This window comes from Mauremys reevesii, unplaced genomic scaffold (assembly GCF_016161935.1).
Source record: "Mauremys reevesii isolate NIE-2019 unplaced genomic scaffold, ASM1616193v1 Contig42, whole genome shotgun sequence".
NCBI lineage: Eukaryota > Metazoa > Chordata > Testudines > Geoemydidae > Mauremys > Mauremys reevesii.
In genome coordinates this window covers 269,269-341,357 of record NW_024100854.1, presented here as the reverse complement: position 1 = coordinate 341,357, position 72,089 = coordinate 269,269, and the positions used below count along the sequence as shown (strand labels likewise).

At 44.8% G+C, this 72,089-nt stretch overlaps 3 protein-coding genes across 3 annotated transcripts; all 3 read left to right on the top strand.

The window, feature by feature from the left end:
- Positions 1 to 271: 271 nt before the first annotated feature.
- On the top strand, positions 272 to 1,210 carry LOC120394212 (olfactory receptor 52R1-like). The gene has a single exon (XM_039518444.1). It carries the CDS (start codon positions 272 to 274, stop codon positions 1,208 to 1,210), a length of 939 nt encoding a protein of 312 aa, XP_039374378.1.
- A 32,430-nt stretch (positions 1,211 to 33,640) lies between these two features.
- Positions 33,641 to 49,808, top strand: LOC120394211 (olfactory receptor 52R1-like). Its single transcript, XM_039518443.1, has 4 exons — positions 33,641 to 33,875; positions 48,805 to 49,037; positions 49,236 to 49,685; positions 49,776 to 49,808. Exons 1-4 carry the CDS (start codon positions 33,641 to 33,643, stop codon positions 49,806 to 49,808), a joined length of 951 nt encoding a protein of 316 aa, XP_039374377.1.
- Positions 49,809 to 64,133: 14,325 nt separating this feature from the next.
- Positions 64,134 to 65,081, top strand: LOC120394210 (olfactory receptor 52E4-like). Its single transcript, XM_039518442.1, has one exon. The coding sequence runs from the start codon at positions 64,134 to 64,136 to the stop codon at positions 65,079 to 65,081; it is 948 nt and encodes a 315-aa protein (XP_039374376.1).
- Positions 65,082 to 72,089: the final 7,008 nt, after the last annotated feature.

Sequence of the window (72,089 nt, the reverse complement as noted above, 5' to 3'; positions counted from 1 at the left end):
TATGTAATTGGATTTAGTAGGGTCATTGCTCATAGTTATTCTCTCTGAATAATGAAAATGTAATTTTTCAGTGTGTGAAGAGCACTCAATCTGCTTCTCCCATGAGAGCAGCCTCCACTACTGCATGCAGTGTCTCATATTAATGTTGTCTCTCCATTTAGGCATTTCTACTGCGACCATCACCCGAGATCCTGGGAACACACAGAAAGTCATATGCTACATGCAGAAGACACCCTTATGCCTCCGAATTGGACACGTTCTCCTCTACGCTATGTCAGATTCGAACACAACCGACTTCAGAAACCCCTCCACCTTCATCCTGCTGGGCATTCCTGGCCTAGAGGCAGCCCATGTCTGGATTTCCATCCCCTTCTGTGCTATGTATGCCATAGCTGTGTTGGGGAACTTCACCATCCTGTTCATGGTGAAGAGGGAGCCCAGCCTCCACGGGCCCATGTTCTATTTCCTCTGCATGCTGTCTGTCACCGACTTGGTCATGTCCACATCCACCGTACCCAAAATGCTGAGCATCTTCTGGTTCAATTCCAGGGAGATCAGTTTCAATGCCTGCCTCACCCAGATGTATTTCATTCACTGCTTCTCAGGGATGGAGTCTGGGATCTTTGTGGCCATGGCTTTGGATCGCTATGTGGCCATCTGCCATCCCCTGAGACATTCCATCATCCTGACAAACTCTGTTGTGGCCAAGATAGGCCTGGCCGTGGTACTGCGTAGTGGCATAATCACATTACCCTTGCCCTTCCTGGCGAGGCGGTGGCCATATTGCAGAACCAATATCATCCCCCACTTTTGTTGTGGGCATATAGCTGTGGTGACGCTGGCCTGCGCTGACATCAGCATCAGTAGTTACTATGGCCTGTTTGATCTTCTCTCTGTGATCGGAATGGACGTGGCTTTTATTGCCGTGTCCTATACTCTGATCCTCCGGGCCATCTTCCGCCTCCCCACAAAGGATGCCCGGCTCAAAACTTTTGGAACCTGCATCTCTCATCTTTGTGCCATCTCAGCTTTGTACATCCCGGATTTCTTCTCCTCTCTCACATACCGGTTTGGCCACAATGTGCCCCGGCACTTCCTCGTTCTCTTTGCCAGTGTGTACCTGCTGGTGCCCCCTGTGCTACACCCCATCATTTATGGGGTGAGGACCAAACAGATCCGGGGCAGGCTGCTCCAGCTCTTTTTTTCATAAGGAGACGTAAATGTTTTCTCCTTGTGCTCTGGCTCTCAGATTGAGCTCCGTGCAGAGCTGGCTTGTATATAATGCTGAGACCTCTTCCCTGAATCACTTCCTGGACAGACAAAGAGACGGTAAACCCTTCCCTGTCCTCACTGTGCTGTGTCAATGTGATGAACTGGGGAGTCAGATTACATACACTACACAGGGTTGTGACCTTTCTAATTGCTGTTAGCTGAATGCCTGAAATTACAGTCTTGCCCCATCTCTTCTGTCAAGCCTCATCCCTGCTGTGTGTCTTCTCCCCAATGCCCTGCCCTTGTCACTAACTCTGTATATAGAGAGCGACCCTATCAGGACTCCCGGGATGTATCTCAGCTCTGAGAGGGGGATGGGGTATAGTGGGTAACAGCAGGAGGCAGATACATCTGTGGTCTAAATAAGAAGATCAGAATGGCCATAATCGGTAAAACCAATGGTCCACGTGCCAGGTGCTTCAGAGGGAATGAACAGAACATAGAAATCAGCCTGTGATTCATGCGGAGCAGCTCAGCAGAAGGAGGCAGAAACCCTGAGTCTGGGCTGTCTCAGATTCATCTGGCAGGAGTTCAAGCCTTCAGCCCCAGTAGGCACCACTGGGGAGGGGGCAGAGCTCAAGCTGCCCTGGCAGCAGCGGCAGAAGAAGCCCTCAGTTCATGCTGCCCCAGACCTTGCCGCAGCCACAGAGCAGAGACAGGAGCTGTGGGGGGCGAGGGGGAGAGAAGCCCTACTCATTTGTTTCCCCTCCACCTTCCGTACTGCTCCCATCCAGGGGTTGCCTCCTTTCCCCTGTGCTTAGATGAACCTTATGTGGTGGGTTTTTTCCCTCCTCTCCTTCACCATTTAGGGGCTGATCTCTTCCTTCCATCTCCCTTTCCCTTTCTGGAGATAGAGACGTGTTGTGCAGTGCCTCCAGTACAGTCACTGCAATGGTGGTCTTCTCCCTCTTTGCCCAGAGGATCATCATAGGTCCATGACACTATCCCCCATTGTTCTGTGGGATGAGCTTCACTATTTTCTGGTGGACACCTGCGATTTCAAGCGTAAGGTGAAGGTCCCTCTCCAGTGTTGGGGAGACTTCCATCTCGTCTTGTGGGCCACGAGGGCTGTTTTGGAGGAGTGGAAGGGAACCGGGAGGCAGGACATCCTGATCTACCAGTGGGCTGGCAACTTCTGTGACAAGCCATTCAGGTGGGTCAGTGATTGTTGCAAGGCTGGATGGGGATTCCATGCTCACGAGGATCCACCTCGTCCCTCAATGTTATGAAGGTTGAAGAAGCCGAAACTCTTTCCCTTACCATGGCTGCCGGCAAGCTGAATTCTGTTGCCCAGTCGAGCATATGTGACGTCTCACACCAAAACATCAGACACCCAATATAAGAGTCAAAATGCGAACTTGTAGCAAAATCAATGTGCTATGTAACGTGAATCACTTGATTCAGTGTGAAATAGTCTTCCCTTTGTTCTCTAAAATGTATCTTTTTAAATACTACTCTCCCTTTCTTTCATCCCGCAGCTGTAAATGTTTCTACGCTCCCTCTATCATCTCCATCCCAGAGGCTACTGCAGATTAGAAGGCAAAAAAACGCACTTGCAACAAGATGTTCTCAGAGCTCATGCAGTCCTCCCACACTGAAAGAGCTCAGCAGAACACGGGGAGGCAAACAATGGCCGAGTCCCCTCCTGACCTCCTCCCCAGGTTCCATATCCTCCTCACCCAGAGGCCCAAAAACGCAGGGGGGGGCAGAGTCTATGGGCACCCAGCCACTGCACCTCAGAGGACTGCCCAAGCAACAGAAGGCTGGCATTCAATACATTTTGAACTGTAGTGTGGCCTTGTCCTTCCCTCCTCCCCTCATCCACCACCACACTCAGTGCTTCCCGGCTCACCTACCACTCCCGGGCTACCTTGTGAGTTTTCCCGCTATTTGTGTGATGAATTAATAAAGAATGCATAATTTGGAAACAACAATGACTTTATTGCCTCTGAAATTGGTGATCGAAGGGGGGAGGTCAGCTGGCTTACACAGAATTACAGTCAACCAAGAGGGCGGGTTTTCATAGACTCATAGATTTAAGGTCAGAAGGAACCATTATGATCATCTAGTCTGACCTCCTGCACAATGCAGGCCACAGAATCTCACCCACCCACTCCTGTAACAAACCCCTAACCTATGTCTGAGTTATTGAAGTCCTCAAATTGTGGGTTGAAGACCTCAAGCTGCAGAGAATCCTCCAGCAAGTGACCCCTGCCCCACGCTGCAGAGGAAGGCGTTTTGAGAAACCTCCAGGGCCTCTGCCAATCTGCCCTGGAGGAAAATTCCTTCCCAATCCCACCCCATCTAACATCCCATCACAGACCACTGGGCATACTTACCTTTGATAATCAAAGATCAATTGCCAAATTAATTGCCAAAATTAGTCTATACCATCATACCATCCCCTCCATAAACTTATCAAGCTTAGTCTTGAAGTCAGATATGTCTTTTTCCCCCACTACTCCCCTTGGAAGGCTGTTCCAGACCTTCACTCCTCTAATGGTTAGAAACCTTCGTCTGATTTCAAGTCTAAACTTCCTAGTGTCCAGTTTATATCCATTTGTTCTTGTGTCCACATTGGTACTAAGCTTAAATAATTCCTCTCCCTCCCTAGTATTTATCCCTCTGATATATTTATAAAGAGCAATCATATCCCCCCTCAAACTTCTTTTGGTTAGGCTAAACAAGCCAAGCTCTTTGAGTCTCCTTTCATAAGACAGGTTTTCCATTCCTCGGCTCATCCTAGTAGCCCGTCTCTGTACCTGTTCCAGTTTGAATCTATCCTTCTTAAACATGGGAGACCAGAGCTGTACACAATATTCCAGATGAGGTCTCACCAGTGCCTTGTATAATGGTACTAACACCTCCTTATCTTTGCTGGAAATACATCGCCTGATACATCCTAAAACCGCATTAGCTTTTTTAACGGCATTATCACATTGGCGGCTCATAGTCATCCTGTGATCAACCAATACTCAGGTCCTTCTCCTCCTCCGTTACTCCCAACTGATGTGTCCCCAATTTATAACTAAAATTCTTATTATTAATCCCTAAATGCATGACCTTGCACTTTTCACTATTCAATTTCATCCTATTACTATTACTCCAGTTTACAAGATCATCCAGATCTTCCTGTAGGATATCCCGGTCCTTCTCTGTGTTAGCAATACCTCTCAGCTTTGTGTCATCTGCAAACTTTATTAGCACATTCCTGCTTTTTGTGCCAAGGTCAGTAATAAAAAGATTAAATAAGATTGGTCCCAAAACTGATCCTTGAGGAACTTCACTAGTAACCTCCCTCCAGCCTGACAGTTCACCTTTCAGTATGACCCGTTGTAGTCTCCCCTTTAACCAGTTCCTTATCCACCTTTCAATTTTCATATTGATCCCCATCTTTTCCAATTTAGCTAATAATTCCCCATGTGGAACCATTTCAAATGCCTTACTGAAATCAAGGTAAATTAGATCCACTGTGTTTCCTTGGTCTAAAAAATCTGTTACCTTCTCAAAGAAGGAGATCAGGTTGGTTTGGCATGACCTACCTTTTGTAAAACCATGTTGTATTTTGTCCCAATTACCATTGACCTCAATGTCCTTAACTACTTTCTCCTTCAATTTTTTTTTCCAAGACCTTATATACTACAGATGTCAAACTAACAGGCCTATAGTTACTCGGATTACTCTTTTTTCCCTTTCTTAAAAATAGGAACTATGTTAGCAATTCTCCAGTCGTACGGTACAACCCCTGAGTTTACTGATTCATTAAAAATTCTTGCTAATGGGCTTGCAATTTCATGTGCCAGTTCCTTTAATATTCCTGGATGAAGATTATCTGGGCCCTCTGATTTCGTCCCGTTAAGCTGTTTGAGTTTGGCTTCTACCTCGGATGTGGTGATATCTACCTCCATATCCTCATTCCCATTTGTCATCCTACCATTATCCCTAAGCTCCTCATTAGCTTCATTAAAGACTGAAGCAAAGTATTTGTTTAGATATTGGGCCATGCCTAGATTATCTTTAACCTCCATCAAGGAGAAACAAAGAGAACTGTCACACTGTAGCCTGGCCAGTCATGAAACTGGTTTTCAAAGCTTCTCTGATGCGCAGCATGCTCTGCTGTACTGTTCTAATCACCCTGGTGTCTGGCTGTGCATAATCAGCCACCAGGCAATTTACTCAACCTCCCAACCAGCCATAAACGTCTCCCCCTTACTCTCACAGATATTGTGGAGCATACAGCAAGCAGCAATAACAATGGGAATATTGGTTTTGCTGATGTATAACCTAGTCAGTAAACTACACCAGCGAGATTTTAAATGTCCAAAGGCACATTCTGCCATCATTCTGCACTTGCTCAGCCTATAATTGAACTGCTCCTTGCAACTGTCCAGGCTGCCTGTGTATGGCTTCATGAGCCAGGGCATTCAGGGGTAGGCTGGGTTCCCAAGGATAACTAAAGGCATTTCAACATCGCAACATTTATTTTCTGGTCTGGGAAGTTAGTTCCTTCCGGCAGCTGTTAAAACAGATCAGAGTTCCTGAAGATGTGAGTGTCATGCACCTTTCCCGGCCATCCCACACTGATGTTGGTAAAATGTCCCTTGTGATCCACCAGTGCTTGCAGGACCATTGAAAAGTACCCCTTGCGGTTTGCTTACTGGCTGCCACTGGACTGCCTCTGGCCTTCTACTCAGATGAACCAGAGGAACCCTTACGGATCCAGGTGCCAACCGACGGGAGAGTTACATGTAGCCTGGAGCAGCAAATCCTGTGGCCAGAGACCCAGTCAGCAGGTTTCGTCTGGATTCCCAGCTGACCCAGTGGTGGAATTCTACACCACTATTAAGGCTGGGACGCAATGGAGTCAGGTGACATATTGCCAGGACAGATGGCAGAGCTTCTAGTAGAGGAGGTCAAAAGATCCTTGTGCCTTTGGCTCAAGTGCACATAAAAATGTGTGTTGGGAAGCTGCATTATCAGAGTGGGTAGTACAGGCATGGCCAACCTGAGCCTGAGAAGGAGCCAGAATTTTCCAATGTACATTGCTAAAGAGACACAGTATTACATCAGCCGCTCTCCCATCATCCCCATCTCTGCTCCCAGCTGGTTCATGCCGTGCAGGAGGCTCTGGGGATGGGGAGGAGTGAGGGTCTGGCAGGCTCAGGGGAGGGGATGGGAAAGTGTCTCCCTACAACAAGGATCGTTCTGCTGGAACCTCAGCGGGAACGAGGGAAAGTCCCAGGAGCTGCTGAAGGACTGAGACTGAGTCTCCTTGACTCCTCTGCAGCAGGGGGAAGCTGCAGGGTCCCAAGAGCTGGGGTGGTTGAGACCAGCTACTGCACTGCAGCTGAAGGCAGAGTCTCCTCGGGGAGGGAGAAGTGTGTATTACCTGTCAGGGAGAAAATGTCCAGATTACAGCTATACGAGGGAGATCCCATTGCTAGGAAGCATGGGAAGATGTGTCCCAGAAGGGAGAACAGAGAAAGGTGATGGACTCCTAGAAATCGCTGGGGAGGTGGGTGAGACTTCCTTTAACACTGCAGCAGGAGGCAACAGCACCTAGGGAAGGGAGGGGAGAGTAGCGCCTCTCAGTGAGACAGCTGTCCAGTCTGTTAGCTGTGAGCCCTTCACAACTGAACAGGGGACAGGTCCCACCCTAGAGAGCCAAGGGGTGTGTGTTTTGGGGAGGGGACAGAGAGGGAATCTGGGAAAGGAATAGTGGCAGTACAGGAATGTCTCCTCACTGGTCACTTGGGAGAGGATGCCCAGGACAGAATGGCTGATTCAGCATCTGTGCATCCAGGCACTCAGCCTGTGATTCAAGTTTTGAGAGGGGATTTTGTCACTGGCCTCCTGGAGGGGATCAGTCACATAATTGACCTCTCGGGGATAGAGAGAGGGGTGACAGAGGGTACCCCAATCCAGCTCTATGGTGTGCTTGTGAAAATGAACTGTCTCTTTAGAATCATAGAATTACAGAAAATTAGGGTTCAAAGTGACATCAGGAGGTATCTAGTTCAACCCAATGGTCATAGCAGGACCAACACCAACTAAATCATCCCAGCCAGGGCTTTGTCAATACAGGCCTTCAAAACATCCAAGAATGGTGATTCCACCACCTCTCTAGGGAACCCATTCCAGTGCTTCACCACCCTCCTAGTGAAATAGTGTTTCCTAATATCCAACCTAGTCCTCCCCCACTGCAACTTGAGACCATTGCTCCTTGTTCTGTCATCTGCCACCACTGAGAACAGTCGAGCTCCATCCTCTTTAGAACACCCCCCCCCACACACAGATAGTTGAAGGCTGCTATCAAATCTCCACTCACTCTTTTCTACTGCAGACTAAACAAGCCATCTTCTGTCAGCCTCTCCTCATAAGTCATGTGCCCCCAGCCCCCTAACCATTTTAGTTGCCCTCCTCTGGACTCTCTCCTTTTTATTCACATCTTTTCCGTAGTGTGGAGGCTGAAAACTGGACACAGTACTCCAGATGTGGCTTCATTTTTGTTGCCGTTTGCTGGACTCTTTCCTATTTGTTCACTCCTTTCTGTAGTGGTAGAGGGGAATTATCACCTCCCTCGATCTGCTGGCAATGCTCCAACTAATGCAGCCCAGTATGGCGGTAACCTTCTCCGTAACAAGGGCACACTGCTGACTCCTATCCAGCTTCTCATCCACTGTAATCTCCAGGTCCTTTTCTGCAGAAATACTGTTTAGTCACTCAGTCCCCAGCTTGTAGAGGTGCATGGGAAACTTCCATCCTCATTTCCGGACTCTGTACTTGTCCTTGTTGAACCTCCTCAGATTTCTTCTGGCCCAGTCCTCCAATTTCTCTAGGTCACTCTGGACCATATCTCTACCCCCCAGCATATCTACCTCTCCCCGCAGCTTTAAGAGAGGATGTAGATCTGACTGAATAAATTGTTGTCTGTGAAAATGCTAATGACCCTCTTGACAGAGGGCAGCAGGAACTTCTCTGGGCTGGGAAGACACAGGAAGGGGCCTGAAAGGGCTGCTGGTAGAAGGCACAACGCTTTGCCCAGAGAGCACAGATCACCATCACAACCCTCTAGTTAAAGTGTTTGGAGTGGGGATCACAGGGAAACCCCAGTGGGGGGGTGGACTTTTTCCATGGGCATAACCCTGGGTTGGAAGGTAGGTTCAGTGAGGGCTGGACAACATGCAAAGTGCTCTTACATCGTGAAATGATCAGACCCTTGAATACCAAGTACTTAAAGATGACCTTGAACTGAGATCCCCACTGAAGGGGACACTGAGGGGTAAGGAAATCCAGTAACTAACCAGATGTTAAGGTTCAGGAAGTAGCTGAAAGCCAAAATGTAATTTCAACAAACTGCACTGTGGTGTAGTAAATATACCTGGGAACGCCTAGCCATAATAAAAGATTTGCTCTTATTGGTATCATGATGGAAACTTAGTTGTTAACGGTAAATCTTATGACAAAAAAGTTTAGCACTGATGGTAAACCTATGAAAAGGTGAAGCAGGAATGATTTTGGGGGAAAGATTTTGAACATACAAGAAGTAATGAACAAGACGCCATACATGACTATTGCTTCCCAGAGAACACCTGTTCACAGGCTCAAAGCTTGTCACATGAGGGAAATGAAATATACCTGGTCTGCTGTCTGGAGGGGGAAACTGAGGCACAACACCTCATGGCGTTGATGAATCCATGTATTGAGTTACAACTAGTTGGAAAAACACAATGGTTAACAACGCTACAGAGAAAGTACCCTAGACAACTTCTGATATCACTAGGCTCATCTACAAAGTGTTGACAGGTACGTACACGTTTGGAAGAACACCTGTGGATAACACGACAATGTTTGGGACTTGTATGGTCAAAAAGTAAAGAGAGCCTTGAGCACACTGCTTCTGCATCAGCCACTGACTAACACTCCTCCAGTGAACAAAGGGGAGAAAAGTGTCACAAAACAACACCCTGGAAACCCCATATTTACCTTGATGATATGAATATGATGTGATTTTTTATAAAGTATAAAAAATATGTGATGTATTTGTATACATGTACAATTTTTGTACCTAAAGTTCTGAAAGCATGGAGGGCATGTGACCAGCTTCTGTGACTCCGGACTCCATCTTGTGTCTGTACTTTTCCACTAACTGTGCTGGGGACTTTTGCTTGGAATAATGAAGCTCCCTCTACCCGGCAGAAGCTATAACATGTGGAAGGGACGTCATCACTTGGCCTCACTCCCCAAACAACCCAACACAAAAGACCTTAGAACCTGGGACTGAACTGGGGCTGTGGTCCCAGGCTGAAGGGATTTCTAGCCTGTGCATGGAAGATTGGTGGATTGTTTGTACCATCAGGGTGACACACTGCTTGATTCAAAGCCTCTCTAGTGTTGAGAACTTAGTTTGTGATGTTGTTTATTTCCCAGATTTCAACTTTGTTCTTTACGCTATTACTTATAATCACGTAAACAATCGATCTTTCTGTAATTAATGAATCTGTTTGATATTATTTTCCTTACTACAGGATGTTGTTTGAAACGTAGAAGGGAAATCTGCTCAGGCTGATGTATTGTCCTCTCCACACTGAGGGAGAGGCAGACTCGGAAATAAACTGACACTGGTCAGGCTTTTGGCTAGGGCAAGATGGAACAGCTCTTGAGTCCTAGGCTGGAGAGCTGGGGGGAACTGGCTGGAGCCTCTCTACTGTAGTTTCATGGCTGGCTAGCGAAAGCTTTCATGTACCTGCAGCTGAGTGTGTCCCTGTCTGTGTATAGCTGTGTAAGTGCAAGACCTCAGAGGATTGCAGCTTATCACAGCCTCACAGTATGAGAGAGAGTCCAGATTGGTTTGCCAGAGGACTCGGCGGTCCCCAGTTCCAGGTTGCACCCCAGGGAATTCCTTCCCCCCACTCCGCCCCAGTGACCAGGCCCTGTAAGACTGGGAGTCCATTTTACTGTTGTCATGTGGTCACTTACTGACAGAGAGACTCTGGTTATGGAAGGGAAGTCAGGACACTTGGGTTCTGTCAGTCAGTGTCCGTATGACTTTGGAAAAGTCATGTCTCCCCGTGCCTCAGTTTACAGATCAGTGAAATGGGGATGGTTCATAGTGACTTTTCTTTGCTAGGTGTTTTGAAGATACATCAATGAAAGCCGCTACACAGTATAAGGATAGTTACTGATGAGAAGTACTGATCTCTGATCCCTTAGCGACAGCTCCATGTGTTTGCTCTAAGTGCTTGTGTCTCCTCTTAGTCAACTTACTTCGGATCTCTCTGTCTACTATCTACCCATCTATCCTGAGAATTAGGCATTATCCCTAATTTTCTTTCTCATCAACTATAATTTTTAAGTACAGACACACAAACGTACAGAGCAGCCAATTCCTCTATGACTCAGCGCAAAACCCACGAGTTTTCATCTCCCTTTGGGAAGGTTCCTTAATTGCTGTTTACTCCTAAAGCTGGATAATTAGCATGGAAGTAGAGAGTTGCTTGTCTACAGCCTGTTTACACTCAGATCCTGCCTTCTCCTCTAGAGGCTGAGAGAACCCCACTGGGATTACACAGAGCTATATTAGAAACTGTGCACACCATTTGTCGGCTCTCGGCGTGGGATGCTGCTGCAGATGCTGGGTTCAGAGTGGTGTGGGTCATGGATACCTGAGTGGGATTCCTAAGGAGGACACTTCGTTCTCAGAATTCACAGGTACCATCTCTTGCTGAGAAGCTCACCTCATCGGCAAACCCTGTGAAACATGGGTGTGGAGGGATAGAGAGTAAGTCTGTTGTCCTTTCCGCTCTGCACAACCATGACACATCCCAGGGCCCTTGCCATAACTGATGAGTTTGATAAAGAATCACTGGCCAAAATGTCACTGATTTCTGGGCACCCCTGCTCATCCTGCCTGATGGACTCCAGCCCCACGGTGGTGCATTTTAGTGGCACAGTGAATCCTTCAGGATGAAAGGTGTTAGTAGATGTGCAGTACAAGGCCAAATACTGAGACAATGGCCCGTGCTTTCCTTAGGCCCCATATTTCTCCCAGCTTCATTAGAGAAGTCTGCTGAACTTTATACCTGAGGTGATGACACTAGCAGCACATACAATGATCAATCTATTTGTGAATCCCAATCTTCTATGCTCTTCACTCCAGTAATGTTGGTAAGAAGGAGTTCTACAGGCCAAATAGGAATTATGGTAGCAATTACCTTTTCTGAATGTTATATCTTCAGACTTTCAATTTTAACTAATTATTTCCTTGTTCATGTTATGAGAAACATTAAATATAAATGCAGGATCTACTTTCTTTATCAATAGATCCACAGGGTATAAGCTCAGGAGGGACCATTTGATCATCCACTCTAACCTTCTGTAAAACACAGGCCCATTAAATTTCACTCAGTTACATCTGAATTGAGCCCAAAGAGGTGTGTGTGACTAAGGTCGGGTCTACACTAGGATTTTACATCATAGAATGATGGAGTCATAGAGTTATAACGTAATGCAAAGTATAGCTAGTCTATCCCCCTGACAAGATGCAGGATTTGTTTTGTCTTAGTCATCTAAGACTGATGGCCATTCACACAACTTTGTAAAACCTCTGCAGAAGGCGCTTCCATGACTTCCCTGGAAGTCTGTTCCATTGGCCTCCTGTAGTTAAAGTTAGGAAGATTTTCCTGAAATTTAATTTAAATCTCCTAGGCTGGAATTTTAACCCATTGCCTCTTGTCCTGCCACTCTGTGCTAAGACAGAATAACTTTTCTCCACCTTTTTATGGCAGCCTTTCAAGTGTTTAAAGACTACTATCATGTCCCCAAGTAATCTCCTCTTTTCCAAGTAAACATCCTGGTTTCTTAGGTTTGCCCATACAGTTTGCATTCCATCCCTTGCAAAACATTTGTTACTTGTCTATGGATCCTTTCCAGATTCTCTACATCCTTTCTATACCTCGGTGAGCAAAATTTGACACATTTCTTCAATTGACCCCTATCTCACACCTAGTAGAGGAATACTATCATGTACCATGACTTGCATGTTATACTTCTGCCAATATAAGAAATCATAGTTTTTGCCTTTTTTGAAACATTTTTCATAATGTCAAACCTAAACCACCGTTTCTGCAATTTAAGGAGAACACTTTTTCTCCCTCCTTGTAACAACCTTTTAGGTATTTGAAAGCAGCAAAGAATCCTGTGGCACCTTATAGACTAACAGACATTTTGCAGAATGAGCTTTCATGGGTGAATACCCACTTCTTCGTATTCACCTACGAAAGCTCATGCTGCAAAACGTCTGTTAGTCTATAAGGTGCCACAGGATTCTTTGCTGCTTTTACAGATACAGACTAACACGGCTACCCCTCTGATACTAGGTATTTGAAAACGGTTATCCTTTCCCCCCTCAGTCTTCTCTTATTCAGACTAAACAAACCTAGATCTTCCAGTCTTCCCTCATAGGTCGTATTTTCAAGACTCTTAATCATCCTTTTCTCCAGTTTTTCCTGATCCGTTTGAATGTTTATCTGATTCTCTAAAGACTTGCAACCCCTCTCAACTTAGTATCATCTACAAAATTAACAAGTTTACACTCTATGACATGATCTAAATCGTTGATGAAGACATTGAAAAGAACTGGACCCAGAATTGGTCCCTGCGGGACCCCACTTTTTAGATCCTTCCAGCATCACTGTGAACCACTGATAACTACTCTCTGGGAGCGTTTTTTCAACCAGTTATGCACACACCTTACAGTAGCTCCAGCTAGGCTGCATTTTCCTAATTTGTTAATGAGAAGGTTATGCAAGACTGTATCAAAAGCTGTACTAATATCTATATATACCACAGCTACTGCTTCCCTACATCCACAGGGCTTGTTACCCTGTCAAAGAAAGCTATCAGGTTGGTTTGACATGATTTGTTCTTGATGAATCCATGCTGACTGTCACTTACCACTTTACTATCCTTCAGAGTACTATAGGATGCATTTTGTCAGGCCCTGGTGACTTGAAGACATCTAATTTGTCCCAGTGACTTTTAACTTGTTCTTTCTCTATTTTAGTAGATGAATCTACCCCATTTTCACTGGCATTCTCTGTTTCAGGTGTCCAAACACCACCAACCATCTTGGTGAAAACTGAAATAAACAATGGTTAATCACCCTCACTGCTAAATATTTAGCCCTAATTTCAAGCTGGAATTTGCCTGGCTTCAGCTTCCAGTCTTTCGGTCTTGCTCAGCCTTTGTCTGGTAGATTACAGAGCCCATTATAACCCCTGATTTTCTCCAAATTAAAGTCTCTGCTTTATCATCTTTTTTATAAGTTAAAGAGATACACACCTTCAAGTCTAATGATCCAGCATTTACTCTTATCCTCCAATCATTTCTGTGGGTCTTCTTTGCACCGTCTCCAAGTTTTCAACATCTTTTTTCAAATGTGGACCCCAGAACTGGATGCAGTTTGTTTCACCAATCCCATGTGCAGAGGTAAAATCCTTCCCCTGCTCCAACTCACCAACTCAATATTTTCCACTATTAAATCAAAGGTCTCTGAGAAATCAAGGTTTGTTGCATCAGTGTCGTTCCCTTGATCCACCAAATGTGTACCCTTGATCAACCAATGTGTACTCTCATAATAGGATGAAATCAAGTTTATTTGACAAGATCTTTTTCAGTTAAATGCTGTTGGTGACTGGTATTACTTATATATCTAACTAATCCCATACTAGCTTCTCCATTGTTTCTTAAGCTTGTCAATTCTTTAAAAAAAAAACTCTTTCTGTTTATTTTTAATACTTTATATATAACACAGGAATTGGCATAAATCTTTTCCGAGATTTCATTTGTTCTTAATATAATCAATAACCTCCTTTTTGTGATCCATAGCCCTGCAAACATGGAGTTTTCCCTGATGTCTTAAAGTTCTTTATCAATTTTCCTAACTTCTGATTTCTGTTGCTGGCCAGTTATTTTCCCTTTTTCCTCATTGTTACATATTGCTTCCCACCATCTAATTCTTGCCTTCACTTTACCACTGAACTGATTTTTTACCCTAAGTTGTTCACTTTGCTGACTATGGAATTGAGAGTTTTCTGATATCTAATAAAATGTTATCAAAGAATTACCAATATTCATTCATATTTTTCTGTCTACATTTTTCCTCCCAAACAGTTTTGCTGACATCATCTTTAGGAAATTGTCTATCGATAGTACTGGTTGGGAACTGTCCATTTGAATGCAAATCAGTTTCATTTTTAAATATGTCCTCATCTTTGTCTTTTGAGAAAAATAAAGAGTCCCAGACTTTTCTATCCTTAATAGACAGTGGATGACTAAAACTGAACACATTCCCAAATATGTTATGCTCCATCCCATATCTTGGGATTTGAACATTCTTTTGTTTTGTTCACTGCTGCGAATGAGCAGGTGTTTCTCTTGAGCTGCTATCAATGGTGCCCAGGTCTTTCCCCTGAAGTATGTTATAGTTGGGATGTTTCTCCCAGCACGTCATCTCAAAAGTTTGTTTTTTCCCCCTCTCTGATTTTGAGCAACTGGTTGAATGGGGAACTCCCTTCAGTATGGACTCCCTATCCTGGCTCTCATTGCATTAAAGAACAATGATAGATAAGCAGTATCCACCCTTGTGTTTCCTGCTGGTGCCTCTTAAGGTTCTCCCACCACAAAGTGTAGGAATTATTAATGCAGGGAGCACAATACAAATATGGAATTGGATTTAGTAGGGTCATTGCTCATAGTTATTCTCTCTGAATAATGAAAATGTAATTTTTCAGTGTGTGAAGAGAGATCAATCTGCTTTTCACATGAGAACAGCCTCCACTACTGCATGCAGTGTCTCATATTAACGTTGTCTCTCCATGCAGGCATTTCTACTGCGACCATCACCCGAGATCCTGGGAACACACAGGAAGTCAGGGGAGCATACGGTACATGCAGGAGACACCCTTATACCTCAGAGTTGGACATTTTCTCCCCAACGCCATGTCAGATTCGAACAGAACTGACTTCAGAAACCCCTCAAACTTCATCCTACTTGGCATTCCTGGCCTAGAAGCAGCCCATATCTGGATCTCCATTCCTTTCTGCGCTATGTACACCATAGCCGTGTTGGGGAACTTCACCATCCTATTCATCATTAAAAGGGATCCGAGCCTCCACGGGCCCATGTACTATTTCCTCTGCATGCTGTCTGTCACCGACTTGGTCATGTCCACATCCACCATACCCAAAATGCTGAGCATCTTCTGGTTCAATTCCAGGGAGATCAGTTTCAGTGCCTGCCTCACCCAGATGTACTTCCTTAACTGCTTCTCAACGATGGAGTCTGGAATCCTCGTGGCCATGGCTTTTGATCGCTACATGGCAATCTGCAATCCTCTGAGATATTTAACGACCCTGACAAACTCTGCTGTGGCCAAGATAGGCCTGGCTGTGGTGCTGCATAGTGGGATACTCTCATTACCCTATCCCTTCCTGGTGAGGCGGTACCCATATTGCAGAACCAATATCATCCCCCACTTCTATTGTGGACATATGGCCGTGGTGAAGCTGGCCTGCGCTGACATCCGCGTCAATAGTTACTACGGGCTGTTTGATCTTTTCTCCGTGATCGGAGTGGATGTGTTTTTTATCGCCGTGTCCTATATTCTGATCCTTCGGGCCATCTTCCGCCTCCCCACAAAGGATGCCCGGCTCAAAACTTTTGGGACCTGCATCTCTCATCTTTCTGCCATCTCAGCTTTGTACATTCCAGATTTAGTCTCCTCTCTCATTCAGCGGTTTGGCCACAATGTGCCGCTACATTTCCTCATTCTTATTACCAGTGTGTACCAGCTGGTGCCCCCCATGATACACCCCATCATTTATGGGGTGAGGACCAAGCAGATCCGGGACAGGCTGCTCCACCTCTTTACTCATAAGGGGACCTAAATGTTTTCTCCTTGTGCTCTGGCTCATAAATTAAGCCATGATGTGATGGCTCCTCCCTGAATCATTTCCTGGACAGACAGAGAGACATTAAACCCTTTCCTGTCCTTACTGTGCTGTGTCAATGTGATGAACTGGGAAGTCAGTCTATGCACACTACACAGGGTTGCCACCTTTCTAATTGCTCGTAGCTGGATCCCTGGAATTACAATTATGCCCCATCTCTTTTGTCAAGCCTCGACCGTGTGTCTTCTCCCCAAGCTCCTGCCCCTGTCACTTGCTCATGTCTTCCTCCCCCCCTTCTCAGCTGCGACCCAGTAATCTCTAAAACCAATGTGTTTTCATAACTTATGGCAAGTCATTTAAGGGGCATTGTTTAGTGTTAACATTTTAATATTTATTCTTACTTTGTTACTAACTCTGTGCAGAGAGAGACTCCTGTGATCTGCCGCAGCTCTGGGAAGGGAGTGGGGAATAATTTGTTACAGCAGGAGGCATATACACCTGAGGTCTAAAGAAGAAGATCAGAATGGCCATACTGGGTAAAACCAATGGTCCGTGTAGCCCAGTAGCCTGTCTTCGGACAGTGCCCAGTGCCAGGTGCTCCAGAGGGAATGAACAGAACATGGCAATCAGCACGTGATTCATGTGGAGCAGCTCCACAGAAGGAGGCAGAAGCCCCAAGCCGAATCTGCTTCAGCTTCATCTGGCAGGAGTTCAAGCCTCCAGCCATAGTAGAAGTCACCGGGGGAAGGGAAGGGCCCTGGCTGCAGCAGCAGAAGAGCCTCTCAGTTCAGGCTGCCCCAAGCCCTAGCCACAGCCACAGAGCGGAGGCAGGAGCTGTTGGGGGGAATGTGGAGAGCAATCCTGCTCATTTTTGTCCTCTCCATCTTCCATACTGCTGCCTTCCAGGGGTTGCTTCCTTTTTCCCTGTCTTTGGATGAACCTCAGGGGGATGGGTTTTTTTGTGTCCCCTCCCTGTCCCTATAGGGGCTGCTCTCTTCCCTCCAGCTCCCTTTCCCTTTCTGCGGCACCACCGCTACAGTTGCCAAACCAGTGGTCTGCTCTCTCTTTGCCCATCTCCATGGGTCGCAGGGTCACAACAGGGGCCCAGCCAGAAAATCATCATAAGTCCACGACACCATCCCCCACTGTGCTGCTGGATGAGCATGACCGTTTCTGGTGGACACCTGCGATTTCATGGGTAAGGTGAAATTCCTTCTACAGCATTGGGGAGACTTCCATCTCCTCTTCTCAGCCGCAAGGTCTGTTTTGGAGGAATGGAGGGTAACTGAGAGGGAGGACATCTTGGTCTACCGGCGGGCCAGCAACTTCTGTGACAAACTTTTCAGCTTGGTCAGCGATTGTAGCAAGGTCGGCTGGGGATCCTCCTGCCCATGAGGATCCTCCTCAGCGCTAAGAATGAAGCCAACCATCTTTCAGCATTGAACAACAGAGGCTCTAGGATGTTCTCCATGTTGCCAGGAGTTCTCCTTCCTTTGTGATGTAGGGAGCCGCCACCACCAAGTGATTTAAACAAACATTCTGGGACAGGCCACTTGCGGAGTTACCAACTAAGGTTTGTAACCTACCCTTTAAATAAGCTTCTGTACCCAGTGACTGGAAGATAGCTAATGTGACACCAGTATTTAAAAAAGGCTCTAGAGGTGATCCAAGCAATTACAGATGGGTAAGTTTAACATCAGTACCAGGCAAATTATTTGAAACAATAGTAAAGAATATAATTGTCAGACACATAGATGAACATAAATTGTTCGGCAAAAGTCAACATAGTCCTGTAAATGGAAATAGTGTTTTACTAATGTATTAGAGTTCTATCTATCATTAGCCTGAAAGGTCGGGTGCCCTGCCGGGGTAGTTCATAGTCCCATATCTTCGCAACAAACGTCATGAACCATGACAACCTCTCCTTTTTTCAATTTTTGTACACATTGAAGCTGTGGGGGTTCTAGAGGCCAGAGTGTCCATTGGCTTCTTATCCCTATCCAAATATCAGGTGTTATTCCAGGAGCACCGAGTATAAATCAGCTAGGATCTCCAGGTGGTTTATTTTCCCAGACATCGCAGTGAATTACCCAATCTCACATACATCCTCCCCACAGACCCGGCAGGATTCGGTATGTGGGAGCCCAGACCCCTCCAACCAGCCCGTATGCTTTGAAGCAGCACTGCAAGTGTCTGCATTTCTACCGTGAAACCTTCCAAGTATGTCTCCAAGGCCACAATTCAGATGGCATCCCCGAGGCATTTGTAAGGGCAGTGGGCCAAGTCTGATGCTCAAGATCACTCCGAATGGCCATCAGCTGGTCATTCAGGAAATCCTGAATCTCTTAGCGGGCCAAATCTCACTGCAATATCTTCTCTGCTTCAATGATGTTAAGTACCATCCTTGTTAGCAATTCCTGGTTATGGAGCTGAGGGTGGAGATAACATGCAATTCACTGATTCCAGCCTGTATGTGGGCTAGCTGTACTCCAGTAATAAGTCCCATGACTTTCTCCAGCTGCCCTAGTTTTTCCTCATCCTGTTGGCCCTTGTAAAGAATCCAAATTGCTGCTGCACTATTGGCACCATCCCACAGGCATTCACTCAAATCTCTTTTCCTTCTTGAAAAGACCCATGCCCTTTGCTCTGCTAACCAAATAACAGTGAGGACCCCTTCCTTCCAATATATTGCAGGCTCTGGGAACGGCCATCATGTCAACATTGTTATGAAACCCACTCATCTCAATGACGAATTCTTGAAGCTTGTTTGTAGTGATCTCATACACTTCAATCTCTATTGACCCATCTGTTTTCCACTCAGTCTTTCACTTGTATGAGACACTCTGAAACTTAAAAAATATGTTTTCCAAACAATATTTAAATAAATCATTAAGGTGTGAAGGCCTTGGCCATTGAGTCCCATCTGAATATATAGGATTGTTGAAATTTGGGTAAGTTAAAGGGGTGGTAGTGGTTGTGGAGGAGCTGGTGGGGGCAGTGTCCGTTGCAACAAGGCACTTTTGGTATTCATCATTTGGAAGCCAATTAGGCAGGGCAGTACAGCCTGATGGTACTTGTCCATAAGTGCAAAGCCTAGCCTGTAGGGATGTTAAAGAAGGTACTAACAGTGATTCCCCCAAGTGACAATGACCCCCCAGTTTCACCAAGTGCAGAGGTCTTTTAGTTCTTCTGTTGGGGCTTGTGGGCTCCTGTATGCAGAAAACACTGATTGTATCGGTCCTGTGAAAGACACTCTATTACTATGTATAACTTACAAACAAGTTAATTGACTTTGTCCTCGACGTAAACACTATGCTAGCCTTTAGCTGTAATTGATACAATGTTAACAAACAGACTCCCACCCTCTGTGATTACAGGGCCGGGAATCTCAGAGGAGTTAACACACACCCCAAAAGTGGTGGAGACAGTAAATTAAAATATGGTTAAAATATGGAATGTATGTGGATGAATGTTTGATGTACGTGCATGGTTAGGGAGGTGCCAGCCTGGAAAGGTTCCATCAAGAATGTGTCAAGTGGATCAGCAGACTACCCCCGGAGGGTAAACTGGGATCCACCCCAAACAGCTGGAAGGAATGTGCCACTTTAGACAATGTGGAGCCACCAGGAATGTGCCATCTGCTAATTGAGCCAACAACAGCAGGATGAAACATTTCCCATAGACTAACAAAGGAATTAATTCCTACAAAGATGGACTCTAAAAACTGAGGACTTTGAGTCTCTGGTTCTGCTGCCAGCCTCCAGGAGCATCAGGTGCATCTGACACAGACTCGGCTCCATCCTCATGACCAAGATACCTGGCCAGTAACTTGGCATGAGCAACTTCTAGGCTGGTAACTATAAGACCTATACAGAACCTGAATGAATGATTGTGTGTGTGTGTGTGTGTGTGTGTGTGTGTGTGTGTGTGTGTGTGTGTGTAAGGAATAAATAGTGAGAGGAATAAGCAGTTAAACAACGTTGTTTGCTTTTATCTTTTGCTTTATTATTATATTTACAATAAATGTGGCATCTTTGCCTTATCACTCTTAATAAGATCCTGCTGGTTTTTATTATATTGGTATAACAAGACCAGTCCACCACTCAACCGCACACTCCCAATCACAGTCCCTCCAAATTCCTCCCTGCCAATTTACAATACTCCGTCTCCTCCACCAGGGCCGATTCTTAATGTCTTTTGTAGTCAGGAATCCATGGATCTTGGCAGTTTTGGCAGAGTGAGTGTTCCTTCTTTCCCGGTATAGTTGTGATGCAGGATCATGCAAGAGAGAGGTTACTAGCATGTCACCCTGTAGTGGTTTGGTATCTTTAACAGATGCTGGCTAGATGATGGTTCTGTGGACAAGGGAGAGGTTACTAGCACTTCACCTCGACTTTGTTTTCCATTGTCCAGGAGGGAAAGAGGTATCAGAAAGAGAGAGAGAGGTTGATCAGTAGTCGGAGCTGCATTATCTTGAGGCGGTGGGGCCTTTTTTCAGTGAGACACGTGGGTCCAGGCAGTCAGGCCTTGACACTTCACGGCGGTGTTGATAGTCAGCAAAACTTGATAAGGGCCTTTCCAGCATGGGGTTAGAACCGTCTTTTGTTGATGGACCCCTGGTTCCAATGAATGGCAGGGCTGCTCAGGAGCCTTAGGTAGTGCCTCTTTCACCTGTGAATAAAGAGACCTAACACATTTCATTAATGCTCTGAAACACCAGCAATAGAATCTGTCCTCAGACCCTGAAGCACAGACTGCTCACTCCCACAATCAGCATGGAGACATTCCTGTTCCAACACCATTGTCTTCCTAACAAGCTGGCCACACACAGCCACTTGGTTATAGGGCTGCTCAACTTTCTTAACAGCTTCTACTCCATCTGAGACCTTCTCTAAGCTACCCACACTGGATATTTCAAAAGGAAAGTCAGTGGATCCATTTACAACCTAAAATTTCTGGCTGTTAGGAGCTGAAATTTTGTTGATTAAATCACTTTCACACCCTTCACTTGCAGTAAACTGCTTGCACAGATTATCATGAGGATTCCTTTCCCTTTCACCCCTCTCAGAAATTCTGCCCTTACCCTTTTCACCTAGGGCTTCCTCTAAAGGAACACTTTCCTGAGCAACCACAGGCTGTTTCTGGGTTTCACTTACATTCAGATCCACCTCTGACCCATCAGGCAGATCTCTACACAATCACCTTTTAGGCAAAGTCATAGACTTTCTAGATAACAGGTTAGAAGCATTCTCCTTTCCCTGGCCATGAACAAGTTCAGAAATCTTTTCCTTCTTGCTACAAGTTGTCAAACTGTCAGTAGGTAACACAATTAAATCACCTTCATGCTCTCCTTGTGCCCCGGCTAGGGTATCACCCTGATCAGACAGAGTTGCTGCACCCTTTTCCAACCACACATCAGCAACTGGCAAACTGCAAGCAACAGAATTGTCTGGTCTCTGGGATTTTGCTACGACACTAATTGGATGCACCCTAGTCACAGGGCCATTCTCCCCAGCAGACACAAACTTAGGACCATTTCCTTTCTGGGCTTTAGCTGTATCCACAACCAACTCTGAGACAATTGCACTATTCTCAGTCATCACAGGCTGAAAGGCACCTTCTGTCTGCTCCACAGACACAGAAGAGCCACAGACACCTTCTCCTTCACCAGACACACAGCTTGGGATTTCATTTCCCTTGTCCCAGCACCAGGGCTGTTCACAGACAACTGCTTGGAGACCGAGGTAGCTTCCTCCATAGGCAAGTCAATACTCCCTACAGACATAGGCACATTCCCTTCACTGTCACATTTCTTCACACAGGAAACAGGTAAGGAATAGTGACACTCATCTTCCACTATCCTTGTCTTCCCACACTGCTGACTAGACACAGCCACCAATTCACCAGGCTCCCTAGGCTACTCCAAACTTTTCTCACCGGGCACATGGCCACTCCCCACAGATAAGCTGCTGCTTTTTTCACTACACTGAGCTACTTCCAGCAAATCACAGTTACCCATTTCAGGTTCACTTTTACAAGCTGTACTAGCCACCAAGTCATCACCCATCACAAATCTCCCCTCTCCTTCCTCAGTTAGGGCTTCCACCTGACCATCTACTTTAATCTGCTCCTGAGAAACATTTTCCTGACCAATAAGATCTTTCTGTGCTTGATCTAATTCCAGATTCACTCCTGAGACATCAGACAGACATTCAGAAACTCCATTCACAGCCACACTGCTTTCTTGTGCAGACAAACCTTTGGAGCAACCCTCCCCAGGCAAATCATTGTCCACAATAGACACAGGTTTAAGATCATTACTGTCCTGTGACTGGCCACCTGGACTGAACAAGGCTTTAACATTTTCCCCAATCAAAAGATCCTTTGGCAATAACTTCCTTACCCCAGCTATAACTTCATGCTTAGCACCATTCAATTCGAGGTGGACTCTGGCTAAAGGCACACGGACAGTAAACTCATAGAGAACTACAACATTCACACTCTGATTTGGTAAATAATCTTCCTCTCTGACAAGATCTGTTTTAACAAGAGTGATGTTAGAAGCCATAATTTGCCCTAAACAGCTTTTACCATTGACTTTTACTCTCTATGAATTTTCCATTACCACTCCCATACAGAACACTGGCACAATTTATGGGGCCACCCTCTACTGAACTCACAGTAACAGCATTGACATAAAAGGTAGCCGTGTTGGGGTACATTTGCTTACACCCAGACAAGTGCTCAGAGTTATACAACATACGAACATTGTTACAAACTGGACTTTCAAGAGGACATAATTTCTGCTGTTCTTCCCTTGCTTCTTTGACTTGGAGTTAGAGTCTAGCCGTCTCCTGTTGCATCTGTCGAGTTTTCTCCTCAGCAGCCAGCAGCTCCAGATGCCCCTTACGAGCTTTTTCTTCTCTCTTAGCAGCTTCTTTTTTTATCTCAGCAGCCTCTTTCTCCAGCTAGGCCAAGGCTCGCTTCTCTTTCATTTGAATTTTTGCCAGTTTTTGCTCATGTTCAAACTGCAGGCTGTCCATCAGGGCTTGCAGATTCATTGCTTCTGCTGATGCTTTCTGGCTCATGGTCACTGATCTTTAACCAACCAAACTCTCAATACCAAATTTCAAATTTGGCTAGCATGGGGTTCTGTCCCAAAGCTTAATTGACCTGGTTCTGTGAATACAAGCACGACTACGCCACTGTGATGATGCGGTTCTGGCGGGACCCCACAGAGAGTGCCAATTTAGGACCAATTGCTTAAACAGTGCAGTTACAGCCCAAGACTGGGGTTTTTCCACCTCTAACGCAAACCAAACCAGTCAAACAAAGAGGACTTTGGTTTCACCCCACTGGCTAATCACAAGTCACACAAGCAATTCCCTTAGACACTCCAGTTTCCCAGTATCACCACCATTGCCACTCGTCCTGGGGATGAATGGTTATGAAAACCAACACCCCAGTAAAAGAAAAAGGTTCTCTCAATCCCAAGGAACCATGCCCCAGACCCAGGTCAATATACAAATCAGATCTTACCCACAAATCACTCTGTTGCCAATCCTTTAGAATCTAAAATCAAAACGTTTATTTATAAAAGGAAAAAGATATAGATGAGAGTTAGAATTGGTTAAATGGAATCAATTACATACAGCAATGGCAAAGTTCTTAGTTTCAGGCTTCTGACAGCGATGGAGTAAACTGCAGGTTTAAATCAAGTCTCTGGAACATCCCCTGCTGGGATGGGTCATTCAGTCCTTTGTTCAGAGCTTCAGTTTGTAGCAAAGTCCCTCCAGAGGTAAGAAGCAGGATTGAAGACAAGATGGAGATGAGGCATCAGCCTTTTATAGTATTTCCCAGGTGTAAGAACTTCTTTGTCCTTACTGTGGAAAATTACTGCAAAATGGAGTCTGGAGTCACATGGGCAAGTTCCTGCATATTTTGCTGAGTTACAAGGCATATCTGCCTTCTCTCAATGGGTCAATTGTGTAGCTGATGGTCCTTAATGGGCCATCAGGCAGGCTAGGCAGAGCTAACACCAACTTGTCTGGGATGTCTCCCAGAAGCACAGCACAAATTTGAAATACAGACAGTATAGAGCCAATACTCATAACTTCAACTACAAAACGATACATACATATAGACACCATAATCATAACCAGCCTCCCATAACCTGGTCTTAGACAGCTTATATGACCCCCTTTTCCATGACAGGATCTTGGTTGCAACCATGTTCTATATGGTCCCATACTATATCAATAATGTCACACCTTCCAACCCTGATATTCTATATTTAGAGGGGAATAATCACTTCCCTTGATCTGCTGGCAGTGCTCCAACTAATGCAGCCCAATATGCCAGTAGCCTTCTCAGTAACAAGGACACACTGTTGACTCATATCCAGCTTCTCATATCCTGTAATCCCCAGCTCCTTTTCTGCAGAAATACTGCTTAGCCACTCTGTCCCCAGCCTCGAGCAGTGCATGGGAGTCTTCTATTCTAATTTCAGGATTCTGCACTTGTCCTTGTTGCACCTCATCAGATTTCTTCTGGCCCAGTCCTCCAATTAGTCTAGGTCACTCTGGACTCTATCTCTACCCTTCCAGAATATCTACCTCTAAACCCAGCTTTAAGAGAGGATGTAGATCTGACTGAATACATTGTTATCTGTGAAAATGCTAATGACCCACCTGACAGAGAGGAGGAGGAAATTCTCTGGGCTGGTAAGACACAGAAAGAGGCCTTGAAATGCCATAGAAGGCACAATGCTTTGCCCAGAGAGCACAGATCACTGTCACAACCCTCTAGGAAAAGTGTTTGGAGTGGGGATCACAGGGAAACCCCAGGAGGGGGGAGTGGACTTTTTCCATGGGCATAACCCTGGGGTGGGAAGCAGCTTCAGTGAGGGCTGGACAACATGGAAAGTGCTTTTACATCCTTAAATGATCAGAGCCTTGAATACCAACTACTCAGTGATGACCTTGAACTGAGATTCCTGATATACTTGGTATCTAAGCTGCTTCCCAACCCAGGGCTATGCCCAGAGAAAAAGTCCACTATATATACAGTGATTTATCTCCATTTAATATGTTATAGGTCACTAAGGCAGAAAAGGAAACAACACCAGCTGGACTGATATAAAATTCTGTAAGAATTAGAGGAAATAGCAAATCTTGCAGGATTGTCTCTTTGCAATTGTGTGGGTAGAAGTCCTAGGAAACAAAGGCAAAAAACTGATGAGATGACGGAAGGGACTATAAATGGTTGCCTATGATTTCCACAAACTCTCCTGCAGTGAACTATGGGGGGAGGTGTGACATTCTGTCCCCAAACAACACCCTGGCAGCCCCATATTTACCACGGTGATATGATTATGATGTGATTCTTACAATGTATTCAAAATATGTCATGTAAGATGTCAATGGAAAATTATGATTTGCTGACTATGATTACCCTAACTGTATGCATATATCATTTTTGTTCCTAAAGTTATGAAAGGATACAACGGCATGTGACCAGCTCCTGTGATTCTGGACTCCATCTTGTGTCTCTACTTTTCCACTAACTGTGCTGATGGCTTCCACATGGCAGAAGCTATAAAATGTGGAAGCGACATCATCACTTGGCCTCACTCTCCAAACAACTCAACACCAAAGACGTTAGAACCTGGGACTGAACTGGGGCTCTGGTCCCAGGCTGAAGGGATTTCTATCCTGTGCATGGAAGATTGGTGGATTGCTTGTACCATCAGAATGACACACTGTTTGATTCAAAGCCTGTCTAGTGTATAGAACTTAGATTGTGATTTCAAATTTGTTCTTTACACTATTACTTATAATAATTTAAACACCCGATCTTACTGTAATTAATGAATCTGTTTTATATTTTTTTAATTTCAAACAACTACAGGATGTTGTTTGAAACGTAAAGGGGAAATCTGCTTGGCTGATGTTTTGTCCTCTCCACATTGAGGGAGGGGCAGACTGGGAAATAAACTGACCCTGGATGGCTAGTGAAATCATCCATGTAGCTGCAGCTGGGTGTGTCCCTGTCTGTGTATAGCTGTGTAAGTGCAAGACCTGAGACTGCAGCTTGTCACAGCCTCACAGTGTGAGAAGGGGCCCAGACTGATATGCCAGAGGGCTCGGCGGTCCCCAGTTCCAGGTTTCACCCCAGGGAATTCCTTCCCCCCCTCCAGTGAAGAAGCCCTGGAAGACCATGAGTCCTTTCCCTGTTGTCATGTGGTCACTTACTGACACAGAGAGAGTGGTTATGGAAGCACTTGGGTTCTGAGAGTCAGTCTCTCTGTGACCTTAGACAAGTCATGTCTCCCTGTGCCTCAGTTTACTGATAATGAAATGGGGATGGTTCATAGTGACTTTCCTTTGCTAGGTGTTTTGAAGATCACTCAATGAAATGTGTTACACAGTCTGATGATAGTTACTGATGAAAAGTACTGATCTCTGATCCCTTAATGACAGCCCCATGTGTTTGCTCTAAGTGCTTGTGTCTCATCTTAACTTTCTCCAGATCTCTCTGAATCCAGAGAATTTACAGGACATCAGATCCTCTGGAAGGTTAGGCATTATCCCTAGTTTCCTTACTCATCAACAATATTTTTTAAATATATGCACACAAATGTACAGAGCAGCCAATTCCTCTCTGACTCAGCACAGAGCCCAGGAGTTCTCATCTCCCTTTGGGAAGGTTCCATAATTACTGTTTACTGCTAAAGCTGGATAATTAGCACAGAAATGGAAACATGCTTGTTTACAGCCTGTTTGCATTCAGATGCTCTCTTCTCCTCTAGAGGCTGAGCGAACCCCTTGGGGACTGCACAGAGCTATATTATAAACTGTGCACACCCCTGAGTCAGCTCTTGGCATGGGATGTTGCTGATGATGCTGGGTTGAGAGAGGTGTGGGTCACAGATACCTGAGTGGGATTCCCAGGGAGGACACTTCCATCTCGTAATTCACAGGTACCATTTATTGTTGAGGAGCTCACCTGATCGACTAACCCAGTGTAACGTGGATGTGGTGGGATAGAAAGTAAGTCTGTGGTCTTTCCGCTCTGCACAACCATAACACATTCCATGGCCCTTGCCATAAGTGGTGAGTTTGCTAAAGAATCACTGGCCAAAATCTCACTCTTTTCTGTGTTCCTCTGATCATTTCACCTGATGGACTCCAGCCCCACGGTGGTGCATTTCAGTGGCACAGTGAATACTTCAAGGTGAAAGATGTTAGTAGATGGGTAATACAAGGCCAAATTCTGAGACTACGGCCCATACTTTCCTCAGACCCCACTGAGGCAAAACTCCCCTTGGAGAAAAAACGGAGTACAGATGTCAGGAGCCAACTGTATGTTCATGCACAGACACTGTCACCCCCTCCTCTTGCATTTCAGGGCTCTGTATGTTAATGGGGCAGAGGAACAGAGGCTATTACCTGACTTTTATCAGCTGCAAAACTTGGAGGTGCTAGGGCTCCTCACTAGAACAATAATGAGACGTTTTCAACATGGGTAACACAGACGAGAAGTCTGCTGAACTGTTATGCCTGAAACTTTCCAAAAAATAATTCTTCTCAAAGCAGACCCCAGCATGGGAAATTTCAGTCCAAACACTGAAAATTTATCAAATTTATGAGCAACTGAAAATGAGTTCTTCTAATGGAAGGTGTCAGACAGCCTTAACTACAGGCGATGCCACCAGCACCACCTACAATGGCCAATCCATTTGTGAATCCCATTCTTCTATGCTCTTCGCTCCAATAATGTTGGTAGCAAGGAGTTCTACTGGCCAAATATGAATTATGTTTGCAATTACCTTTTCTCAATGTTATATGTTCAGACTTTCAATTTAACTAAATGATCCCTTGTTCATGTTATGAGACACATTAAATATAAATGCCTGATCTACTGATGGCTATTCACATGACTTTGCAAATCCTCCACAAAAAGAGCTTCCATGAATTCCCTGGGAGTCTGTTCCATTGGCCTCCTGTACTTAAAGTTAGGAAAATTTTCCTGAAATTTAATTTAAATCTGCTATGCTGGAATTTTGAACTGATTGCCTCTTTTCCTGCCGCTCTGTGGTAAGACAGAAAAACTTTCCTCCACCTTTTTATGGCAGCTTGTCAGGTATTTGAAGACCACTATCATGTCCCTCATTAATCTCCTCTTTTCCAGATAAACATACTGATTCCTTCAGCTCATGCGGCTTGCATTGATTCCTTTGCATAACATTTCTTACTTGCCTATGGATATTTTCCAGTTTCTCTACATCCTTTCTATACATTAGTGAGCAAAAATGGACACATTACTCTAACTGAAACTTAACCCACATAGAGTAGAGGAATACTATCACATGCTGTGATTTGCATGTTGTACTTCTGCTAATATAACTTAACATTGTATTTCCATTTTTTTGAAACAGCACAAAAATCCACACCCCAGAGAGATGAAGCTATATCATGGAATCAAAGAACTGGAAGGGACCTCAAGGGGTCATCAAGTTCAGTCCCCTGCACTCATGGAAGGAGCAGCAGCATTTATAACATCGCTGATATTCCACAACCCCTCTAGGCAACTTATTCCAGTGCCTAACCACCCTGATAGTTAGGAAGATTTCCTTATGTCCAACCTGAACCGCCCTTGCTGCAATTTAAGTCCATTGCTTCTTGTCTTCTCTTCAGAGGTGAAGGAGAACACTTTTTCTCCCTCCTTGTAATAATCTTGTAGGTATTTGAAAATTGTTATCATGTCCCCCGTCAGTCTTCTCTTATTCAGAGTGAACAAACCTAGATCTTTCAGTCTTCCCTCATAGGTCGTGTTTTCAAGACCCCTAATCATCCCTTTATCCAGTTTTTCCAGATCATTTTGAATGTTTATCTGATTCTCAAAAAGCTTGCAATCACTCACAACTTAGTATCATCTGCAAACTTAATAAGTGTACTCTCCATGCCATGATCTAAACTGTTGATGAAGACACTGAAAAGAACCGGAACCAGAACTGATCCCCGGGGAACCCTACTTGTTATGTCCTTCCGGCATCACTGTGAGCCATTGATAACTACTCTCTGGTAGCGGTAATCCAGCCAGTTATGCACCCACCTTATAGTAACTCCATCTAGGTTGTGTTTCCCTAGTTTACTAATGAGAAGGTTATGCGAGACTGTATCAAAAGCTGTACTAACATCTAAATATACCACATCTACTGCTTCCCCACATCCACAGGGCTTGTTACCCTCTCAAAGAAAGCTGTGAGGTTTGTTTGACATGATTTCTTCTGGACAAATCCATGCTGACTATCACTTATCCCCTTATTATCCTCTAGATGTTGCAAATTGATTCCTTAATTATTTGCTCCATTATCTTACCTGGTACAGAAGTGAAGCTGACTGGTCTTTAATTGCCTGGGTTACCCTTATTTCCCTTTTTATAGACAGGCACTATATGTGCTCTTTACCAGTCTTCCAGAATCTTCCCTGACTCCCATCACTTTTCAAAGATAATAGCTAATGGCTCAGATATCTCCTCAGTCAGTTCCTTCAGAGTATTCTAGGATGCCATTCGTCAGGCCCTGCTGACTTGAAGACACCTAACTTGTCCAAGTAACTTTTTACTTCTTTCCCTATTTTAGACTCAGAACCTATCCCATTTTCACTGTCATTCTCTATGTTAGGTTTCTAAACACCAACAACTTTCTTGGTGAAAACTGAAACAAAGAAGTCATTAAGCACCTCTACCATTTCCACATTTATTATTCTTGTTTTTCCCCCTTCATTTAGTAACGGACCTACCCTGTCCTTGGTCTTCTGCTTACTTCTAAGGTAGTTGTAGAATGTTTTCTTTTTACCTTCTATGTCTCTAGCTAGATTGATCTCATTTTGTGCCTTGGCTTTTCTAATTTTGCCCCTACATACATGTGTTATTTGTTTATATTCCTCCTTTGTAATGTGACCGTGTTTCCACTTTTTTAGAATCCCTTTTTTTTTGTCTTTTAGATCATTCAAGATCTCCTAGTTAAGCCACTGTGGTCTCTTACCATACATCCTATCTTTCCTATGCAGGGGGATAGTTTGGTCTTGTGCCCTTACTAATGTCTCTCTGAAAAACTGCCAGCTGTCTTCTAATGTTTTTCCCCTTAGACTTGCTTCCCACGAAATCTTACCTACCAACTCCCTGAGTTTGCTAAAATCTGCCTTCTTGAAATCCATTGTCTTTATTTTGCTGTTTTCCCTCCTACCATTCCTTAGAATCATGTACTCTATCATTTCACGATCACTTTCCCCCAAGTTGCCTTCCACTTTCAAATTCTCAACCAGTTCCTCCTTATTTGTCAAAATTAAGTCTAGAACAACCTCTCTCCAAGTAGGTTTCTCCAGCTTCTGGAACAAAAAATTCTCTCCAATACATTCCAAGTATGTGTTGGATAATCAGTGGCCTGGTGTAGACAGCATGAGATGAATTCTTCCATCGACCTAACTACCACCTCTCGGGGATTACCTGTGCTGAGGGGAGAACCCTTCCATCTGTGTAAGTAGTGTCTATATTGAAGCTCTATGGCAGCACAGCTGTAGCATTTTAAGTGTAAAGAACCCTTCAATCAGATCTTCCAGAAAATCATCCAGTCTGGATCTGCCAACATGGAGAATTGGAAATCCAACACTTCCCTTCTCAGTGTGTCCAAATGGTTAATCGCCCTCAGTGCTAAATATTTGGCCCTAATTTCTAGCTGGAATTTGCCTGGCTTCAACTTCCAGCACTCTGGTCTTGCCTATCTCTGGTAGATTACAGATCCCGTTATTACCCATGATTTTCTCCCCATGAAAGTCTCCGCTTGATCATCTTTTTGATAAGTTAAAGAGATACACACCTTCCAGTCGAACAATCCGGCTTTTTCTCTATCCACCAATCATTTTTGTGGCTCTTTTCTGCACCCTCTCCAAGTTTTCAACATCTTTTTTTCAGATGTAGACCCCAGAACTGGATGCAGTTTGTTTCACCAATCCCATGTGCAGAAGAAAAATCCTTCCCCTGCTCCAACTCACCACACCGAGGACCACATCATACCTTTATGCTACAGTGTCACACTGGGAGCTCACGAAGAGCTGATTGTCCACAATGTCCCCTAAATTCTTTTCAGTTCCTTGGGTTCCATTATACAGTGCCCTAGCCTGTGGGTCGGGCCTGCGTTGCCTGTTCTGGGAGGATCATTTTACATTTGCCTGTATTAAAAGATTTTGTTTACATGGGACCCACTTTCCAAATGATCCAATCTTTGGGTCATCTGCCAATTTTATCTGTAGTGATTTTCTATTTCCTTACAGATTATTTCCTTTGTATGGGCCCAGCCCTCCAAACACTTCAGATCAATCTGTGTGCCTGCCCTGGCCGCCTCATTGCAACCACTCTGCCAGTCCTTGGGTCATCTGCACATTTTATCTGCAGTGATTTTCGATTTGCTTCCAGATCACTGCTGAAAATTTTGAATAGCATCCGGCCTAGAACTGATCCCTATAGAACCCTACTACAAACAGCTGCATTTACTGATGAAGGCCTATTGACAACTGCTTTCTGAGATCCATCAGTTAGCCAGCTTTCAGTCCATTTTATATGTTTGCTACTGATACTGTAGAGTATTAATATTTTAAGTCAATATTTCCCCTACTAAATCAAAGGTTTGTTACATCCATGTTGTTCCGTTGATCCACCAAATGTGTATCCTTGATCTACCAATGTGTATTCTCATAATAGGATGAAATCAGGTTTATTTGACAAGATCCGTTTAAACTAAACCCTGTTGGTGACTGGCAATACTTACAATTCTAGATTATTTTTTAAACTAATCCCATACCAGCTTTCCCATTGTTTCTTAACCTTGTGAATTCTTTTAAAACAAAAAAACCCTTTCCCTTTATTTTTTAATTCTTTACAACACAGGAATTGACATAAAACTTTTCTAGGATTTCTCTTTTTGTTGACATACTTAATAACCTCCTTTTCTGATCCATGGCCCTGCCAAACATGGACTTTACCCAGATGTCTTAATGTCCCTTATCAATTTTCAAAACTTCTGAACTCTATTCTTAGCTATCTATTTTCCCTTTCTCCACTTTGTTGCATATTGTTTCTCCTCTCTTCCCCCAATTGCTGCCTTCACTTTCCCACTGAAGTGGGTTTTTTCCCAAAGTTGTCACTTTGCTGACTGTGGAATAATGAATTTTCCATTATCTAATAAGCTGTTATCAAAGATTCACCAATTTTCATTCATATTTTTCTGTGTAATTTTTTCTTTCCAATCAGTTTTGTTGACAGTTTCCCTCAGCTTTGAGGAATTAGTCCTCTTGGAGCACTCTCTATAGATAGTATTGGTTGGGAACTGTCCATTTGAATGTATATCAGTTTAAATTTTTATTTTCCTTTCCTATATCATATGCTCTCTACTTTGTCTGTTGTGTAACCTAAAAAGTCCCAGACTTTTCTATCTATTTGCTTATGGCAGCCTCCCCCATTCTCAAAGCCTGTCTTGGAAATCCCTTTTATATATGCTATACCCTTAACATAAGGTTGGTTTTTTTTTATCACTGAGATTTCGAGCAAGTGGATGAATGGAGAACTCCCTACAGCATGGACTCCCTTGCGTGGCTCTCATTGCTTTAAGGAACAATGATGGATAACCAGTATCCACACTTGTGTTTTCCGATGGTGCCTCTTAAGGTTCCCCCACCACAAAGTGTAGGAATTATTAATTCAGGGCGCACAATACAAATATGGAATAGGATTTAGTAGGGTCATTGTTCACAGTTATTTTCTCTGAATAATGAAAATGTCATTTTTCAGTGTGCATAGAGCGATCAATCTGCTTCTCCCATGACAGCAGCCTCCACTACTACATTCAGTGTCTCATATTAACGTTGTCTCTCAATTCAGGCATTTCTACTGCAACCATCACCCAAGATACTAGGAGCACACAGAAAGTCAGGGGAATACCAAGTACATGCAGGAGACACCCTTATGCCTTAGAGTTGGATACTTTCTCCCATACTCCATGTCAAATTCCAACACAACCGACTTCACCAACCCCTCCGCCTTCATCCTAATTGGCATTCCTGGCCTAGAGTCAGCCCATATCTGGATCTCCATTCCCATCTGTGCTATGTACACCATAGCCGTGTTGGGTAACTTCACCATCCTGTTCATCGTTAAAAGGGATCTGAGCCTCCAGGGGCCCATGTTCTATTTCCTCTGCATGCTGGCTGTCACCGACTTGGTCATGTCCACATCCACCGTACCCAAAATGCTGAGCATCTTCTGGTTCAATTCCAGGGAGATCAGTTTCAGTGCCTGCCTCACCCAGATGTACTTCGTTCATTCATTCTCAACAATGGAGTCTGGAATGCTTGCCGCCATGGCTTTTGATCGCTACGTGGCCATCTGCCATCCTCTGAGATATTCCACTACCCTGACAAACTCTGCTGTTGCCAAAATAGGCCTGGCCGTGGTGCTGCGTAGTGGCAAACTCACATTACCCTATCCCTTTCTGGTGAGGCGGTACCCATATTGCAGAACCAACATCATCCCCCACTTCTATTGTGGGCATGTAGCCGTGGTGAAACTGGCCTGCGCTGACATCCGCATCAATAGTTACTATGGACTTTTTTATCTTTTATCTGTGATCGGAGTGGATGTGTTTTTTATCGCCGTGTCCTATACTCTGATCCTCTGGGCCATCTTCCGCCTCCCCACAAAGGATGCCCGGCTCAAAACCCCAACCCATCCAACCCCCCCCGCTCCCTGTCCCCCGATCACCCCCTCCCGGGACCCCTGCCCCCAACTGCCCCTTGGGACCCCAGCCCCTATCTAAGCGCCGCTGCTCCTTGTCCCCAACTGCCCCCTCCTGAGACCCCCCACAAACTTCCCCCCTAGGATCCCACCTCCTACCTGTCTCCTGACAAAGCTTGGGACTCCCATGACTGACCAACCGCTGCCTGTCCCCTGACTGCCCCCGAATCCCTGACCCATCTAACCCCCTTCTCCCTGCCCCTGACTGCCCCCAAACCTCCATCCCATCCAACCCTCCTGCTCCCTGTCCCTTGACTGCCCCCCTGGAACCCTCTACCCTTCTCCAACCCCGCACCCCCCTTACTGTGTGTCATAGGTCTCACCCCCACTTAGAGCTGTTGGGTTCCAAAATGGGGACCTGCATTGGCTCCCCTAAACTAAAATCCTAGTTTAGATCTGATAAAAGCTGCCACCACCCAATAATGTACGTGTATTGAGACACAGTCCTTCCCCAAAATTCTTGGGGATCCCAAGAGACCCAAATCCATGGAGTTCTTACACCTAGGAGAAATTAACCATTCCCCCTGCTTCCTCCCCCCTCCCTTTTCCTAGGAGAGATACCGCGATCCAACTACAGAGGGATGCCTCCCTCCTCCCCTTTCCCTGAGAATCCACCCAAGGAAAGATCAACCAAATCCTTATCAGAAAAGATTTATTAAAGAATTAAAAGAAAGTAACTGTCTCTGTAATGCCCAGATGAAACAATACACAGGGTCTAAACTTATCAATCTCTGGAGAGAATCCCCCCTCCTTTCTTTCTCAGTCAAAGCAATAGCAGTACAGAATTAAAGAAATTCTATAGCAAACACACAATTGCAGATATAGAAAACAACTCAAAAGACTAATCCGCCTTTTTAACTAATACTCACTATTGGATAGTAGGAACTACTCCAGGAGAACTTGGAGACATGTCTGGTCTCTCGTAGATCCAAAAGGAGAACACAGAGCCAACAAGGAACACAGACAAAGGCTTCCCTCCACAGAGATTTGAAATTATCCTATCCCTTGATTGGTCCTCTGGTCAGGTGTTTCTCAGGTTACTGAGCTTGTTAACCCTTTCCAGGGAAAAGAGACCTTAACCCTGAATTGTTTATTTATGACACTGTGTCACAAGATGGAGTCCAGAGTCACAGGAGCTGGTCACATGCCCTTGCATCCTTTCAGAACTTTACGAACAAAAATGATATATGCATACAATTAGGGCAATCATAGTCAGCAAATCATAATTTTCCATTGACATCTTACATGACATATTTTAAATACATTGTAAAAATTACATCATAATCATATCACCATGGTAAATATGGGGCTGCCAGGGTATTACTTTGGGGACAAAATATCTCATCTCCCCCTGTAGTTCACTGCAGGAAAGTTTGTGGAAATCGTAGGCAACCATTTATAGTCCATTCCGTCGCATCATCAGTTCTTTGCCTTTGTTTCCTAGGACTTCTACCCAAACAATTGCAAAGAGACAATCCTGCAAGATTTGCTATTTCCTCTAATTCTTACAGAATTTTATATCAGTCCAGCTGGTGTTGTTTCCTTTTCTGCCTCGATGACCTATAACATATTAAACGGATATATAAATCACTGTATATATAGTGGACTTTTTCCACTGTATGAGCTGAAGGAACGAGTATGTTTATCTGGAAAAGAGGAGATTAATGGGGGACATGATAGTGGTCTTCAACCCTGGGTTGGGAAGCAGCTTCAGTGAGGGTTAGCCAACATGCAAAGTGCCCTTACATTGCAGAATCAACATCATCACCCACTCGTACTGCGAGCGCATGGCCATGGTGAAACTGGCCTGTGCTGACGTTTGCTTCAGTAGTTACTAGGGACTCTCTGTGACATTCTTGGTGATGGGTCTGGATGTTTTTTCTATCAGTGTGTCCTATATCCAGATCCTCAGGGCCATCTTCAGCCTCCCCACAAAGGACGCCCGGCTCAAGACTTTTGGGACCTGCAGCTCCCACCTCTGTGTCACTTTAGCCTCTTACATCCCACCTCTCTTCTCCTTTCTCACGCACCGATTTGGCCACAATGTGCCCCTGTATTTCTATGTTCTTATGGGCAATGTGTACCTCCTGGTGCCCCCCATGCTAAACCCCATCATCTACAAAGTGAGGACCAAACAGATCCAGGGCAGGCTGCTCTGGCTCTTTACTCATAAAGGGCCCTAAAGTTTTCGCCTGGCTTTCAGACCGAGCTCTGTGCAGAGCTCACCAGGGACATGGTGCTGGGCCCTCTTCCTGGATAGTCAGAGAAACATTAAACTCTTTCCTGATATTACTGTGCTGTGTCAGCATGAGAAACTGGGGAATCAGTCCATGTACAATTCACTGGGTTGCCTCCTTCCTAATTGCTGGTAACTGGACCCCTGAAACTCCACCCCTTGCCCCATCAGTTGGGGAATGATCCTGCTTTGAGCAGGTGGTTGGACTAGATACCTCCTGAGGTCCCCTCCAAAACTGAGATTCTATGATTCCATGATCTCTTCTCCCAAGGTTCTGCCTCTTCGCCTGAAAGCCCCATGCTTGTCACTTGCTCCTCTATACCCATCCCCCATCACTCACGGGATCATTTCCACCTCCCTCCTCCCATCCCAGCTACAAGGGAGCCATTTCAGATTTTGGTTGGGGTGGCAACTCTAACAGTGATTCCAGAGGCTAATTAGACCCTTGAAAACTCTAGTTTTTTGGCAGATAACTTAGTAATTAGCTGACAGGAGCAAAGTGTCTAATTCCTGTGTTAATAAAATAAAATAAAATAAATATTACACTCACTCAGCTCTAATACTAAATTGTTCTGACATCCTGTGTCAAATCACTTAAGGGACACTGGTTAGGTTTAAAATTTTAATGTATATTTTTACTTTGTTAGTTACTTTGTGGAGATAGTGAACCCATCAATACTCGTTGGGTTGTATCTCAGCTCTGGGAGGGGAGTGGGGACAAGTTGCTTACAGCAAGGGGTAGATACATCTTGTTGCCTGATCTCTGGATTATATATTAATAATATTGGTTATTTAAGAATCCCCAAATATCACTTTGAGGGTTGACAGATTCTTGCCCCAAGATCAGGCCCGGTATTATTCAAAGTATTATATGGTCTAGAACCCTGATGTGCGCAGTTGCAACACTCAAACTATAGGAATTCTGTATTTTTTACAAATATATTTTATTAATACATTTAGCACAGTCACAAATACCCCAGCTCAGTAAGGTAGATAGAGATACTACTGAATGTACATCTGCACATCCATATACTCACACCTTCTCCTGTAAAACAACCTGAAATGTTGGCCATCATCTTCCTCATTACCATCACGTTCCCCATCATCGCCAGTGGCTATCGTTCTGACACCTCCTACGGATGACATCTCCTTCTCCTACCGGCTCTAGGCTGTAACGCCACTTTTACAATATGTTACGCTGATGTGATTCTGTTTGATGCATATTCAGGAGGGGATTTTTTCCCTTTTCCGTGTTTGTATTTCTTCATCTTACTAATGTTGGGGTTTCTTTTTCCTAAAGGTTAGTATATTAATGATTTTAACTTATTATCGCAGATGTCAGTTTGTTATCATGGCCCTTTTGTGGTTTGGTATTACATTTGTTCATTTTGTCTTAAGCGGTTCTTTCAGTTCTTTCCAAGTGCCAAGTTGTAGTGTACCTGTTAAGTTTAAAAGGGTATGGATTTAAGAAAGCCCATCCTACTGCCAACCTACTTCAAAGCATCCTCTATTTTAAAGGTCACAGCCATAATATGGACCTTATGCTTTAGCTCATCATCATCTATCTTGGTGAAAGGTCCGAAACATATGTACCCTAACTTTGCCTTAGCTCACCACACTGCAGGTCCCTTGTGTTACAGCCAAAATATACTATCATATAGACCTATAAACCTATTATAATGAAACAAAGAATCAAACCCATAAGAAACGTATAAGAAAAGATATATCAGCAAGCAGGCAGGCTAGCCTAGGATGTATCTCGTATACCTGTTATGTATGTCAGTTCATTTCCAGGACACTTCTGTGGTTGAATCATGTACCCATGTTCCGAACTTCACCTTAAACTCTATTTTCAGCTCCCCAGATAGTTAAGGTTTTCTGTGTATCTGTGCAAAGTTTATCAGTTTAAAGTTTGTAGGCTTCAAGCTGTATGCTAATTAGCTGAGTCTAATGCCTTACAGGATACGGGTTTGTCCGTTTCTTGCATTACTGCTGTCAAGGCTGATTCCCAACTCTGGCACTTCGAGTGCAGAAGGTGGAAGCCCAGAAGGACTCTAAAAATTAATATTTCCCTTTGTGACAGGTTGGGTCACAGAACCCCCCTTGGGAGATGCCACCCGATGTGCCAAGACTACCTCTGCCCCTGCCTTCCTTACCAGCTCAGGACCCCAGCACCCTGTCTTGCTGAGCCAGACATGCCCGTCTGCTCCAACACAGACCCAGGGTCTGAATTACTCACCCCAAAGCTGCAGGTTTACCTGAAAGCAGCTCACAGAAGTGTTCCTGTCTTTAACACTCAGATGCCCAACTCCCAGTGGGGTCTAAACAAAATAAATCCATTTCACCCTGTGTCATAACTATAAAGGGAAGGGAACAGCCCTCCTGTGTACAATCCTATAAAATCCCTCCTGGCCAGAGACACCAAAATCCTTTTACCTCAATGGGTTAAGAAGCTCAGGTAACCTGGCTGACACCTGACCCAAAGGACCAACAAGGGGACAAGATACTTTCAAACCTTGGTAGGGGGAAGGTTTTTGTTTGTGTGCTCTTTGTTTTGGGGGCTGTTCACTCTTGTGACTAAGGGTACGTCTTCACTACCGGCCGTATCGGCGGGTAGCAATTGATTTCTCGGGGATCGATATATCGCGATATATCGATCCCCGAACGTGCTCCTGTCGACTCCGGAACTCCACCAATGCGAACGGTGGTAGCGGAGTCGACATGGGGAGCCGCAGACATCGATCCTGCGCCGTGAGGACGGTAAGTAATTCGATCTAAGTTACTTCGACTTCTGCTACGCTATTCACGTAGCTGAAGTTGCGTATCTTATATCAATACCCCACTAGTGTAGACCAGCCCTAAGAGGGACAGGACATCAATCCATACTCTCCAAATCTTTCTGAACAAGTCTCTCATATTTCAAACTTATAAGTAACAGCTAGGCAAGGCGTGTTAGGTTTATCTTTGTTTTCTCAACTTGTAAATGTTCCTTTTGCTGAGAGAATTTTACCTCTGTTTGCTGTAACTGTGACCCTAAGGCTAGAGGAAGTTCCTCTGGCCTCTTTGAATCTGATTACCCTGTAAAGTTATTTTCCCTCCTGAATTTACAGAGATGATTTTTATATTACTTTCTTTAATTAAAAGCCTTCTTTTTAAGAACCTGATTGATTTTTCCTTGTTTTAAGATCCAAGGGGTTTGGATCGGTGTTCACCAGGGAACTGGTGGAGGGTCTCTAAAGGCTACCCTGGGAAGGGTTATAGTACTTGGGAGGGAGATATTCTGGGGGGTGGGGGAGGTAGACAGAATTTCCCAAATAACTCTTAAATAACACTAGTCTACAATTTTTGAGAAGTTGTCTGCTTCAGAGATAAAATGTGCTATTTATTATGTATTTTGATGTGCTGAATTCAAATATGACAATTAAAACAACTGATTGGCTACTGTTTCTAAGATATCTAAGTTTTTACATTTTATGTCTATGTATATTGTGTAGATAGTAGAGTTTTAATCATAAATTGTAAACCTAGGTCTTTTCGTGTGTTTATGGTTACTTTACATGATAATATTTCACCTTCCTGTTTATGTAACACTTTAAAAATCAGCAAAAGGGTTATATAAATAAAATTTATTATGAAACAAAAGGCAAAAAACTATTATGTACATAGTTTAGTCCTATTCAGTGTCTACTCGGCGCTTCTTGGCTTGTCTCTTGTATTCATTAAATGGAGCATCTCTTGTCACTGTCCAGCAATAGTCTGCGAGCATTGATGGGCTCCATTTGCCCTGATAGCGTTTCTCCATTGTTGCAATGTCCTGGTGAAATCGCTCATCGTGCTCGTCGCTCACTGCTCCGCAGTTCGGTGGAAAAAAAATCTAGATGAGAGTGCAAAAAATGTATCTTTAGTGACATGTTGCAACCAAGGCTTTTGTATGCCTTGAGGAGGTTTTCCACCAACAACCTGTAGTTGTCTGCCTTGTTGTTTCTGAGAAAATTTATTGTCACTAACTGGAAGGCTTTCCATGCTGTCATTTCCTTGCCACGCAGTGCATGGTCAAATGCATCACCTCGAAGAAGTTCACGGATCTGAGGACCAACAAAGACACCTTCCTTTATCTTAGCTTCACTTAACCTTGGAAATTTTCCACAGAGGTACTTGAAAGCTGCTTGTATTTTGTCAATGGCCTTGACAAAGTTCTTCATCAGACCCAGCTTGATGTGTAAGGGTGGTAACAAAATCTTCCTTGATTCAACAAGTAGTGGATGCTGAACACTTTTCCTCCCAGGCTCCAATGACTGTCGGAGTGGCCAATCTTTCTTGATGTAGTGGGAATCTCTTGCACGACTATCCCATTCGCAGAGAAAACAGCAGTACTTTGTGTATCCAGTCTGCAGACCAAGCAACAGAGCAACAACCTTCAAATCGCCACAAAGCTGCCACTGATGTTGGTCATAGTTTATGCACCTCAAAAGTTGTTTCACGTTGTCATAGGTTTCCTTCATATGGACTGCATGACCAACTGGAATTGATGGCAAAACATTGCCATTATGCAGTAAAACAGCTTTAAGACTCGTCTTCGATGAATCAATGAACAGTCTCCACTCATCTGGATCGTGAACGATGTTGAGGGCTGCCATCACACCATCGATGTTGTTGCAGGCTACAAGATCACCTTCCATGAAGAAGAATGGGACAAGATCCTTTTGACGGTCACGGAACATGGAAACCCTAACATCACCTGCCAGGAGATTCCACTACTGTAGTCTGGAGCCCAACAGCTCTGCCTTACTCTTGGGTAGTTCCAAATCCCTGACAAGGTCATTCAGTTCACCTTGTGTTATGAGGTGTGGTTCAGAGGAGGAGGATGGGAGAAAATGTGGATCCTGTGACATTGATGGTTCTGGACCAGAAGTTTCATCCTCATCCTCTTCCTCGTCTGACTCAAGTGAGAATGACTCTGGTGCATCAGGAACTGGCAGTCCTTCTCCGTTGGGTACTGCGCGTATAGCTGATGGAATGTTTGGATAATGCACAGTCCACTTTTTCTTCTTTGGCACACCTTTCCCAACTGGAGGCACCATGTAGAAGTAACAATTGCTGGTATGATCTGTTGGCGCTCTCCAAATCATTGGCACTGCAAAAGTCATAGATTTCCTTTTCCTGTTCAACCACTGGCGAAGATTTGTTGCACAAGTGTTGCAGCATATGTGTGGGGCCCACCTCTTGTCCTGATCTCCAATTTTGCAGCCAAAATAAAGGTAATAGGCTTTCTTAACCATAGTGGTTATACTGCGCTTTTGTGATGCAAAAGTCACTTCACCACAACATAGCAGAAGTGATCTGCACTGTTCACACAAGTACGAGGCATCTCTGCTCACTTTGGCTAAACAGAAATGTGTCCCTTTGCAAAATCAAACACTGACAAATAAGAGAGCATGACACTGTATGATTTCTAGAGCTGATATAGGGCAATTTGTTCCGCAGAATGATGTAAGCTTCGTTATGATTGCATCATCCATGACTTCTAGGAATAACATGATGCAATTCATATCATGTATGACGCAATACCAGCTTCAGATTGCATCATTCATTGTTTTGCCTAAAAAGCAAGTACTGTCCAAACCCAGTCATAGATTTATTCATAGATCCAGTCAAAGATGTATTTTAGTCATTTCTGGTTTAAATTGAGATTCCTTCCCTTTATAACTCACGTATCCTCCGCTATTCCCAAGTCAAGGGTCGTATATACTGACCCAATAGCATAACTTGAAAACTAGAGCCAATCAACAATTTTAAGCATCATTTTCGTTCTCAGTGACCCAGAATTAGTAAAGTTTGACTACATTTATTTCAGAAGCATTTTGGCTGTAGAGCAGTGTAATTTGTGTGGTGGCAGCAAAACCAGATCTAAGTTGGTAGTTAAGCTTAAAGTTTCTCATACAAGTCCCCACATCTGTACCAAAGAGAAGAATGAGAGGGGATATGATAACTGCTTTCAAATACCTGAAAGGGGGTTCCAAAGAAGATGGATCTAGACTGCTCTCAGTGGACTGCTCTGATGACAGAACAAGGAGTAATGGTCTCAAGTTGCAGAGGGGGAGGTTTAGGTTGGACATTAGGAAAAACTTTTTCACTAGTAGGGTGGTGAAGAACTGGAATGGGTTACCTAGGGAGGTGGTGGACTCTTCTTCCTTAGAGGTATTTAAGGTCAGGCTTGACAAAGCCCTGGCTGGGATGATTTAGTTGAGAATTGGTCCTGCTTTGAGCAGGGGGTTGGACTAGACATTTCCTGAGGTCCCTTCCAACCCTGATATTCTATGATTCTATCCTTTGTTTCAAAGCTTGGTTCCAACACCAGTCAGTCCTAGGCTGGAGAGCTGAGTGGGAATTAGTTGAAGACTCTCTATTGTTGTTTCATGGCTGGCTAGTGAAAGCATTTATGTAATTGCAGCTGGGTGTGTCCCGGTTTGTGTATAGCTGTGTAAGTGCAAGACCTGAGAGGACTGCAGCTTGTCACAGCCTCACAGTGTGAGGGGGCCCAGATTGGTATGTCAGAGGGCTTGGTGGTCCCCAGTTCCTGGTTGCACCCCAGGGAATTCCTTCCCCCCCTCCAGTGAACAGGCCCTGAAAGACCATGAGTCCCTTTCCCCGTTTTCATGTGGTCACTTACTGACAGAGAGACCGTGGTTATGGAAGGGAAGTCAGGACACTTGGGTTCTGTCAGTCCATGTCTGTGTGACCTTGGAAAGGTCATGTCTCCCCGTGCCTCAGTTAACCAATCATTGAAATGGGGATGGTTCATAGTGATTTTCTGTGCTAGGTGTATTGAAGATACATCAATGAAAGGTGCTGCACAGTAGGATGATAGTTACTGATGACAAGTACTGATCTCTGATCCCTTAGTGACAGCCCCATATATTTGCTGTAAGCCCTCGTGTCTCCTCTTAGTCAACTTTCTCCAGGTCTCTCTGTCTACTATCTACCCATCTATCCTGAGAATTTACAGGACATCAGATACTCCAGAGAGTTAGGCATTATCCCTAGTTTTCTTACTCATCAGCTATAATGTTTAAAGACGTACACACAAACGTACAGAGCAGCTAATTCGTCTCTGACTCAGCACAGAGCCCAGGAGTTCTCATCTCCCTTTGGGAAGGTTCCTTAATTAATGTTTGCTGCTAAAGCTGGATAATTAGCACAGAAGTGGAGACAGGCTTTTCTACAGCCTGTTTACATTCAGAGCCTCCCTTCTTCTCTAGAGGCTGAGCGAACCCCACTGTGACAGCACAGGACTATATTATAAATGGTGCACATCCCCGTGTTGTCTCTCATTGTGGGATACTGCTGCAGATGCTGGCTTGAGAGAGGTGTGGGTCATGGATACCTGAGGGGGATTCCTATGGAGGACACTTCCATCTCAGAATTCACAGGTACCCATCTCTTGCTGAGGAGCTCACCTGCTTGACCAACCCCGCGCAACATGGGTGTGGTGGGATAGAGAGTAAGTCTCTGGTCCTTTCCTCCCTGCACAACCATGAAACATCCCAGGGCTCTTGGCATAAGTGATGAGTTTGCTAAAGAATCACTGGCATTTCAGTGGCACAGTGAATCCTTCAGGATGAAAGATGTTAATAGATGTGCAATACAAGGCCAAATTCTGACACCACGGCCCGTACTTTGCTCAGGCCCCAGTGAGGCAAAACTCCCTTTGAAGCAAGAACTGAGCGCAGATATCAGGAGCCAACTGTGTGTTAATGCACAGACAGTGTCACTCCCTCCACTTGTATTTCATGATTCTATCTATTAATGCGGCAGAGGGACAGGGTCTGTTCCCTGACTTTTATCTGCTGGAGAGCTTGGAGGTGCTAGGGCTCCTCCCTAGAACAATAATGAGGATTTTTCAACATGGATATCACATACTTTCTCCTGAGAAATCGGCTGAACTCTTATGCCTGAAACTTTCAAAAATTCTTATCGAAGCAGAGAACCAGCATGCGAAATTTCAGTCCAAAAAAGCTAAAATCTGGCAAATTTGTAAGCAACTGGAAATAAGGTCTTCTAATGGAAGGTGCCAGACAGCCTTAACTACAGGTGATGCTACCAGCACAACCTAAACTGCCCAATCCATTTGTGAATCCCAACCTTCCCATGCTCTTTGCTCCAATAATGTTGGTAGTGTGGAAGCAGGGAAAGCTTCAATAAGGATTTGAAGGGGATTTTAATGCATGTCAGTTAGCAAGAGTCAGGCCATACTGTAACCCTAATGACATGAGACTTGTAGGAGCAAAGAGGCGACAGGACAAGAACTGTGTACAAAGTTATTATGACCTTGCAATCACTAACCAAAATGCAGGCTTGCTTTTTCTTAGGAGTGAGACAAATAAAATAAGCCTTTCTGCTATGTATAAACAAAATGTATTTGTTGCTTTTTACTGTCTGTATTATTGCTAGAAATTGTCTGTAACAAAGGTATAAAGGCTTGCTGTGATTGTTTACCAGTTGAGAGACCTGTCCAGGACTGGGGCGACCCTGTGTCCTATGGCACTCTCTCCCTCCATTGTAATTACTGGAGAAATAATAAAGTATTTGATTTTGCTGCACCCAAACAAAAATCGAGAACTGAGTTTTTCTTCGACAGTAGCAAGGAGTTCTACAGGCAAAATAGGACTTATGGCAGCAATTACCTTTTCTCAATATTATATGTTCAGACTTTCAATTTAACTAAATGTTCCCTTGTTCATGTTATGAGACGCATTAAATAGAAACACCTGGTCTACTTTTTTTATCAATAGATCCACAGGGTTTAAGATCAGAAGGGATTATTTGATCATCCGGTCTGATCTCCTGTAAAACACAGGCCCATTAAATTTCACTCAGTTACCACTGTATTGAGCCAAAAGACGTGCGTGTGTGACTAAGGCCGGGTCTACACTAGGATTTTACATCATAGAATGATAGAGCCATAAATTTAAAAGGGAATGCGAAGGACAAGATGCAGGATTTGTTTTGTCTTAGTCTCCAATTGAGACCAAATCCACATCCGATTTGAGGAATGTTTAGCATGACTTGCATGCTATTCTTCAGATAATATAACCTAACAGAGTATTTGCCTTTTTTGAAACATTTATCCTAATATCCATCCTAAACCACCCTTACTGCAGTTAAGTCTATTGCTTCTTGTCTTCTCTTCAGAGGTTAAGGAGAACAGTTTTTGGCCCTCCTTGTAACAACCTTTTAGGTATTTGAAAACTGTTATCATGTCACCCCTCAGTCTTCTCTTATTCAGACTAAACAAACATAGCTCTTTCAGTCTTCCCTCATAGGTTGTGTATTCAAGACCCCTAATGATCCTTTCCTCCAGTTTTTCCAGATCATTTTGCATGTTTCTCCGATTCTCCAAAGACTTGCAACCCCTCCCAACTTGATATCATCTGCAATCTTAATAAGTGTACTCTCCATGCTATGATCTAAGTTGTTGATGAAGACACGGAAAAAAAAACAGACCCAGAACTGATCCCTGCAGAACGCAACTTGTTATGCCCTTCCAGCATCACTGTGAACCATTGATAACTACTCTCTGGGATCATTTTCCAACCAGTTATGCATCCACCGTATAGTAGCTATATCTAGGTTTTATTTCTCTAGTTTCTTAATGAGAAGATCATGCAAGACTATATCGAAAGCTGTACTAACGTCTTGCTATACCACATCTACTGCTTCTCTCCATCCACAGGCCTTTTAACCTTGTAAAAGAAAGTTATCAGTTTAATTTGCCATGTTTTGTTTTTGACGAATCCATGCTGACTATCACTTATCACTTTATTATCTTCTAGACATTTTCAAATTGATTCCTTAATTATTTGCTCCATTATCTTACCTGGTACAGAAGTGAAGCTGACTGGTCTTTAATTGCCTGGGTTACCCTTATTTCCTCAGGCCCTGCTGACTTGAAGACACCTAACTTGTCCAAGTAACTTTTTACTTGTTCTTTCCTTTTTTTAGACTTAGAACCTATCCCATTTTCACTGTCATTCTTTATGTTAGGTATCTAAACACCAACAACTTTCCTGGTGAAAACTGAAACAAAGAAGTCATTAAGCATCTCTACCATTTCCACATTTATTATTTTTGTTTTTCCCCCTTCATTTAGTAACGGACCTACCCTGTCCTTGGTCTTCCATTTGCTTCTAATGTATTTGTAGAATATTTTCTTGTTACCCTTTATGTCTCTATCTAGTTTGATGTCATTTTGTGCCTTGGCCTTTCTAATTATGCCCCTATATACATGTATTATTTGTTTATATTACTCCTTTGTATTTTGACCTTTTTTTTGCCTCTATATACATGTATTAATTGTTTATATTACTCTTTTGTATTTTGACCTTGTTTCCACTTTTTCTTGGATCCTTTTTTGAGCTGGAATTTGCCTGGCTTCAATGGGGGAGGGGTAGCTCAGTGGTTTGAGTTTTGGCCTGCTAAACCCAGGATTGTGAGTTCAATCCTTGAGGAGACCACTTAGGGATCTGGGGCAAAAATTGGTCCTGCTAGTGAAGGCAGGGGGCTGGACTCAAGGTCCTTTCCAGTTTGAGGAGATTGGTATGTCTCCTATTATTATTAACTTCCAGCCCTTCATTTTCACTCAGCCTTTGTCTGGTAGATTACAGAGCCCATTACTACTGGTGATTTTCTTCCTATGAAAGTCTCCTCTTGATCATCTTTTTGATAAGTTGAAGTCTAATGATCCGGCCTTTTCCCTATCCTCAAATAATTTTTGTGGCTCACTTTTGCACTCTCTCCAAGTACATCTTTTTTCCAATCTGGACCCCAGAATTGTATTCAGTTTGTTTCACCAATCCCATGTGAAGAGGTCAAATCCTTCTCCTGCTCCAGTTCACCAACTCAATATTTACCCCTACTAAATCAAATGCCTCTGAGAAATAATGGTTCATTGTATCAGTATTTTTCCCTTGATTAACCAATGTATACTCTCATAAAAGGATGAAATCAGGTTTCCTTGACAAGATCTGTTTTGCATTAACCCTGTTGGTGACTGGCATTACTTACATATCTAGACATCTTTTTTTACTAATCTCATATCAGCTTTTCCATTGTTTCATAACCTAGTAAATTCTTTTATAAGAAAAACCTTTCCCTTTATTTTTTAATACTTTACATTTAACACAGGAATTGACATAAAACTTTTCCAGGATTTCTCTTCTTCTTAATATACTTAATAAACGCCTTGCTGTGATTCATAGCCCTGCAAACATGCAGGCTTCCCTGATATCTTAACATCCCTTATGAATTTTTTTAACTTCCAATTTCTGTTCTTAGCGATCAATTTTCACATTTTCCTCCTTGTTATATATTGCTTCCCCCTCTCCCTTGCTGCCTTCACTTTCCACTGATCTGGATTTTTACTCAAAGTTATTCATTTTGTTGACTGTGGAATCATAATATTTCTGCTATCTAATAAAATGTTATCAAAGAATTACCAATATTCATTCATATTTTTTTGTCTAAATTTTTCTTCCCAATCAGTTTTGCTAACAATTTTCCTCATCTTTAGGGAATTAGTCCTCTTGGAGCACTAAGTGTCTATCGTTAGTACTGGTTGGGAACTGTCCATTTGAATGTAAATTAGTTTCATTTTCTATTTTTCTCTCCTATATCATACGCTCTCTTCTTTGTTTCTTGTGCAAACTAAAGAGTCCCAGACTCTTTTATCTGTTTGCATATGTCAGTCTCCCCCATTCTCAAAGCCTTTCTTGGAAATCCCTTTTACATATGCTATACCTTTAATAGAGATTGGGTGACCAAAACTGAACACAGATCGCAAACATATTATTCTCCATCCTGTATCTTAGGGATCTGAACATTGTTTTGTTTTGTCCTTTGCTGAGAATGAGCAAGTGTTTATCATGAGCTGCTATCAATGGGGCCCAGATCTTCTCCCTGAGGTATGTTCTAGTTGGGATGTTTCTCCCAGCACATGTCTTCCTAAAAGGTTGTTTTTCCCCCCTCTCTGATTTCAAGCAACTGGTTGAATGGGGAACTCCCGTCAGTATGGACTCCCTATCCTGGCTCTCATTGCTTTAAGGAACAATGATTGATAACCAGTATCCACACTTGTGTTTCCTACTGGTGCCTCTTAGGGTTCCCCCACCACAAAATGTAGGAATTATTAACGCAAGCAGCATAATAAAATTATGGAATTGGATTAAGTAGGGTCATTGCTCATAGTTATTCTCTCTGAATAACGAAAATGTAATTTTTCAGTATGTGAAGAGCGATCAATCTGCTTCTCCCATGAGAACAGCCTCCACTACTGCATGCAGTGTCTCATATTAATGTTGTCTCTCCATGTAGGCATTTCTACTGCGACCATCACCCGAGATCCTGGGAACACACAGAAAGTCAGGGGAGCATATGCTAAATGCAGAAGACACCCTTATGCCTCAGAGTTGGACACGTTCTCCTCTACACTATGTCAGATTCGAACACAACCGACTTCACCAACCCCTCCACCTTCATCCTACTTGGCATTCCTGGCCTAGAGGCAGCCTATATCTGGATCTCCATTCCCTTCTGTGCTATGTACGCCATAGCCGTGTTGGGGAACTTCACCATCCTGTTCATCATTAAAAGGGATCCGAGCCTCCACGGGCCCATGTTCTATTTCCTCTGCATGCTGGCTGTGACCGACTTGGTCATGTCCACATCCACCGTACCGAAAATGCTGAGCATCTTCTGGTTCAATTCCAGGGAGATCAGTTTCAGTTCCTGCCTCACCCAGATGTATTTCATTCACTGCTTCTCAGAGATGGAGTCTGGAATCCTCGTGGCCATGGCTTTTGATCGCTACGTGGCCATCTGCCATCCCCTGAGACATTCCATCATCCTGACAAACTCTGTTGTGGCCAAGATAGGCCTGGCTGTGGTGCTGCACAGTGGCATAAACACATTACCCTATCCTTTCCTGGCGAGGCGGTGGCAATATTGCAGAACCAATATCATCCCCCACTTTTGTTGTGGGCATATGGCTGTGGTGAACCTGGCCTGTGCTGACATCCGCATCAGTAGTTACTATGGCCTATTTGATCTTCTCTCTGTGATTGGAATGGATGTATTTTTTATCGCTGTGTCTTATACTCTGATCCTCCGAGCCATCTTCCGCCTGCCCACAAAGGATGCCCGGCTCAAAACTTTTGGAACCCGCATCTCTCATATTTGTGCCATCTCAGCTTTGTACATCCCAGATTTCTTCTCCTCTCTCACACACTGGTTTGGTCACAATGTGCCCCGGCACTTCCTCGTTGTCATTGCCAGTGTGTACCTGCTGGTGCCCCCCATGATACACCCCATCATTTATGGGGTGAGGACCAAGCAGATCCGGGGCAGGCTGCTCCAGCTCTTTATTTCATAAGGAGACCTAAATGTTTTCTCCTTGTGCTCTGGCTCTCAGATTGAGCTCCGTGCAGAGTTGGCTGGTGCATGATGCTGAGGCCTCTTCCCTGAATCATTTACTGGACAGTCAAAGTAAGATTAAACCCTTCCCTGTCCTTACTGTGGTCTGTCAGTGTGATGAACTGGGGAGTCAGATTATGTACACTACACTGGGTTGTGATCTTTCTAATTACTCTTAGCTGAATGCCTGAAATTACAGTCTTGCCCCATCTCTTCTGTCAAGCCTCATCCCTGCTGTGTGTCTTCTCCCCAATTCCCTGCCCTTGTCACTAACTCTGTATAGAGAGAGAGACCCCATCAGGTCTCCCGGGATGTATCTCAGCTCTGAGAGGGGGGTGGGGTATAGTGGGTAACAGCAGGAGGCAGATACATCTGTGGTCTAAATAAGAAGATCAGAATGGCCATAATGGATAAAACCAATGGTCCACGTGCCAGGTGCTTCAGAGGGAATGAACAGAACATGGAAACTGCTTGTGATTCATGTGGAGCAGCTCAGCAGAAGGGGGCAGAAGCCCTGAGTCTGGGCTGTCTCAGATTTATCTGGCAGGAGTTCAAGCCTCCAGCCCCAGTAGGCACCACTGGGGAAGGGGCACAGCTCAAGCTGCCCTGGCAGTTGCGGCAGAAGAAGCCCTCAGTTCATGCTGCCCTGAGCCCTTGCTGCAGACAGGAGCTGTGGGGGGCGAGGGGGAGAGAAGCCCTACTCATTTGTTTCCCCTCCACCTTCCATTCTGCGCCCACCAGGGGTTGTCTCCTTTCCCCTGTCCTTAGATGAACCTTATGTGGTGGGTTTTTTGCCTCCCCTGCTTAACCATTTAGGGGATGATCTCTTCCTTCCATCTCCCTTTCCCTTTCTGGAGATACAGACGTGTTGTGCAGTTCCACCATGAAATCGACGTAAATTAGATCCACTGTGTTTCCTTTGTCTAAAAAATCTGTTACCTTCTCAAAGAAGGAGATCAGGTTGGTTTGGTATGACCTACCTTTTGTAAAACCATGTTGTATTTTGGCCAAATTACCATTGACCTCAATGTCCTTAACTACTTTCTCCTTCAAAGTCAAACTAACAGGCCTATAGTTACTCGGATCACATTTTTTTCCCTTTCTTAAAAATAAGAACTATGTTAGCAATTCTCCAGTTGTACGGTACAACCCCTGAGTTTACTGATTCATTAAAAATTCTTGCTAATGGGCTTGCAATTTCATGTGCCAGTTCCTTTAATATTCTTGGATGAAGATTATCTGGGCCCTCTGATTTCGTCCCGTTAATCTGTTTGAGTTTGGCTTCTACCTCAGATGTGGTAATATCTACCTCCATATCCTCATTCCCATTTGTCATCCTACCATTATCCCTAAGCTCCTCATTAGCTTCATTAAAGACTGAAGCAAAGTATTTGTTTAGATATTGGGCCATGCCTAGATTATCTTTAACCTCCATCAAAGAGAAACAAAGAGAACTGTCACACTGTAGCCTGGCCAGTCATGAAACTGGTTTTCAAAGTTTCTCTGATGCGCAGCGTGCTCTGCTGTACTGTTCTAATCACCCTGGTGTCTGGCTGTGCATAATCGGCCACCAGGCGATTTACTCAACCTCCCAACCAGCCATAAACGTCTCCCCCTTACTCTCACAGATATTGTGGAGCACACAGCAAGCAGCAATAACAATGGGAATATTGGTTTTGCTGATGTATAACCTAGTCAGTAAACTGTGCCAGCGAGATTTTAAATGTCCAAATACATATTCTACCACCATTCTGCACTTGCTCAGCCTATAGTTGAACTGCTCCTTGCAACTGTCCAGGGTGCCTGTGTATGGCTTCGTGAGCCAGGGCATTAAGGGGTAGGCTGCGTTCCCAAGGATAACTATAGGCATCTCAACATCCCAACATTTATTTTCTGGTCTGGGAAGTTAGTTCCTTCCGGCAGCTGTTAAAACAGACCAGAGTTCCTGAAGATGTGAGCGTCATGCACCTTTCCCGGCCATCCCACATTGATGTTGGTGAAACGTCCCTTGTGATCCACCAGTGCTTGCAGGACCATTGAAAAGTACCCCTTGCGGTTTGCTTACTGGCTGCCACTGGGACTGCCTCTAGCCTTCTACTCTGATGAACCAGAGCAACCCCTACGGATCCAGGTGCCAACCGACGGGAGAGTTACATGTGGCCTGGAGCAGCAAACCCTGTGGCCAGAGACCCAGTCAGCAGGTTTCGTCTGGATTCCCAGCTGACCCAGTGGTGGAATTCTACACCACTATTAAGGCTGGGACGCAATGGAGTCAGGTGACATATTGCCAGGACAGATGGCAGAGCTTCTAGTAGAAGAGGTCAAAAGATCCTTGTGCCTTTGGCTCAAGTGCACATAAAAATGTGTGTTGGGAAGCTGCATTATCAGAGTGGGTAGTACAGGCATGGCCAACCTGAGCCTGAGAAGGAGCCAGAATTTTCCAATGTACATTGCTAAAGAGACACAGTATTACGTCAGCCGCTCTCCCATCATCCCCGTCTCTGCCCCCAGCTGTTTCATGCCGTGCGGGAGGCTCTGGGGATGGGGAGGAGCGAGGGCCTGGCAGGCTCAGGAGAGGGGGTGGGAAAGTGTCTCCCTACAACAAGGATCGTTCTGCTGGATCCACAGAGGGAAAGAGGGAATGTCCCAAGAGCTGCTGAAGGAATGAGACTGAGTCTCCTTGATTCCTCTGCAGCAGGGGGAAGCTGCAGGGTCCCAAGAGCTGGGGTGGTTGAGACCAGCTCCTCCACTGCAGCTGAAGGCAGAGTCTCCTCGGGGAGGGAGAAGTGTGTATTACCTGTCAGGGAGAAAATGTCCAGATTACAGCTAAACGAGGGAGATACCCATTGCTAGGAAGCATGGGAAGATGTGTCCCAGAGAGGAGAACAGAGAAGGGTGATGGACTCCTAGAAATCACTGGGGAGGTGGGTGAGACTTCCTTTAACACTGCAGCAGCAGGAGGCAACAGCACCTCAGGAAGGGAGGGGAGAGTAGCACCTCTCAGTGAGACAGCTGTCCAGTCTGATAGCTGTGAGCCCTTCACAACTGAACAGGGGACAGATCCCACCCTAGAGAGCCAAGGGGTATGTGTCTTGGGGAGGGGGCAGATGGGGAATCTGGGAAAGGAATAGTGGGATTACAGGAATGTCTCCTCACTGGTCACTTGGGAGAGGATGCCCAGGACAGAATGGCTGATTCAGCATCTGTGCATCCAGGCACTCAGCCTGTGGCTCAAGTTTGAGAGGGGACTGTGTCACTGGCCTCCTGGAGGGGAGCAGTCACACAACTGACCTCTCGGGGATTGAGAGAGGGGTGACAGAGGGTACCCCAATCCAGCTCTATGGCGTGCTTGTGAAAATGAACTGTCTCTTTAGAATCATAGAATCACAGAAAATTAGGGTTCAAAATGACATCAGGAGGTATCTAGTTCAACCCAATGCTCATAACAGGGCCAGCACCAACTAAATCATCCCAGCCAGGGCTTTGTCAAGCCTGACCTTAAAAACATCCAAGAATGGTGATTCCACCACCTCCCTAGGTAAACCATTCCAGTGCTTCACCACCCTCCTGGTGAAATAGTGTTTCCCTAATATCCAACCTAGACCTCCCCCACTGCAACTCGAGACCATTGCTCCTTGTTCTGTCATCCGCCACCACTGAGAACAATTGAGCTCCATCCTCTTTAGAACACCCCCCACCCACCACACACACACACAGAGATAGTTGAAGGCTGCTATCAAATCTCCACTCACTCTTTTATACTGCAGACTAAACAAGCCATCTTCTGTCAGCCTCTCTTCATAAGTCATGTGCCCCCAGCCCCCTAATCATTTTAGTTGCCCTCCTCTGGACTCTCTCCTTTTTATTCACATCCTTTCCGTAGTGTGGAGGCTGAAAACTGGACACAGTACTCCAGATGTGGCCTCATTTTTGTTGCCGTTTGCTGGACTCTTTCCTATTTGTTCACTCCTTTCTGTAGTCTTAGAGGGGAATTATCACTTCCCTCGATCTGCTGGCAATGCTCCAACTAATGCAGCCCAGTATGCGGGTAACCTTCTCGGTAACAAGGGCACACTGCTGACTCCTATCCAGCTTCTCATCCACTGTAATCTCCAGGTCCTTTTCTGCAGAAATACTGTTTAGTAACTCTGTCCCCAGCCTGTAGCGGTGCATGGGAGTCTTCCATCCTCATTTCCGGACTCTGTTCTTGTCCTTGTTGAACCTCACCAGATTTCTTCTGGCCCAGTCCTCCAATTTCTCTAGGTCACTCTGGACCATATCCCTACCCCCAGCATATCTACCTCTCCCCCAGCTTTAAGAGAGGATGTAGATCTGACTGAATAAATTGTTGTCTGTGAAAATGCTAATGACCCTCTTGACAGAGGGGAGGAGGAACTTCTCTGGGTTGGTAAACACAGGAAGGGGCCTGAAAGGACTGCTGGGAGAAGGCACAACTCTTTCCCCAGAGAGCACAGATCACCATCACAACCGTCTAGTTAAAGTGTTTGGAGTGGGGATTGCAGGGAAACACCAACGGGGGGTGGAATTTTTCCATGGGCATAACCCTGGGCTGGAAGGTAGGTTCAGTGAGGGCTGGACAACATGCAAAGTGCGCTTACATCTTTAAATGATCAGACCCTTGAATACCAAATTCTCAGTGAAGTCCTTGAACTGAGATCCCCACTGAAGGGGACACTGAGGGGTAAGGAAAGCCAGTAACTAACCAGATGTTAAGGTTCAGTAACTAGTTGAAAGCCAAAATGTAATTTCAACAAACCACACTGTGGTGTAATAAATATACCTGGAAACACCTAGCTGTAATAAAAGATTTGATGTTATTGGTAAATATCGCGATTTAAAGTTAGTTGCTAATGGCAAATATTATGACAAAAAAATTTAGCAATGATGGTAAACCTATGAAAAGGTGAAGCAGGAATGATTTCGGGGGAAAGCTTTTGGACATACTAGGAGTAATCAACAAGACACCGTACATGGCTATTGCTTCCCAGAGAACACCTGTTCACAGGCTCAAAGCTTGTCACAGGAGGGAAATGAAATATACCTGGTCTGCTGCCTGGAGGGGGAAACTGAGGCACAACACCTCATGGCACTGATGAATCCATGTACTGAGTTACAGCTAATTGGAAAAACACAATGGTTGACAACGCTACACAGAATGTACCCTAGATGACTTCTGATATCACTAGGCTCATCTACATAGTGTTGACAGGTACATACAAGTTTGGAAGAACACCTGTGGATAACACGACAATGTTTGTAAGACTTGGGATTTGTATGATCAAAAAGTATAGAGAGCCTTGAGCACACTGCTTCTGCATCAGCCAGTGACTGACAGTCCTGCAGTGAACTAAGAGAAGAAGTGTGACATGCTGTGCCCCAAAGCAACACCCTGGCACCTCCATATTTACCTTGGTGATATGATTATTGTGTGATTTTTATAAAGTATATACAATATGTTATATATTTGTATACATCTATCATTTTTGTACCTAACATTCTGAAAGCATGGAAGGGCATGTGATCAGCTTCTGTGACTCTGGACTCCATCTTGTGTTTTTAGTTTTCCACTGACTCTGCTGGGGGCTTTTGCTTGGAAAAATGAAGCTCCCTCTACATGGCAGAAGCTATAAAATGTGGAAGCGACAACATCACTTGGCCTCACTCCCAACAGAACTCAACACGAAAGACGTTAGAACCTGGGACTGAACTGGGGCTGTGGTCCCAGGCTGAAGGGATTTCTGGCCTGTGCATGGAAGATTGGTGGATTGTTTGTACCATCAGGGTGACACACTGCTTGATTCAAAGCCCGTCTAGTGTATAGAACTTAGATTGTGATGTTGTTTATTTCCCAGATTTCAACTTTGTTCTTTACACTGTTACTTATAATCACTTAAACAATCGATCTTTCTGTAATTAATAAATGTGTTTTATATTATTTTCCTTAATACAGGATGTTGTCTGAAATGTAAAAATGAAATCTGCTCAGGCTGATGTATTGTCCTCTCCACATTGAGGGAGGGGCAGACTGGGAAATAAACTTACACTGGTCAGGCTTTTGGCGAGGGCAAGATGGAACAGCACTTGGGTCATAGAGTTATAGAATCATAGAATCTCAGGGTTTGAAGGGACCTCAGGAGGTCATCTAGTCCAACCCCCTGCTCAAAGCAGGACCAAACCCAACCAAATCATCCCAGCCAGGGCTTTGTCAATCCTGACCTTAAAAACCTCTAAGGAAGGAGATTCCACTACCTCCCTAGGTAACCCATTCCAGTTCTTCACCACCCTACTAGTGAAAAAGTTTTTCCTAATGTCCAACCTGAACCTCCCCCTCTGCAACTTGAGACCATTACTCCTTGTTCTGTCATCTTCAAACACTGAGAACAGTCTAGATCCATCCTCTTTGGAACCCCCTTTCAGGTAGTTGAAAGCAGCTATCAAATCCCCCCTCATTCTTCTCTTCTGCAGACTAAACAATCCCAGTTGCCTCAGCCTCTCCTCATAAGTCATGTGCTCCAGCCCGCTAATCATTTTTGTTGCTCTCCGCTGGACTCTCTCCAATTTATCCACATCCTTCTTGTAGTGTGGGGCCCAAAACTGGACACAGTACTCCAAATGAGGCCTCACCAGTGCTGAGTAGAGGGGAATGATCACATCCCTTGATCTGCTGGAAATGCCCCTACTTATACAACCCAAAATGTCATTAGCCTTCTTGGCAACAAGGGCACACTGTTGACTCATATTCAGCTTTTCGTCCACCGTAACCCCTAGGTCCTTTTCTGCAGAACTGCTGCCCAGCCATTCGGTCCCTAGTCTGTAGCAGTGCATGGGATTCTTCCGTCCTAAGTGCAGGACTCTGCACTTGTCCTTGTTGAACCTCATCATATTTCTTTTGGCCCAATCCTCTAATTTGTCTAGGTCCCTCTGTATCCTAGCCCTACCCTCCAGCGTATCAACCACTCCTCCCAGTTTAGTGTCATCTGCAAACTTGCTAAGGGTGCAGTCCACACCATCCTCCAGATCGTTAATGAAGATATTGAATAAAACCGGCCCCAGCACCGACCCTTGGTGCACTCCACTTGATACTGGCTGGCAACTAGACATGGAACCATTGTTCACTACCCGTTGAGCCCGACCATCTAGCCAGTTTTCTATCCACCTTACCGTCCATTTATCCAGCCCAGACGTCTTTAACTTACTGGCAAGAATACTGTGGGAGACTGTATCAAAAGCTTTGCTAAAGTCCAGAAATAGCACATCCACTGCTTTCCCCTCATCCACAGAGCCAGTTATCTCATCATAGAAGGCAATTAGGTTAGTCAGGCATGACTTGCCCTTGGTGAATCCATGCTGACTGGTCCTGATCACTTTCCCCTCCTTTAAGTGGTTCAGGATTGATTCCTTGAGGACCTGTTCCATGATTTTTCCAGGGACTGAGGTGAGACTGACTGGCCTGTAGTTCCCTGGATCATCTTTCTTCTCTTTTTTAAAGATGGGCACTACATTAGCTTTTTTCCAGTCGTCCGGGACCTCCCCCGATCGCCATGATTTTTCAAAGATAATGGCCAATGGCTCTGCAATCTCATCGGCCTTTAGCACCCTCGGATGCAGCGCATCCGGCCCCATGGACTTGTGCTCGTCCAGCTTTCTTAAATAGTCCCGAACTACTTCTTTCTCCACAGAGAGCTGGTCACCTCCTCCCCATACCATGCTGCAGAGTGCAGCTCTCTGGGAGCTGACCTTGTCTGTGAAGACAGAGGCAAAAAAAACATTGAGTACATTAGCTTTCTGCACATCCTCCGTCACTAGGTTGCCTACCTCATTCAGCAAGGGGCCCACACTTTCCTTGACTTTCTTCCTGTTGCTAACATACCTAAAGAAACCCTTCTTGTTACTCCTAACATCTCCGGCAAGCTGCAACTCCAAGTGTGATTTGGCCTTCCTAATTTCACACCTGCATGCCTGAGCAATACTTTTATACTCCTCCCTGGTTATTTGTCCAATCTTCCACTTCTTGTAAGCTGTTTTTCTGTGTTTAAGACGAGCAAGGGTTTCACTGTTAAGCCAAGCTGGTCGCCTGCCATATTTTCTTTTCTTCCTACACATTGGGATGGTTTGTTCCTGCAACCTCAATAAGGTTTCTTTAAAATACAGCCAGCTTTCCTCGACTCCTTTTTTTTTATTTTTTTTTACAGCTGCAATAGTAGCAGTAGGCTCAGCTGTAGGACACACACTGGGTCATGCCATGACAGGAGGATTTGGTGGAGAAAGCAGCTCTGAAGCTGCAAGGCCTGACATTACTTACCAGGAGCCTCAAGCAGCCCAGCTTGCATACCAGCAGCAGTCCCAGTACCCTGCCTGCCAGTATGAAATGAAGCAGTTTTTGTAGTGTGCACAGAACCAGAGTGACCTCAAACTGTGTGAGGGCTTCAGCGAAGTGTTGAAGCAATGCAGGTTTGCTAATGGTTTATCCTAATCAAATTCTACAGAATGAAGAAGCTGAAAATGAGCATTCAAAGATCTAAAATTGAAAGATGCTTCAGTAGTAAACTTCTAAAGTCTAAAGTGATCTGTGACATTTTGTTAGTTCATATATTCACAACTGAATGCCCAAAACTTAAAGGGTCCTTTCGATTTTTCTGCCACATTGATAGACATGCTGGATTGTAACAGGATAGTTCTAAATGAGAGATCAGGGGAGGGAGTTGTATAAGATTCTGAAGATGGGCAAAATGTTTCAAGGGACCTAATCAAAACTAGTTTTCTGCTGATTACATTGTTGCTGTTGTGTAAATGTGAGACTAAGACTAAATAAATTTATCTCAATGTCCTAGGCTGGAGAGCTGGGGGGAACTGGCTTGAGCCTCTCTATTCTAGTTTCATGGCTGGCTAGTGAAATCATTCATGTAACTGTAGCTGGGTGTGTCCTTGGCTGTGCATAGCTGTGTAAGTGCAAGACCTGAGAGGATTGCAGCTTGTCACAGCCTCACAGTGTGAGAGGGGGCCCAGATTGGTTTGCTAGAGGGCTCAGTGGTCCCCATTTCCAGGTTGCACCCAGGGAATTCCTTCCCCCCACTCCGCCCTAGTGAACAGGCCCTGTAAGACTGGGAGTCCATTTTCCTGTTGATATGTGGTCACTTTCTGACAGAGAGACCCTGGTTATGGAAGGGAAGTCAGGACACTTGGGTTCTGTCAGTCAGTGTCTGTGTCAGTGAAATGGGGATGGTTCATAGTGACTTTTCTTTGCTAGGTGTTTTGAAGATACATCAATGAAAGCCGCTACACAGTATAATGCTAGTTACTGATGAGAAGTACTGATCTCTGATCCCTCAGCGACAGCCCCATGTGTTTGCTCTAAGTGCTTGTGTCTCCTCTTAGTCAACTTACTTCGGATCTCTCTCTCTACTATCTACCCATCTATCCTGAGAATTAGGCATTATCCCTAATTTTCTTTCTCATCAACTATAATTTTTAAATACAGACACACAAACGTACAGAGCAGCCAATTCCTCTATGACTCAGTGCAAAACCCACGAGTTTTCACCTCCCTTTGGGAAGGTTCCTTAATTGCTGTTAATGCTAAAGCTGGATAATTAGCATGGAAGTGGAGAGTTGCTTGTCTACAGCCTGTTTACACTCAGCTCCTCCCTTCTCCTCTAGAGGCTGAGCGAACCCCCCTGGGATTACACGGAGCTATATTAGAAACTGTGCACACCGTTTGTTGGCTCTCGGCGTGGGATGCTGCTGCAGATGCTGGGTTCAGAGAGGTGTGGGTCATGGATACCTGAGGGGGATTCCTAAGGAGGACACTTCCGTCTCAGAATTCACAGGTACCCATCTCTTGCTGAGAAGCTCACCTGATCGGCAAACCCTGTGAAACGTGGTTGTGGAGGGACAGAGAGTAAGTCTGTGGTCCTTTCCGCTCTGCACAACCATGACACATCCCAGGGCCCTTGCCATAAGTGATGAGATTGCTAAAGAATCACTGGCCAAAATGTCACTGATTACTGGGCACCCCTGCTCATCCTGCCTGATAGCCTCCAGCCCGAAGGTGGTGCATTTCAGTGGCACAGTGAATCCTTCAGGATGAAAGGTGTTAGTAGATGTGCAGTACAAGGCCAAATACTGAGACAATGGCCCGTGCTTTCCTCAGGCCCCACATTTCTCCTAGCTTCATTCGAGAAGTCTGCTGAACTGTTATGCCTGAACGTTTTTTTTGAAGTAGATATGCAACATGTGATATTTCAGAACAAACTCCAAAAATTTGGCAAATTTATAAGTAACTGGAAATGAGTTCTTCTAATGGAAGGTGTCAGACAGCCTTAACTACAGGTGATGCCACCAGCACTACATACAATGATCAATCAATTTATGAATCCCATTCTTCTATGCTCTTCACTCCAATAAGGTTGGTAAGAAGGAGTTCTAAAGGCCAAATAGGAATTATGGTAGCAATTACCTTTTCTCAGTGTTATATGCTCAGACTTTCAATTTAACTAAATGTTTCCTTGTTCATGTTATGAGAAATATTAAATACAAATGCCTGATCTACTTTCTTTATCAATAGATCCATAGGGTTTAAGGTCAGAAGGGACCATTTGAACATCCAGTCTAACCTGCTGTAAAACACAGGCCCATTAAATTTCACTCAGTTACATCTGAATTGAGCCAAAAGACTTGTGCGTGACTAAGGTCGGGTCTACACCAGGATTTTGCATCATAGAATGATAGACCCATAGAATTATAACAGAATGCAAAGGACAGCTAGTCTATCCCCTGACAAGATGCAGGATTTGTTTTGTATTAGTCATCTAAGACTGATGGCCATTCACACGACTTTGGAAAGCCTCCGTAGAAGGAGCTTCCATGACTTCCCTGGGAGTCTGTTTCATTGGCCTCCTGTAGTTAAAGTTTGAAGATTTTCCTGGAATTTAATTTAAATCTGCTAGGCTGGAATATTAACCCATTGCCTCTTGTCCTGCCCCTCTTTGTTAAAACAGAATAACCTTCCTCCACCTTTTTATGGCAGCCTTTCAAGTCTTTGAAGACCACTATCATGTCCCCAAGTAATCTCCTCTTTTCCAAGCAAACATCCTAGTTTCTTAGGTTTGCTCATACAGTTTGCATTCCATCCCTTGCATAACATTTGTTACTTGTCTATGGATCTTTTCCAGATTCTCTACATCCTTTCTCTACCTCGGTGAGCAAAATTTGACAGATTTCTCCAACTGAGACCTAGCCCACACGGAGTAGAGGAATACTATCATGTACCATGACTTGCATGTTATACTTCTGCCAATATAACAAAACATAGTATTTGCCATTTTTGAAACATTTTTCCTAATGTCAAACCTAAACCTCCCTTGCTGCAATTTAAGTCCATTGCTTCTTGTCTTCTCTTCAGAGGCTAAGGAGAACACTTTTTCTCCCTCCTTGTAACAACCTTTTAGATATTTGAAATCGGTTATCCTTTCCCCCCTCAGTCTTCTCTTATTCAGACTAAACCAACCTAGATCTTCCAGTCTTCCCTCATAGGTTGTGTTTTCAAGACCCTTAGTCATGCTTTTCTCCAGTTTTTACAGATCAGTTTGAATGTTTATCTGATTCTCTAAAGACTTGCAACCCCTCCCAACTTAGTATCATCTACAAAATTAACAAGTTTACACTCTATGCCATGATCTAAATCATTGATGAAGACATTGAAAAGAACCGGACCCAGAACTGATCCCTGCGGAACCCCACTTGTTATACCCTTCCAGCATCACTGTGAACCACTGATAACTACTCTCTGGGAGCGTTTTTTCAACCAGTTATGCACACAACTTACAGTAGCTCCATCTAGGCTGTATTTCCCTAATTTGTTAATGAGAAGATCATGCGAGACTGTATCAAAAGCTGTACTAATGTCTATATATAACACAGCTACTGCTTCCCTACATCCACAGGGCTTGTTACCCTGTCAAAGAAAGCTATCAGGTTGATTTGACATGATTTGTTCTTGATGAATCCATGCTGACTGTCACTTATCACTTTATTATCTTTTAGACGTTTGCAAAATGATTCCATAATCATTTGCTGCATTATCTTGCCTGGTACAGAAGTGAAGCTGAACTGGTCTGTAATAGCCTGGGTTTCCCTTATTTCCCTTTTTATAGACAGGCACTATATGTGCTCTTTCCCAGTTGTCTGGAATCTCCCCTGTCTCCCATCACTTTTCAAAGATAGTAACTAATGGCTCAGATCCCTCCTCACTCAGTTCCTTCAGAGTACTATAGGAGGCATTTCATGAGGCCCTGGTGACTTGAAGACATCTAACTTTTCCAAGTGACTTTTAACTTGTTCTTTCCCTATTTTAGTAGATGAATCTACCCCATTTTCACTGGCATTCTCTATTTCAGGTGTACAAACACCACCAACCATCTTGGTGAAAAGTGAAACAAACAATGGTTAATCACCCTCACTGCTAAATATTTAACCCTAATTTCAAGATGGAATTTGTCTGGCTTCAGCTTCCAGACTTTCGGTCTTGTTCAGCCTTTGTCTGGTAGATTACAGAGCCCATTATTACCCATGATTTTCTCCAAATTAAAGTCTCTACTTGATCATCTTTTTGATAAGTTAAATAGATATACATGTTCAAGTCTAACAATCCAGCATTTACTCTTATCCTCCAATCATTTCTGTGGGTCTTCTCTGCACCATCTCCAAGTTTTAAACATCTTTTTTCAAATGTGGACCCCAGAACTGGATGCAGTTTGTTTCACCAATCCCATGTGCAGTGGTAAAATCCTGCTCCAACTCACCAACTCAATATTTTCCACTATTAAATCAAAGATCTCTGAGAAATCAAGATTTGTTGCATCAGTGTCGTTCCCTTGATCGACCAAATGTGTACCCTTGATCAACCAATGTGTACTCTCATAATAGGATGAAATCAGGTTTATTTGACAAGATCTGTTTCAGTTAAATTCTGTTGGTGACTGGTATTACTTATATATCTAACTAATCCCATACCAGCTTCTCCCATTGTTTCTTAACCTTGTCAATTCTTTTATAAAAAAAACCAAACTCTTTCCATTTATTTTTTAATACTTTATTTATATAACACAGGAATTGACATAAATATTTTCCAGGATTTCATTTGTTCTTAATATAATCAATAACCTCGTTTTTGTGATCCATAGCCCTGCCACACATGGACTTTTCCCAGATGTCTTAACATTCTTTATCAATTTTCCTAACTTCTGATTTCTATTGCTGGTCAGCTATTTCCCCTTTTTCCTCTTTGTTACATGTTGCTTCCCTCCCTCTAATTCTTGCCTTCACTTTACCAATACACTGAGATTTTACCCAAAGTTGTTCACTTTGTTGACTATGGAATTGTGAGTTTTCTGATATCTAATAAAACGTTATCAAAGAATTAGCAATATTCATTCATATTTTTCTGTCTCAATTTTTCCTCCCAATCAGTTTTGCTGACAATTTCCCTCATCTTTAGGGAATTAGTCCTCTTGGAGCTCTAAGTGTCTACTGGTTGGGAACTCTTCATTTGAATGTAAATCAGTTTCATTTTTTTATTTTCCTCTCCTATATCATATGCTCTCTTCTTTGTCTTTTGTGAAAAATAAAGAGTCCCAGACTTTTCTGTCCTTAATATAGACTGGGTGACCAAAACTGAACACATTCCCAAACACATTATGCTTCATCCCATATCTTGGGGATCTGAACATTGTTTTGTTTTGTCCACTGCTGCGAATGAGCAGGTGTTTCTCTTGAGCTGCTATCAATGGTGCCCAGGTCCTTCCCCTGAGGTATGTTCTAGTTGGGTTGTTTCTCCCAGCTCCAGTCATCTCAAAAGTTTGTTTTTTTCCCCTCTCTGATTTCGAGCAACTGGTTGAATGGGGAACTCCCTTCTGCATGGACTCCCTATACTGGCTCTCATTGCATTAAAGAATAATGATAGATAAGCAGTATCCACCCTTGTGTTTCGTGCTGGTGCCTCTTAAGGTTCCCCCACCACAAAGTGTAGGAATTCTTAATGCAGGGAGCACAATACAAATATGGAATTGGATTTAGTAGGGTCATTGCTCATAGTTATTCTCTCTGAATAATGAAAATGTAATTTTTCAGTGTGTGAAGAGAGCTCAATCTGCTTCTCCCATGAGAACAGCCTCCACTACTGCATGCAGTGTCTCATATTAACATTGTCTCTCCGTGCAGTCATTTCTACTGCGAGTATCACCGGAGATCCTGGGAACACACAGAAAGTCAGGGGAACGTACGCTAAATGCAGAAGACACCCTTATGCCTGAGGCTTGGACACTTTCTCCCATATGCCATGTCAGATTCGAACACAACCGACTTCAGAAACCCCTCCACCTTCATCCTACTTGGCATTCCTGGCCTAGAGGCAGCTCATATCTGGATCTCCATTCCTTTCTGCGCTATGTACACCATAGCCATCTTGGGGAACTTCACCATCCTGTTCATCATAAAGACGGAGCCAAGCCTCCATGAGCCCATGTTCTATTTCCTCTGCATGCTGGCCATCACCGACCTGGTCATGTCCACATCCACCGTACCGAAAATGCTGAGCATCTTCTGGTTCAATTCCAGGGAGATCAGTTTCAGTGCCTGCCTCACCCAGATGTACTTTGTTCATTCCTTCTCAGCGATGGAGTCTGGGATCCTTGTGGCCATGGCTTTTGATCGCTATGTGGCCATCTGCCATCCCCTGAGACATTCCATGATCCTGAAAAACTCTGCTGTGGCCAAGATAGGCTTGGCCATGGTGCTGCATAGTTGCATGCTCGCATTACCCTATCCCTTTCTGGTGAGGCGGTACCCATATTGCAGAACCAACATCATCCCCCACTTCTATTGTGGGCATATAGCCGTGGTGAAGCTAGCTTGCGCTGACATCCGCATCAATAGTTACTATGGACTTTTTAATCTTTTCTCTGTGATCGGAGTGGATGTGTTTTTTATTGCCGTGTCCTATACTCTGATCCTCCGGGCCGTCTTCCGCCTCCCCACAAAGGATGCCAGGCTCAAAACTTTTGGGACCTGTATCTCTCATCTTTGTGCCATCTCAGTTTTGTACATCCCAGATTTATTCTCCTCTCTCATTCAGCGGTTTGGTGACAATGTGCCACTACATTTCCTCATTCTTATTACCAGTGTGTACCAGCTGGTGCCCCCCATGATACACCCCATCATTTACGGCATGAGGACCAAACAGATCCGGGACAGACTGCACAGGCTTTTTACTCATAAGGATGACTAAATGTTTTCTCCATGGGATCTGGCTTTCAGAGTGAGATCTGTGCAGAGCTGGTTGGTGTATACCAACCAATCTCCTAGAACTTGAAAGGACCTTTTAAGGTCATTGAGTCCAGCCCCCTGCTTTCACTAGCAAGACCAATTTTTGCCCCAAATCCCTAAGTGGGCCCCTCAAGGATTGAACTCATAGCCCTGGGTTTAAGCAAGCTAATGCTCAAACCACTGATCTATCCCTCCTCCCTGAATGATTATGATGCTGGGGCCTCTTCCCCGAATCACTTACTGGACAGACAGAGACTGTGCGGCCCACTGGGGCATTCTAAATCCCCCACACACTGCGCTCTGCGGGCAATCCAGAGACCTTTGAATCCCAGCCACGGCCGGGAGTCAGAGGGCTCTGGGCTGCCTGCAGGGGCAGGGAGCCCAGAGCCCTTTAAATCTCAGCTGGGGCCAGGATTCAAAGGGCTCTGCGCTGCCTGCTGCGGCGGGGAGCCCAGAGCCCTTTAAATCCCAGCCGCGGCCAGGAATCAGATGGCTCTGGGCTGCCTGCAGGGGCAGGGAGCCCAGAGCCCTTTGAATCCCAGCCTGAGGCTGCTGATTGCCCCCTCCCTGGACCCCCGCCCCAACTGCCCCCCAGAACCCCCACCCCCTATCTACGCACCACTGGACCTTGTCCCCCAATTACCCCCTCCCGAGACCCCTGCCCCTAACTGCCCCTTGGGACCTCAGCCCCTATCTAAGCCTCCCTTCTCCTTGTCCCCAACTGCCCCCTCCGGAGACCCCCCCCCACTTACCCCCAGGACCCCACCCCTACCTGTCCCCTGATAAACCTCTGCGACTCCCATGCCTATCCAATTGCTGCCTGTCCCCTGACTGCCCCTCTGAATATCTGCCCCACCAACCCGCCCTGCTCCCTGTCCCTTGACTGCCCCCGGAACCCCCTACCTCTTCTCCAACCCCCAAACCGCTTACTGTGCCACTCAGACCAGCGTGTCTGGCTCCGTGCAGCTCCAGACAGTTGCTGCCATGCTCCCCCATGGAGCCCACAGCCCTCTCCCACCCCCAGCACCTGCCTTTCAGATTTGAACACCTCAAAATTCAGGAGTGCTCAAGCTCGGTTTGGGCAGCTGTTACTTCATTTCTCCCAAATCAAATATACTGATCCTCTGTAACTTGCTGTAGAAAAAGTAGGATAAAATTGAGCAAGAAATGCTTATTAGGACTGGAATTGCTATTTTCAACAGCCATTGCCTTTTTGTTTGTTTGAAAGGAAGACAGTGATATTGCATTGGCAAATTCCCCATAGAAAGAAAGAGTGGAACAAAAAAATAATAAAGGCACCTCAACTTTTCCTCATTTATGGAGGACAGTCTTATAATATGCATCCAGATATCCTCCAATCACACAAGCTGAAAATTGTTCCACTTTACTGCAGCTCTGTAACCATATGGGAACCAATCCTGTCCGTATTTTGTGCACATACAAAATTCCTGCTGAATGACCCGCCCTGGGAGTGAGTTACCAGTGACCCAGGGCTGGGGCGGCAGGAGGTGTGGGGGGCACTGGTGGGGGGGAGCCCAGGGCTGGGGCAGCAGCAGGGTTGGGGGAGGGCACTGGTGAGGAGGAAAGGGCGAAGCCCAGCACTGGGGCAGCAGGGTGTGTGTGTGGGTGCGGGGAGAGCCCAGGACTGGGGCAGCAGGAGGGTATCGGGGGGAGCCCAGGGCTGGGAAGGGGGACAGCCAAATATTTTTTTGCTTGGGGCAGCAAAAAACCTAGAGCCGGCCTTGCCAGGTTCCCCCAGCCGCCGGAGCCCCAAGCCCTTTAATTTGACCCTGAGGGCTCCCAGCCACCTCTTTAGCTGGGAGCCCCTGGTTGATTTAAAATAAAGTATCACCTCTCCACCCCCAACCTTCCTTTTTGGCCCACAGCTTTTTTGGTGGGGCGGCGCTGGGGAAGGAGGGTTTGTTTCCACAGGGCTGGGCGGCCCTCGGGCGGGGTGTTTCCTCGGGCTGGGAGGTTTCGGCCCTCAGCTGTTTTCTTTGGAGGAATGTGGCCATTGCCGCTTTACAAGTTGTGCAGGCCTGCATTAAACCCTTCCCTGTCTTTAATGTGCTGTGTCAATGTGATGAACTGGGGAGTCAGTCTATGCACACTACACTGGGTTGCCACCTTTCTAATTGCTGGTAGCTGCATCCGTGGAATTATGATCTTGCCTCATCTCTTCTTTCAAGCCTAGACCCTGCTGTGTGTCTTCTCCCCAAGGTGCTGCCCCATGACTTGCTCCTGTCTTCCCCTCCCCTTGTCAAATGTGTCTCAGTCATCTCTACAACCAACGTGTTCTCACATCTTACAGCAAGTCACTTAAGGGGCACTGGTTAGTGTTAACATTGTAATTTTTATTCTTACTAACTCTGTGCAGAGAGAGACCCCGTTAGCACTCCAGGGATCGGTCTCAGCTCTGGGAGGGGAGTGGGGTGTAGCGGGATGCAGCAGGGGGCGGCTCTAGGCACCAGCAAAGCAAGCACCTGCTTGGGGCAGCCCATTTGCAGGGTTGGCAGCCTGCAGGGATCCAGCCTGGGAGCTGAGAACCAACAGGGGGCTCTGGGAGCTGTAGTTCCTTGGTTACCTCCCTGGCTATAGAGCCTGCCCTGGAGCAGGGAAAGAACTACATTTCCCAGCATTCCCTTGGCCTCTACCAACTGGAAAGGAAGGAGGGGGACCTCATGCAGCAGCATGTGCTGTGAGTGGAGAGCTGCACTGTGGATGGTGGGGACCATATTTTAACATTCAAAAAACAGGTCTCTCCAGGGGGAGGGAGGGTAGCTCCACCCTGCCACCATCCACTGCCTCTGACTGCCCCCCACAGCACCCCCCCCATCCAACTGCCCCCCCACTCCCGGGCCCCTGATCCCCCCCTCCCGGGACCCCTGCCCCAACTGCCCCCAGGACCCCACCCCTATCTAAGCGCCGCTGCTCCTTGTCCCCAACTGCCCTCTCTTGAGACCCCCCCAAACTTCCCACCCTGGACCCCACCCCCTACCTGTTCCCTGACAAACCCCTGGGACTCCCATGCCTAACCAACCGCTGCCTTTCCCCTGACTGCCTCCCCGAACCCTTGACCCATCTAACCCCCCCTTCTCCCTGCCCCTGACTGCCCCCCCGAACCTCCACCCCATCCAACCCCCCTGCTCCCTGTCCCTTGACAGCCCCCCCCGGAACCCCTACCCTTCTCCAACCCCCAGCCCCCTTACCGTGCCACTCAGACCAGCGTGTCTGGCTCCGCGCAGCTCCAGACACGCTGCTGCACACATGCTGCCGTGCTCGCCCACAGCCCCGCGCCCCTCCCCCACAACCCCCCAGCACCTGCCTTCCAGATTTGAACACCTCAAAATTCAGGAGTGCTCAAGCTCGGTTTGGGCAGCTGTTACTTCTTTTCTCCCAAATCAAATATACTGATCCACTGTAACTTGCTGTAGAAAAAGTAGGATAAAATTGAGCAAGAAATGCTTCCCAGTGGTTATTAGGACTGGAATTGCTATTTTCAACAGCCATTGCCTTTTGTTTGTTTGTTTAAAAGGAAGACAGTGATATTGCATTGGCAAATTCCCCATAGAAAGAAAGAGTGGAACAAAAGAATAATAAAGGCACCTCAACTTTTCCTCATTTATGGAGGACAGTCTTATAATATGCATCCAAATCTCCTCCAATAACAGAAGCTGAAAATTGTCCCACTTTACTGCAGTTGTGTAACCATATGGGAACCAATCCTGTCTGTGTTCTGTGTACATCCAAAATTCCTGCTGAATGACCTGCCCTGGGAGCAAGTTACCAGTGACCCTGGGCTGCGGTGGAAGGAGGGTGCAGGTGGGGGTGGGTGGGGAGAGATCCGGGCTGGGGCGACAGGAGGTGTGTCTGGGGGGAGCAATGGGGGGAAAGGGGGAGCCCAGAGCTGGGGCGGCAGGGGGCGTTGGTGGGGAGGGAGAGCCCAGGGCTGGGGTAGCAGGAGATTGCGGGAAGGAGCCTGTGGCTGGGAAGGCGGGGGCAGCCAACATTTCTTCTGCTTGGGGTGGAAAAACCTAGAGCCGGCCCTGGATACAGCAGGAGGCAGATACATGTGGGGACTAAATAGGAAGATCAGAATGGCCATGATGGGTGAAACCAATGGTCCATATAGCCCAGTAGTCTTTTGACGGTGCCCAATGCCAGGTAGATAATGCCTGATTCTCAGGATAGATGGGTAGATGGTACACACAGAGATCTGGAGTAAGTTGACTAAGAGGAGACACAAGCACTTACAGCAAACACATGGGGCTGTCGCTAAGGGATCAGAGATCAGTACTTCTCATCAGTAACTGTCATCATACTGTGTAGCACCTTTCATTGAGGAATATTCCTCCTCCTCGCTCCCAGTCTTTCTTAATTGGGGATACAAAGGAGCTGAGGGGGTCGATGAGGCAGAGGGGTTTGATTAGGTACTTTGGGGAAGGGGACATCTGGATGTCTTGCATTTAGATTTTAAATCCTGCATGTGGGTTTTTAACTTTTCCTGGGAGTCCTTTAGACTGTGCACTCAAGACTCATGGAGTCTCTTTGTGGCTTCCTCCCACCAATACACAAATTGTTGCCACTGTATTGCAGGGCTTTTTGGTGATAATAGAGGCCCAACTTAAATGTCTACCCCAAATTAAGAAACACAGAAAAAGAACTAAAAAAGAGCCACCGTGGCTTAACAACCATGTAAAAGAAGCAGTGAGAGATAAAAAGACTTCCTTTAAAAGTGGAAGTCAAATCCTAGCATGGTAAATAGAAAGGATCATAAACACTGCCAAATTAAGTTTAAAAAATGTAATAAGAAAAGCCAAAGAGGAGTTTGAAGAACGGCTAGCCAAAAACTCCAAAGGTAATAACAAAATGTTTTTTAAGTACATCAGAAGCAGGAAGCCTGCTCACCAACCAGTGGGGTCCCTCGATGATCAAGATACAAAAAGAGCACTTAAAGATGATAAAGTCATTGCGGAGAAACTAAATGAATATTTTGCTTCAGTCTTCACAGCTGAGGATGTTAGGGAAATTCCCAAACCTGAACCTGCTTTTGTAGGTGAAAAATCTGAGGAACTGTCTCAGATTGAAGTGTCACAAGAGGAGGTTTTGGAATTAATTGATAAACTCAACATTAACAAGTCAGCGGGACCAGATGTCATTCACCCAGGAGTCCTGAAAGAACTCAAATGTGAAGTTGCGGAACTATTAACTAGAGTTTGTAACCTGTCCTTTAAATCGGCCTCTATACCCAACGACTGGAAGATAGCTAATGTAATGCCAGTATTTAAAAAGGGCTTTAGAGGTGATCCCGGCAAGCACAGACCGGTAAGTCTAACATCGGAACTGGGCAAATTAGTCGAAACAATAGTAAGGAATAAAATTTTCAGACACATAGAAGAACATGAACTGTTGAGCAAAAGTCAAAATGGGTTCTATAAAGGGAAATTGTGTCTTATTAATCTAATAGAGTTCTTTGAAGGGGTCAACAAACATGTGGACAAGGGGGATTCAGTGGGCATAGTGTACTTAAATTTCCAGAAGGCCTTTGACAAGGTCCCTCATCAGAGGCACTTATGTAAATTAAGTTGTCATGGGATAACAGGGAAGATCCTTTCATGGATTGAGAACTGGTTAAAAGACAGAGAACAAAGGGTAGGAATTAATGGTAAATTCTCAGAATGGAGAGGGGTAACTGGTGGTGTTCCCCAAGGGTCAGTCCTCGGACCAATCCTACTGAACTTATACATAAATGATGTGGAGAAAGGAGTAAACAGTGAGGAGGCAAAGTTTGTGATGATACTAAACTGCTGAAGATAATTAAGACCAAAGCAGACTGTGAAGAACTTTGAAATTATCTCACAAAACTAAGTGATTGGGCAACAAAATGGCAAATGAAATTTAATGTAAAGTAATGCACATTGGAAAAAAATAACCCCAATTATACAATTGGAGTCATCATGGTTAGCTCTCTGAAGATGTCCACGCAGTGTGCAGCAGCGGTCAAAAAAGCAAACAGGATGTTAGGAATCATTTAAAAAGGGATAGAGGATAAGATGGAAAATATCTTATTGCCCTTATATAAATCCATGGTACGCCCACATCTTGAATACTGTTTACAGATGTGGTCTCCTCATCTCAAAAAAGATATACTGGAATAGGAAAAAGTTCAGAAAAGGGCAGCTAAAATGATTAGGGGTTTGGAACGGGTCCCGTATGAGGAGAGATTAAAGAGGCTAGGACTTTTCAGCTTGGAAAAAAGGAGACTAAGGGGGGATATGGTAGAGGTATATAAAATCATGAGTGATGTGGAGAAGTTAGATAAGGAAAAAGTTATTTACTTATTCCCATAATACAAGAACTAGGGGTCACCAAATGAAATTAATGGGCAGCAGGTTTAAAACAAATTAAAGGAAGTTCTTCTTCACACAGCGCACAGTCAGCCTGTGGAACTTCTTGCCCGAGGAGGTTGTGAAGGCTAGGACTAGAACAGGATTTAAAAGAGAACCAGATAAATTCATAGAGGTTAATTCCATTAATGGCTACTAGCCAGGATGAGTAAGGAATGGTGTCCCTAGCCTCTGTTTGTCAGAGGGTGGAGATGGATGCCAGGAGAGAGAACACTTTATCATTACCTGTTGGGCTCCTTCTGTTGGTAGACAGGATTCTGGGCTAGATGGACCTTTGCTCTCATCCAGTAAGGCCGTTCTTATGTTCTTATGTTCTCTGCACTGTGTCCTGTTTTAGGCCCCACACTACAAGAAGGATGTGGAAAAATTGAAAAGAGTCCAGCAGAGGGCAGGAAAAATTATTAGGGGGCTGGAGCACATGACATATGAGGAGAGTCTTAGGGAACTGGGCTTGTTTAGTCTGCAGAAGAGAAGAATGAGGGGGGATTTGATAGCTGCTTTCAACTACCTGAAAGGGGGTTCCAAAGAGGATGGATCTAGACTGTTCTCAGTGGTAGCAGATA

Bases quoted from the DNA above. Each gene is read 5' to 3' on its own strand.
- LOC120394210 (XM_039518442.1), top strand. From the start codon at position 64,134: ATGTCAGATTCGAACACAACCGACTTCAGAAACCCCTCCACCTTCATC.
- LOC120394211 (XM_039518443.1), top strand. From the start codon at position 33,641: ATGGCTTTTGATCGCTACGTGGCCATCTGCCATCCTCTGAGATATTCC. The intron at 33,876-48,804 runs GTTACTATGGAC...ACACTATGTCAG, and splicing joins CGCTGACATCCGCATCAATA to ATTCGAACACAACCGACTTC. The intron at 49,038-49,235 runs GTACCGAAAATG...GTTGTGGCCAAG, and splicing joins TGGTCATGTCCACATCCACC to ATAGGCCTGGCTGTGGTGCT.
- LOC120394212 (XM_039518444.1), top strand. From the start codon at position 272: ATGTCAGATTCGAACACAACCGACTTCAGAAACCCCTCCACCTTCATC.